A 72,089-nucleotide genomic window follows, 5' to 3' on the forward strand; every position below is an offset into this window, starting at 1 on the left:
TCCAGAATTGTGAGAAGCCATATTGACCAAGATTGAAGACTATTTTTTGTTCTTTCTGTATTCTGTTTGTAATAATTCTTTGAAACAAAAACAAAGCGAGAAAATCCAGCTAGAAACTGGTGACTACTTTCTTGGGTGAGAGTGCTCAACAAGAAAGAGTTGTACTTTGATTCTGTGATAGGTTGCTGAGTATCTACAAGGATCAGAGGGTGATCAATAGGAAAGAGATCATTAAGATAGATAGGTTTCGGGGAGGAAACTGGACAATCTGTAATTGATTCTTTCTATTGGAGAAGAAAATCTGAAATCCGTTTGGATTTGCAGGACTGGATGTAGGTTGTCAAGTGGACAACTGAACCAGTATAAATCCTTGGTGCAATCTTCTCTAACCCTTATCTCCTTTGATTTACTATCTTGATATATCTGTATATGTGATTAAAATTAGATGCATGTTAAACATATTCTGTAATAAGTAATATTGTTTAATCTGATAATTTGACTTGTATGCATCTTGATTAATCTCAGATCAATCTAATAAAACTTGCTAATCTTGTATGCCACAATTTAATTTCCGCTGTGTGTATGAAATTGATTTAATTTCATAAAGAACTGATACATTCTGATATATTCCGCTTATTACGAGGTCATATATACCAACAACCAATGGTGACAGCGATAAGCCAAGCCAAGAATCTTGACGTACTCGGACTGGAGGCACTGATTGGAACATTACGAGCACATGAAGTGATGCTACAAGAAGACAAACCAATCAAAAAGGCCAAAGCAATAGCTTTGAAAACATCTCAAGAAAGTACACCATGACAAACAGATGAGGACTCAGAAGATATCGAACAAGAAGATGTTGATAAAGAGATAGTTCGTCTTACAAGAAAGATACAAAGAATGTTGATAAGAAGGGATCAAATCAAAAAGGAATTTCCAGATAAAAATGAATTCAAAATTGAAATAGATAAAAGCAAAATCACTTGCTTTGGCTGCAACAAACAAGAACATTACAAAATTGAATGTCCATTAAACAAAAAGGTGTCAAAGAAATTTCCCTTCAAAAAGAAGTCAATGATGGCAACCTGGGATGATTCTGATGAATCAGAAACAGATGAACCTGAAGAAGCAAACTTGTGTTTGACGGAAAACATTGAAGATACAGAGGTAACAAATTTTGAACCATGTCTTGCATGTAAACAAATGGAAACTGAATTTGACAATTTGCTAAATGATTCAAATTTTCTCATTCAAAAGTGTAGTTCTTTTAAAGAAAAATTTCACAAGGAAAAAGAAGAGAAAGAGAAAATTCAGGCTATGAATGATAAACTTAAGGATATCATTCAAAATCTGAAAGAATCTCTACTCAAAAATCTTGAATATGAAAATTCAGAAAGTCAAGATCAATCTTCGTTTCAAACGGAGAACGTTCTTCTCAAGGCTGAAGTTGAAATTCTTAAAAATTATTTAAAAAACATCATTAAAGCTACTGAAACTTTTCAAAGAATCATGGGATCCCAAATAGGAATTTTTGATAAAACTGGTCTTGGTTTTAATCAAACTCAAAAAACAAAAATGTATGAAAACTTCTTTGTTCTAGAAAGAAAGGAAGAAAAATATAAAACCAAATGCTCATATTGTAAGAAACTTGGACATTTGGAATTTGCTTGCTACTTTAAGAAAATAGATGAAAAGATTAAAAGCAAAAAGTTTTTTAAAAGGAAAGATCGTTCTGCAAATAAAACTGAATCAATTTTGAAAAATCTGCAAAACGAAGAACGTTCTTCAGGTTGTTCTCAAAACGAAGAACGTTCTGGAACAAAAGCGGATCATTCTCCAGCAAGTCTGAAAAAAGGAGAACGATATGAAATTTCATCAAAATCAATTTCAAAACCGTTTAAAACTCAGATTTTGAAAACTTCTCCAAGACCAACAACAAAGTGTTCCTATTGTTCCAAGAAAGGCCACTTCGAGTCAACTTGCTATTTTAAAAAGATATCAAGTTTTAAAAAAGCTTCTAAAAGAAGATATACTAACCATCAAGGACCCAAACAAATTTGGGTACCAAAATCATTACTAACTTGTGATGCAGAAACATCATCCAATAATCAAGAAAGAACATTGATACATAGACAAGGCATGCTCAATGCACATGAATGGAAAAGTATGATGCCTCATCTCATTACAAAAATTTGGAGTGTCTACAACCCTTGGAAACATTAACAAATCAAAGGTACATGTATCATCTTATTTCGCTTCCATGTATGCGCTTATTATCATGTTCAAAATTCAAATGTTGTCTCTTGTGAAAGATGACAAAGAGCATAGTGGCATTTTCCTTGTATTATGATTTTTTTTAAAGGGGATATTAGTTGTATAATATTCAGGGGGAGTTTTTAGAAAATGTTATTTTTCTTAAAACTAGAGTCTATTCATTGTTTTCTATCCTTTGTATTCCCCAACCTTTTTGTGTTGACAAAGAAGGGGAATTATTTTAGATGTTATGTTGGTTCAAAAATCTGAAGCATATTATTAGGGGGAGCTTTTAAAGCTCTCTATGATTAAAATTAGAATCAAAATTAAAATCTAAATAAACATGTTTGTCATCATCAAAAAGGGAGAGATTTTTGAGACAAAATCTCAATTTAATGTTTTGATGAAAACAAACAAAAATTTAATTAAGAATTCTAATTGTGATTCTAAGTGTTTTGATATTTAATATGTGTTTTTGAGTATGTTAAAACAAGATAGGTATCAAACATCACAAATCAGATCAAAGAAAGCAGTTCTGGAAGACAAAGATTGATTCTGGAAAACAAAGATTGATCTTAAAGCTATTCAGGAAAATGAAGATTGATCTTGACCTTCTGCTGAGAAACGAAGAACGATCTTCGTTTATGGCATAAACAAGGATACTCAGTTTCCTTATAAAAAGATCAATCTTGGAAACATCATTCATCTTATATTCTCATATAGAATTAGCAAAGGATCAATTTGAGTCACATTTGTTCCAGAATTTGAAGAATCAAAGACATGCTTCAGTAAAGGCATAATACAAGGTCATTCTTCAAATGAGGCAAGTGCAAGTACATAGCTACAAGCTGTAAAGAACACTACTGATTGTACCTTTCTAAACCTGCACACGTGACTGAAAAACATGCACTCAAATCAGACATCTGACACAATCACAAAGTACAAGTTAGTTCATCACAAACAAATTCGAAGATCAATCTTGGTTCTCAAGATCGATCTTGGATGCAGCTGTGATCACTCTTGTGTTTATGACAGACTTTATCCAACAGCTAAATCATTTCTGAAATTGTAAGGTAAACCTGTGAAAAATCTTTTCTAGGTAGAAAGGTAGAAACCGTGTAAAGATCAAGATTGATCCATGAAAACCAAGAACGATCTTGATTTGAACACTTAGTGAAAAATCTCACGGTTGTGAGGACTGGACGTAACTCGGATTGGGTGAACTAGGATATATCCTTGTGTGATCTCTCTATCTCTATCTATCTTATGCTTTACAATCAGATTTCATTTTGATAAAAATTGATTTTTACAGTTTTTGTAACAAACCAAGATTGATCTTCAACAGTACCAATATTGATCTTCAATAGTGCCAAGATCGATCTTCGTTACAACCAAGATCAATCTTGAGTTAAACTTTCAATTTTTAAAACATAAATTCTAAAAAGGGGCAATTATAATTAAAACCCCCTTCCTTATAATTGACATTGCTACTTCAGTTTTTTTTCTTCTTCTTTTTGTGAGAATCATCACCCAAAACATAAAAAGTTGCTATCTTGTTAGCAACCCCAAACTTAGAACTTTATCAAGGCGAAATTTTTTATTTTTATTTTTTTCTACCTAACTCCAAGTAAGGTGATTTCATTAAAGTCAGATATTTGTCTTGTGATGTGGCTAGTAACCGAAATAAAATGACAAGGATCAAATGGGCTAACAAATGATAAAATTTTAATAGGGTAGTTAGAAAGGCTCAAACGACCAAACAAAATTGCCTCAGTGTATACATAAATTACAAATGATGCAAATCATAATTAGTATAAGTTCTGAAGGGGATAACACATATATGGATAATCACACAACAAATAATTAAAGTGTTTAGGCTCAAAGGCTCACAACTAGGATAATAAAAAAGAATGTGAACTATCTAAATGATGTCAAACATGCCACTACAAAATTTATTTAGTTCTTTTTAAATAAAAAAATGACAAGTGAGACTTTGACATTAGTGAAATTTATCGAATTAAGAAACTATATGAACAAATAAATAAAGTTTAAATTTCAAAATCTGAAACAAATAGTTTAAGACTAACTACAAGTTGTAAAAAATTCTTCATCATAGTGCACATTTACACACAATTAAAAAGAAACAAATTCAAAAAATTAATAATAATAAGTTTGCAAAAATAAAAGTTATCTCTACCTATGGGTTTCCTCCCACATAGCACTTCTTTAAAGTCATTAGCTTGACGCCTTAATCATTGTCAAAGTGTATTATATGACAGGAAGAACACATCATCCTTCTTCTTCAATATTTTTGGTAGAAATTCCACGAACTGGAGAAATAAATAATGTTGCTTCCATGTCCTTCTCAATTGGGCATCGATGAAAAATACATAGTATGAATCTCAAACTTCATCAATCTCTTCTTTTTTCTTTTCCTCGTTCGTCTTTTCCTCTTGCTTATATTCTTCTACCACAACAATGAAATCATCTTCAATCTTCAATTTCTCCTCCATCTTCTCAAACTCAACCACTTGCTCAAATAACCTCCCGCATTGACTTTTAAATCTTTCAATTGAAACCATGTTATTCTTCATGAATTCAACCAAAATGCCCGTAATGTGAAGGTCTTTATCATCTGATTCTTTGGATATAATTTTAGGAGGTAAAATTTGTTCCAATTGATCTTTTTAATATAACACTCGTCGTTTTCGGCTTCTTTGACAAAAAAATGTTCATATTTTATTAGTGCGACAAAGTCATCAAAACAAGTCCCATTCCTATGTCCTTTTCCACAAAAATCACACCTCATAAGCCGCATCTGATTGATCTAAGGGTGATGTTTTAAAAATGTATCTTTCAAGATTTGTCCCTCAATCGTGCGACATATACCAGATATAAGACAAGTATCACACTCTTTATATAATTGTAGTAGAATATCATCATTATAATCTTCAATGCTCTACATCGAAAAGTTATCTCAAACAAAGAAGAGACAACCCACTAGCACATGACATTAGCAAACTCAACAAATAAAAATAGAAAATAAAATAAAAACAAATTATTTTTTTTTCCAAACTTAAAAATAAAAGCAAAAATTTTATTGCAGAGCAAAAAATTTCAATTAAATAAATAAATTAAATTCAATAGTGATATGACAATCCCCGATAACTGCGCCAAAAATTTGATAGTGTTTCAACAAGTGTACTGCATCATTGCAAGTAATAATAAAACGGTAATACCGAATGTCGAACACAAGGATTGCGTTTTACTATCGAATTATATTTAATTACTAAAATTGAACAAAAAGTTCTCATATTGATTGAAATAATACTTAAAATGTCAGGGGTGAGTTTCACTCAAATTCAACCTTGGTATCTAATTTGATCTTAGTTACTGAATTCCTTTATTGAATCATTACCGAAATCTCTTTATTATTCTTGCCCTAATGTCTTAGTGACATAACCTTTAATTCCAAAGTAACCCATAATTCCTTTGTGGATTTAAGATTAGAATTAAGTTTTACTGTACAATAATTCTCTTGTTAAACTATTGTCTTTGCAACTAATTTAATTGGTTTAATTACTTGTATATATCCCTATACTACAAATTCATGAATTTATCATCTCAAGCATTCGAAAAGTCCACTTCCATTTCAAAGTACGAATCGTATAACATTTTAATGTTGATCAATCAATAAAAAGCATTAAGCATAGAGATGAGAAAAATAATTTAATAAACTCATTCATATAACTAGAAATCAAATCAGAAAATTAAAAGCTTCATCTTGTTACACTTATCCCTAACAAATAGGGTTAGTTACTCATGATAGAGGTAGAAAAGATATAGATTAGAGAAGAATTACAACAAAGATTCATTAACAATCGTCTTTGAGTTTCTCTGTTAGGGCATAAGTCTCCAAACTTCCCAACAGTGAAAAATATACCTGAAAAGTGAGAAAAACAAGTTTTAATGTGTTATGTTGCGTGTTGCACGATTCAGGCGCGAAATGGCAGGTCTTCAGCGCTAAAATGCACTTCAGGCACGCTTCATGCGCGGAACAACAGAAGCTTCATCGCCTAAATGTGGAAATGCGCCTCGGTCGCGCTTCAAGCGCACAACATCTTTTGTTTGGAGTTTAGTGCATTTGTGCTCCTCTTTTGAGTCCGAATTTGGCTTTGATTTCTTCATGAAAGTTGTAGCTATGGATCTTAATTTTCATTTACACTTTGTTTGACTCCGATTGGACATGTACAACTCCATATATGACTGAAATACTCCACATAAGTCATGTTGGTTTCTTACCAAAATTCAGCAATGCACTAAAACAAAGTAATAACGCAAAACTCTACTTAACCAAAGAAATAACGCAAAACTCTACTTAATCAAAGAAATAAGAACATAAATATTTTATTAAATCAAATAAATATAATTAACAAAATATATCAAATAACTTATTAAATTAACTAATGAATAAAAGATAAATAAGACTAAAAACAATGAAAAATATGCATAGGATGAAGAATCGTCATACATTAAATTAACGAAGCTCATACATTGAATGTGTCTCATACATGCACAAATTATGCATGATCACAAAATCATACTAACCTCGATTCTAATATGACATGTACAAGTATAATGGAAGTTGTGAAAATGAATCTTTCAATCAAAGTGGATCCTTCAAGCGTAATGTATGAGGCACATTTAATGTATGAGCTTCGTTAATTTAAATCATAGTGTGAAATCGTCACTGGGCCAGCTACATCCAACTAGGCGGAAAAAAAATTTCCCTTCACCTGGTCGCACCTAGCCCAACGACTTCATAGTAACTCCCAAAAAGTAGGGCAATCAAATAATATTATTTGAAAGTGGGGTATTTTGGTGTAAAAACAAAAAAAGAGGATATATAAAAAAAATCCCTTTTTTTATTTGACAAAAATGCCACAGTCCGAAAAAAAAAACATAAATGCCATACTTTTTAGCCCTAGTTGCTAATCGCAACTTGGAGATGCGACGATGTGAAGAAAAAAAAAATTATCCCTTAATAGAAAGTCACATCTCGAGAATGCGACCATCTACTGATATACATATATAGCCATTTTATAATTAATTATGTTAATTTTTATTTAATAAATTATAAATAATTAAAATATTTAAAAATTAAAGATATTATTAATAAAATACATTAAAAATCATAATAATTAACGCATTTGTAATTTCTTCAACGTTTTCAAACACACTTTCTCCAACTTTACTAATGAAATTATCTACAAATCACATAGCTGAAATTTGATACATTAACGCATTTGTAAGTATTTTATATGAGTGTCATATATATTGAATATTTTATATTATTGTCATATATATTATTTTCAAATATATTAGTGTAGTATTTTATATATTATTAATTTCAGATACCCTCCAAGGACAAACTGAAATGTCATGGTCATGTCAATAAAAAATCGAACGAAACCATATTAGTGTATTTGCAACAGGGCAAATATGGTGAAGTGATCAAACTTGGAATCTACATAATAAGTGTCGATTTTATTACTGCTATGGTTGAAAGATGGAGACCATAAACTCATACTTTTCATCTCTCAATAGGTGAGTGCACAATAACTTTAGAAGACGTATACTACATTTTGGATTAAATGTTTTCGATTTTCCTTTTAGCGGTTCAAATTTTGTGAATGTTAATGATATCTGTCAAGAATACTTAGGAGTTATCCCACCTGAGGGAGTAACGAGAGATAATTTTATTAAATTAAAATGGCTTAAAGATACTTTTGACGATGTTGGTGAAAACGCACCTGAAGTAGAAAAACAAACATCATGTCGAGCATATATTTTACGTATGATTGGAGGATTGTTGATGCCGTACAAATCCAACAATCGTGTACATTTAAAACATTTTTCACTCTTGGGCGATTTAAATAAAGCATCCCGATATAGTTGGGGTTCGACAATTTTAGCAACGCTCTATAGAGAATTATGTCTTGCTACGAAACCTGACGTAATATCGATGGGAGGATGTGTATTGTTGTTGCAAAACTGAGCATGATATCGTTTGACTTGTGTTGCTCCAAATGCACTCAGTGCATGGATATTTCCACTTGCACAAAGGTAACTATTGCAAATAATTTTTATATATTTTTTTTAAAAAACTTTCCATATTACTAATTTTATTATATTTTTTATTTTTTATATATTCGACAGATTTAATTTCGGTGGTCTAAATTTTAGTAGAGTTTTTTACAATGACATAGAAGGATACCATAATACAATCAATCATATGATGGTTCAGGAAGTAATATATTCATTCACATCTAGTTGCACTTTTTAATTATATTTTTTTATACCTCTTAATATTTACTTTAGCATATTTTTTAACATATCATTTTTGTTGGAGACCGTATCCCAGGTTCCAATACGAGGTATCCGAACAAGAGATGAACACTTGAACTGCATGTACCTATCTAATGTTACCATATCGTCGAAAAACATCATGCAGATAGAGTCACACTTCAGTTCGGCTTCCATCAACAAATTCCGCAACCTCTAGAGGATATGACAATCTACCATGAGGTCGACATGGGACATGGTATTGATGATAATTGGAGTGTCGTTTGGAAAGATGAGATTCAACATTGGAATGAACGTCAGAATTACGTATTGCAAGGTCAATTCGTATAAGGTGTTTTACGCCACAGTAAAGAATATATGAATTAATTCAGACATCACACTAAATTATATATATATATATATATATATATATATATATATGGAAATATACATGCGTGATCCATGTTTGCAACCTTCAACATATCCTGATGTTCACTCAACCCCTCAATCAATCCCACAACAACATACCATGCACCAAACACCTTCTTTATCATCATCACCAACACATCTACATGAATCCGCAGATATACCAACTCAGTACTATGTTCTTTTAGTGCCAACAATGCGAACTCCCGTTAAACCGATAGGGAGCAAATTTTTCTATAATTTGTTTGGTACTCATTGTACAACTTCCGAGTTGACTTATACTGTTTTTGATTTCATGTATAACGTCGAAACTCAAAATTATACAAAAGCAGGTGGTAGTGGTTCTAATCCATAGACAAATTATAACGAGGATTATGATCAAATTGAGGATCAACCACAACAACCTCATGCAGCTGAACAAGGGGCTAGACGAGTTTGACGACCGCGTATATGTGGAACTGGAGGCTATTTAGATGGAAATAATTAATTTAAATTTGATGTATTTTTTTAATTTAATGTATTTTTTCTTTTAATTTAATGTATTTTTATTTTATTTTATTAATATAATTTTCTTTTTATTATTAAAATTTTTATTCTTGTTATTATTATTATTATTAAAATTTATAATATTATTAAAATTATTATTATTTATTAATGTATTTTATTTTATTAATAGTATATTTAATTTTTAAATATTTAATTATTTATAATTTATTAAATAATAATTAACAGAATTATTTATAAAAGAAAAACAACAAAAAAATATAGCAGGGTCGCATAAGAAAAATAATTTTCTATATATTTTTTTTTCTGTGACATTTTGGTCATATAAAAAATCTCTTTTGAGCCCAAAAAAAAAAAAAGGAATTGGGCTTCGAAACGAGAAAATCCATAATATAAATAGTCTCTCCCCATCGCGCTTAAACCTCAATAACAAACCTAACTATGGCCGTCTTCATGTCACTCAGAAGTTTCAGTCCCTAACAAATTCATTTCACTCTTCACTCTTCACTCTCTCACTTCATTCACACCGCCTCCATGGACAAGATCAAAGCTAAATACCAACTTCAAAATGAAGATTATAAACCTTCACCTGTAACCGCTTTAGCCACCAGCGTCGATGGTTCACGCGTCGCTGCATCGCGTGAAGACGGTTCTTTAGAGCTTTGGCTTGTTTCTCCTAATACAGTTAATTGGCACTGTCAATTGGTAAATCATCATTAAACCTAACCAACTCAATTTATATTAATTTAATTTAATTATATTGTACTTATTTAGTTAGTTAATTGATGTAATGAGGTTTTGATTTTTGTAGGTTATCCATGGAGACCCTAATAGGATTGTTTCGTCGCTAATTTGGTGTCCTGGTGGTTTAAAAGGATTTCCTTATGGTCGTTTATTTTCGTCCAATATTGATGGTTCTGTTTCGTTCTGGGATTTCTTTCAATTGAAACAAACGGTATTATTTATTTATTTTGAACTCTTTCTTTTTTGTCTTATGTTATGCAGTTTTATATGGATCATTGAAGCTTTTGAACTAAACTTAATTAGTTTTTATGCACGTAGTATAAGCTATTTCTATAATTTCTCAACAAAAAAGATTGAAAGAAGTACTGTTTTCATAAGCTACCTCTCCTAAACATTCTCACATGTGCATATGTTTTGTTGGATGAGCTCAAGTAATCCAACCCAAACCGGGTCTAAGTGTTTTTAATAGGAATATATAGAATTGGAGGTACTGTTTAAGCTCATTACAATTATGACAGTTGCTAGTTGTTAGTATTATTGTTGGATTTGTTGGGTAGTGATGAATGAGTGAGCGTCTATGCGGTTCCTTATTAGTGTATTATTTATTTATTGTGCTTTTGAAAGACTGTTATGGTATGTTATGAATGAGTGGTGCCTTTTATTTTAGTTTTTTCGTTGGTGTTAAAGTTTTTGTTATTTTCTTTTTTTTAATTTGTCACATTGTTACAGATGGTGCTTGAATCTAGTGGTGCCTCAATCTGGCAAATGGCTGTGGTGCTGCCTAAAAGTGACCATGGCGAAACCAATGGTTATAGAATGGGAAATGGTTATTTGAAGAGATTTCATGGTTCAGATGAACATGAGAACAGTGATAGTGAGGAAGATTCCGATTCACCTGACGTTATAAAGCAATCCAGTTTAGAGGATCCAAGAGTGGCAGTTGGTTTTGACGATGGATGTGTTAGAGTTTATACTATTTCTGATGAAAATGAGTTTATATATAAAAAATCCTTAACCCGGGTTGAAGGTTAGATTTTCTTTGTCTTGGTTTTCTTTCTGTTATGCTTGATTCCCATTCCGAGGATGATTTACTGTGTTGTTTTCAGGACGAGTTTTAAGTGTGACTTGGAGCACGGATGCTAAATTCATATTTTCAGGAAGTAGTGATGGGTATGTATTAATGCCATGATCGGTATAGTCATATAGATCATTGCGTGACTACAATATTGCGTCAAGTTGTATATTTAATTCATAAAAATTAGCATATCTATCAGCAGCATAATTCACTTTTTTATTTATTTAAAAACAACTGATATGACTTAGTTGAATATGTTTTCTTCTCTATCTACCCATATGGCTAATACGGATTAAGAACTATCAGCTGCATAGTTCACTTATATTAGTTAATTGACATATTTCTTCTATGTCTACTCATAGGATAATACGAATCTGGGATGCTAAATCAGGTCTTGAAGTCCATAGGATTACAGCTAATTATGGAGGTGTGGGAAATGGACATAAACTTTGTATATGGTCATTACTGTATTTAAGGTGACTGAAACTGCATCTTTTTGTTTAGCTGTCTTAGATTTGTTCACTTCAGCAATTCATATGTATAATGTATTGCTTTGATTTTAGTTTCGGAGTTCCACTGTCTGTTTGCTACCTGTGTGTTGCTGATTGAGCAGTTATTATTTAGGTCTGGGACACTGGTTAGTGGAGACAGCAGTGGTAGCGTCCAGTTTTGGGATGTCGAAAATGGAACTTCCCTAGCAATTATTACTGGACACAAGGGAGATGTACATGCTCTGGCAGCAGCCCCTAATCACAATATGCTGTTCTCTGCCGGTTCTGATGGAAAGGTATGTAGTTCCATAAGAGATAAATTACTATGAACTGTAGTAATTTAACTTTTTTGTCAATTAATATTGAGTGAACAAACTGTGAATGTTTTTTTGCCAAGTTAATCCGTGTTTAACTTACCTTTCAGGTTCTGATTTTTGTTACCTAGTTTTTTAATTTATTATAGTATGTGTTATACTTTATTATATTATTATTGTATATTGTAATTTGATTTATTTTTATGATATTATTCTTTAAGTTGTGAGTTTATTTATGTTATTCTGAGAGATGATTATTTAGCTTGTGAGGTTCAACAAAACAAAAAACCAAGAGAAAACATATTAAAACACATGGGCCGTATGGCCCAATTACCTGAATTTCAGCTTTCTATGTCCCATCGCTGCCTATTATTCAAAAATGAAAAGTCCTGCACGGATCTGAGAGTGAGACATAACGAAGAAGCAGTGGAGAGAGAGGCAAAGCCGGAGTACTATTGAACTGCCGGAATTGCACAAAGAGCCGCCGGAGACTGCTCAATAGCTTTGGGTACATTTGGCTTTTTGTGAAAGCTTCACCACACCGGCCACCACAGCTGTTATTTTGCTGTGATTTGGCCGTGATGGTGTGAGCTACAGCCGCTACCAGAAACTGCGATGCAACAGCAGATCTTGTAGTGCCTAGTGGCTGCTATGCCACGCTATGGCGCTGGTGCAGCCTCTACCTTTGCTATTAACTACAGAGTTAGATACACTCTCTTCTCTTTGCTTAAAATGTAAATTTGTCTCTATCTTGAACTGATCATGATGGAAGTCTATTGTCTATCTTATCTCACATGTCAAAGTATCACTTTTGTTGGTTTCTGCTTTTTATGCTTTATAGAGTAAAATGCCATTATATGTAATGTGTATGTCAATTTTTTTTTCAATTAAACTGTTTGTTGCCTTTCTTCGGCTCATATTAAAAAGATAAATTATAATGTGTATGACCAAGTGAATTATAATGTTTAACTTTTATATATGAAGGTTCTTCTTTATAAGGAGTCTACGTCAACAATCGAGAAATGGATCTATGTTGATTATAAGAAAGCTCATACACATGATGTCCGAGCCTTGACCGTTGCTGTGCCGATAAGTCAAGAAGGTCTGTTTAAAAGTTCTATCGCATTTTTTTATATATTCTGCGAAAGTTGTATTAGTGACTTTGTGTGCTTGGATGAGCTAGTTTGCAAAATCTGTATGTTCTATGTTTGGGAGAAAATATTTTGGAGTGTATTTTAGAAAAATATGCAAAAGTGTATTTTGGTGCTATTTTCTGAGAATCAGAAGACCTATCTGTTAGTTTAACCATTTGTTCTTTTCGTTGCAGAATAGTCAATTATTTGCTGTAGAACAGCTGCTGATGAATGAGCAGTGTTTTTTATTTGTGATTTTTGTCATCTCTGTTCCTTAGCCATGGTTTTCTCTTTTGCAGATACTTTGCCAGATGAAAGGATAAAAAGAGCACGACATGCAGCAAAGCCAAATGATTTTAGTTATCATAAATGGGCTCATGTGGGGGTTCCCATGCTTATCTCAGCAGGAGATGACACAAAACTCGTTGCATACCCCGCACAACAATTCACCGAGTATGATCCTCATCATATGTGTCCTATTCCTCAGAGAACACCCATTCAAGTAGCACTTAATACTTCCTTCAATCAATTACCAATGCTTTTACTCCAGTCTTCGCATTGGGTAGAAGTCCGTTTGCTACATCTAAAAAATGTTCGCACAACTGGAGGCTATGCAAAGGCTGAAGGTGTTGGCCGAGTCAAGAGTAAGGCATCTCGTAAGATAATTTGTAGCACCCTTGCAAATTCAGGGGCTTTTTTGGCATATTCTGATAATGCAAAGCCTTGTCTTTTTAAATTGGAGAGATCCAAAGCTGGAAAAATGACATTGGGTTTCGAAAAGAGGAAGCTTCCTGAGAGATTACCTTTTGCCCATTCAATGGTTTTTACTTGTGACTCCTCTTGGTTGGTAGTAGCTGGGCATGATAGAAGGATATATGTAAGTTAGCAATATTCTCCATCTCATGATTCATGTAGTAGTTACAATTTTGGTTTATGCATAGTGTGGTTCTTTCGTTACTTCACAAAGCAGTTTTTTGCTTGTTTTCCCTCTAGTTTCTACACTTTTGTTTACGATACTTACTTCTCTCCATATAATTTGCTTAAAATTTGCTCTTTCCTGTTCTGGAACCTGTATTTGAGACTTGATAAATTCTGATTTATACGATTTTTTTGTTTCTCATTATGTCTGATGCTAGAATTTAAGCTTAGCTTAATTCCGAATTGGTTTTATAAAATTGACTTTTAAATTGCTCTTTTGGTGTATTTGCTTGTTTACATACTATGATCTTTGTATTAAGCATCTATTTTGTTTTACTGAATCTTTTTGCTTTTGAATGCCATAGGTTTTGGATGCCAATAGCTCAGAAATAATACACACTTTTACACCCTTTCGTGAACCTCAAGATGATGGATTACCACCAGCCGAACCACCCATCACAAGATTGTTTACAAGTTCTGATAGGCAGTGGTTGGCCGCCGTGAATTGCTTTGGGGATATATATGTATTTAACTTGGAGACACTAAGGTATTGTCTCTAATTTGTTCAGCTTCTTTTTAATTGAGAGACCTATTACTTAAATTACTTTGCATCAGGTAGCTAGAGCATCTATAAGATTATAAAGAATATTGAAAATAAAAAATGTTTGTGAAGGTTAAAAAAAATGTACACAGGACAACCTTTGCTGAGTCGTAGTTTACACTTCACAATATCAATAATATGTTACGGGAGAAAACTGTTCGCTCAGCTGTGTTATTGGAACACAGACACGATATGTATACATTTTTAAAAAAAAAAAAATTTTTTTGTTAATTTTTTTTCTAAGAAAGACTTTTTTTTTTTTAAATCAATAAAAATACTTTTGTAACACTATTCATATTTGTGTCATTAACCACTTTGAATACTTAATTAATCAGTAAAATACATGTTATTAACCATTTTTTAAACATATTTCATTAACCACTAAAATACATGACATTAACCACTTTAGAGTACTCCTTTAACTACTAAATCATAGAACTCTAAAGTGTTTAAGGCCTGTATTTTAGTGGTTAATGAGATATATGTTAAATAAGTGGTTAATGATTTATATTTTCATGGTTAATGAAGTATTCAAAGTGGTTAATAGTATAAACTTGTATAAATGTCTTGATTATGTCTTGACTTTTTTTTAAGAAAATAAGTTTGCTGCATAAATACGGCAGACAGAACATACCGAGTCAATTTTGTGTGTTCTCAAATATCATTTTTCTTCCATGTAACCCCATCTTTATAAAATAAAAATCTTTTTTGTTCTACAGGCAGCACTGGTTCATTTCAAGATTAGACGGTGCCTCTGTTACAGCTGGGGGATTTCCGCCCCAGAACAACAATGTACTGATAGTTACAACTTCCTCGAATCAAGTGTATGCTTTTGACGTAGAGGCCAGGCAACTGGGGGAATGGTCAGTGCGGAACACATTTGTTCTTCCCAGGAGATTTCAGGAGTTTCCTGGTGAAGTCATCGGGCTTTCATTCCCTCCCTCGTCAACTTCATCTTCTGTGATGGTTTATAGCTCCAGGTATATTTTTTAATATAAATTTGACATTTTGCATTATGGAATTGATCCAAACCAAAATGAGAGATGCACATCTCTAACAATTATTTGTTTGCTTTTTGTGGCTGTCCTGCACCATGTTTCCCCAGTTTTGGGGTTGGCTGCTCCATTCTGCTTTCCCCAACTTACAGCATAGATATTTGTATATTGGCTATGCTATCTATCTTTAATTGCTGACTTTTTATTTAGTTTGGGACATAGCCATGTTATCTTTTTAAACATTAGGTGCTTCAATATATGTTATCTTTACAAAAGAGGTATATAGTTTTGTAGTACCTCATTACATAATTTCAAAATTCTCTGTATTCTTATTCCACAATTCAATGACAATTTTACATTGAGTCAATGATAAATTCATGTTTAATTAGGATATCTGTAAACCTTCCTCATCGGAATAGAAACTATAAAAAATGTAAAATTTATTATGTCTATACTTTGCTTCTATTTCTCATCTTTTGAAATTGTTCAATCTTCAGGGCAATGTGCTTGATTGACTTTGGCTTGCCCGTGGAGCAAGATGATGAAATCATACATACTCAAGATTCAATAGTCAAGAATTCACAAAATTTTAACCTTAAGAAAAGGACTAAATTTAGGAAAAATTTTGACGTTTTGCCGTTAGGAAACGATCCTGTGTTATTTTTATCCCACATTTCAAATAATCACTTCTTAATGATAGACAAACCCTGGACGGAAGTGGTCCAAAGCTTAGATGTTGAACCAGTCCACAGACACATATATGGGACATAGACCACTACCAAATAGAATTACTCTCAGCTTCAGGGGATTCATCATAGTGATAAAAGTCCCTTACTGTTGTTACACTTTCTGTCTCTCCATGGCTGGGATTAAGAATCATGTATTGTGTTGTGATAATCAATTTTGTTCTATTAATATTATTAGTTTTACGTTATCTTTTGGTAGTCAGTTATTTTGTTTCTTATCCTGACCCCATTTTCCCGCTTGACACAGTAGATTTTTGTGCTATACTATAATATACTAACATGAACAGTTTGTGCACATTCGTTGTTATTGGTTTATTATTGAATGATGTAGGGTCTTAGCATTTCTATTAAATCTTGTATATACCAGGATATCAAATATCAATCCAAATGAGGGAATAGCCATTTCCGTTAGAGTTAAGAGATGGAGGTAGTAAGAACTATCACATATTGTATGTTTGTGTCATTGAAATAACAGTCAAGTTTGTTGGTAATTATTTAATTTGCTATGCTTCAGAATGAGTTACAAGTTAAAACGTAGTTAATCAATATAATTCCAAAAGAATATTTATATGGTTCAAATTGTCTTTTATGACTAATAATTCGGTTATTAGAAATATAGAATGTTAAATTAAATTAAAAAATATTAATTTTACTGAGAGACAGAAAGTTATGTTTCAATCATTTATTTTCTAAAAAATAACTTCTCATATTTAAAATAACTTTTCCTTCATATATTATACTTGAGAGAAGTTTACAAGCATTTCTTTTCTAAAAAATAACCTATCTAAAATATTGTTTTCTAAAGTTAAAGTTATGTTATATATAATTTCTTATCTCTTCTCATATATTTCTCTCTATTCAATAAATAATTAATGATATTTTAATAAATCAATAATTAATGTTACAATCGAAAAGAAAACTGACGGTTAAATAGGAACAAAGTTTACGTGACAACTAAAAAGAACAAGACGGAGTACAAAAGTTTATTATTTACAAATTCAATTTGTTTGCAACTGAATTTGAATTAAATTTGTGTTTTTAATGGGAAACCTATTTTGATTTAAAAACAAAACAACAGTAAAGCTACAACAGATAAAATAGGAGAACATTTATATTTTATCCACAATAACATAGTAACAGAGGGAAAATTTAAAAACAAAACAACAGTAAAGTTACAACAGATAAAATAGCTTATCTTCAATTTTTGAAAGAAAATAAAAACAAAAAAGATGCAAGGAAAAGAAAATATAAAAACTTCCTTTTGGCATACTTTGAAAATGCACAGCTTCTGTCCTTTGACATCCTCTAGTCTCTCTTTCCACAACAGTATAATAACAGTGACAATTGTTACTTTAAAATCTTTCTTTTTCATCAAGATCACCTAATCAAGACTCAAGAGTTACATAGTTAGCATAAATTTTCCTTGAATATTTTTTATTAAAAACAAAACAAAACAAAATAGAATATGATAGAATATTCAAAACAATGGATCACCTGGTTCCTCTAAAGCTAGCTTTCCAGCAAGAGAGCACTCAAAGAAACTAAAAAGCTTCTAGAATTTAGTCTTTCTCTGCACAAATCAAGCTCATAACAATGAAATGTGCAATGGCTAATGATTAATTAATTGGTACATACTTTCAATGTAAAATAGTTTTTCACAAGCGTTTAATGGTTAATAGTCATTATGCATGAGTAAAACAATTTTACACTAACGTGAATACAAATTAAATACTACAGATTTGTACCTTTATTCTTGTTGCAAATTTAGACTCAGAAAAATTCAATGCACTCTCCACTGCTCCATTTCCTGTGAAACTTTCTTGCTTTTATTCAACAGCAAAATAAACCATTAACAATTTTATTTATGGCTAAAAATAAGAGAATATAGCGATGCAAACAATTTAATTATGTGCTTGTAACATAAACACTTCTTTCGTATAAGGTATAAATTATTTTAATATGAAGAGTTTACGGAAATAAATTGAAAACAATTTACAATGATGTTATAAGCTGTTTTCATGAGCTATCTTGAAGAACTTGTGAAAATAAACTAAATATTTTATAAACATATCATAAGCTGTTTACATAAGTTCTTCTATACAGTTTCATTAGTGTATTTGTTAGTAAATAACATTAACCTTATGACTCTTCTTGGGACAACTGAAAAATGAAGAGCTAGCAGTGTCATCAAGAGGTGAAGGTTGTTGACTTTTTCCATATTCTTTGACCTTTTTCTTCTTCTTCTTGGATTCTTTGATTGTAGAAGAAAGACTAGGACACAAATTCTCACAATAGTATTCATTGTTATCATAATGTGGAGGTCCAGAAGAAGCATCAGAAACCATTGATAAATCTTGTTCAGTCTTCACATCTCTACCATGAAAATAACTCTTAGAAAGAGTTGATTGGTCTAAGTATTTTGTCCAACCAGATTCACTAGCATCACTATATTGTGAGGTAGATATATCCATAAAATCAACCTTGTTTTCTTTCTAGTTTTTAATATGAATGATCAATTGAAATATCATTGAGTGGTATAAGTCTTAGAGATAGTTTATACATATGCCTCTTACCCTTGTGCTTATTATATAGTTTTTTATTAACATAAATGAAAAAAGGAGAATAACAAAAAGAATCATTAAGAAAGAGAGGGAGTGGAATTGCCTTAGAATTCTAAATTAATGTGTCTTTTTGCACTATCTTTTAGCCTTCTTATTTTATCTTTATGTGAATGAATCAATATTGCCAGTTGGCCATTGTGTACAAAGGCTGTTTGTTAGTGAAGAATGCGATAAGGGGAAAAATTATGGAACCATTGCATTACCATGCTATGCTCCTTTCAAAAGATAGTGATGTCCTTTAAGGACAAAATATTAATCTTAATTTTACTAAAGTATGTCTAATTATACTTTAAATGATTACTTTCTATTAATGGAATTCAGTCGTAAGAGTTTCATCATGTAATTTTAATAGATTGAAATAAAATTTCCTTATAAAAAATTGTAAAATAATCGTTAATGTCTCTTTGATTAACGATAATTTAACATAATTTGCAACTTGAATTTACAATGAATGATGTTTGCTACCTCAATCTCCAATGCCTATGCTTATCTATTTCTCATCTCAAACAACTTGTGTCACAATGGCATTGCTAATATATGGTCCCCTTAAGTTTAGATATTAAAGTCAAAAATTGCATATTGCAACTATGGCATACTACACCGACTAGAAATTCAAAGTCATATTCAAACACAAGATTCCCTTGCCTTGTTTACTCTGTATATCAACTTTTTTTCTTTTTCACACACTGCACGACAATAAATCTCAATGCATATCACATTGATTAAAAGGGTAATATAAGGCGTACATGGATGATTGTGAATTCTACATTACATCCATGTTTTTAAGTTACACTTGTGTTATGGAGATTTTTGCAATCATTAGTATTGTGGAAGATCACAGTCAACAGCAGTTGATGTAGTCTAAACCACAATATAATATTTAACAAAATTTGTCTCTCTTATAATTGTGTTGGAGTTACATATTGTCTAGGTTCATGGGTTGTTGGATGTACATATATGTGTATGGACATTTTAGTCATTTGAGTTATCGTTTGAGAGTGAGATAAAAACACATTTAATATAGTATCAAAAATCGATGGTTTGTCAACACTAACTAACTTCCTGTGTTGAAAGTTTCTTGACAATTGTGGTATGTGTGAAAAGAATTTTTAAAATATATTTGGAATTTTCTCGTAGCTATATTAATGTAGCAAAATTAAATAAATTAATGTATTACTTGGTCAAGTAATTGAAATACTTGAGTTTAATGCTTCTGTTAGCCATCAAACCAATGTATCTCTTAAGTTACCATTGTTACAAATCTTTTCAAGAGTTGCTTTGTTTTACCAATTGGTATGAGTTTCTCTATAAATAGAAACACTTTAGAGACATAAATGAGGATACAAATTTATGTTTATATGAATCAAATTTCTGTCAAAAATATTTCTGAGTCATTTCTTCTTTTTTCTAGCGTTCGAGAGTAAATGAATGAACTTTATTATGTAAAATATCATTGATTGATAGACTTGATGGAGATTCGTCGGTTAAACCGTTTACATATGATATACATAGATTGGTGGAGGAGAATCGAACATAAAGCCTAGTATGATATACACATTTTGGAATTTATTTGTTTAACCTTCATTATCATTAGTTTTATCTTCTTCTTGTTTAAAATTTGCAGCATACCCCCAACAAAAGATTCAATAGTATTACAACGTGTTCGATTTATGTTGAATACCAACATTAATGTAAGTGTATATGGATAAAAAAAAATTTATTGCGTTGATCCTCTAGAGTTTGAACACCCTCATGACTCAAGAGTGGTATGAGAGTTGGGTTAAGGATGACACTGTAGATTGAACCAAAGACTCACACTATGCATGAGTGGTAAGTGTTGAAGTTGTGTTAGACTCTCAAATTGTCAAGGTTCTCATCGGACTATTTTATGTATATATGTGGTTGTGCATCCTCATCCTTTGAGCTAATTTTTAAGAGTGTGATCAAGTCTATATAGCATCATATCTTGTGATATTGTTCACTTTGTATCTTGTATAAGTCATCACCGCCTTTTAACTAAGAGAAAATTTCAATAACTTATATAAGACTCAAATTAGATAATACCTCAAAAATATGATCGAACAAACTAGATAGGTTCAACAATAGCTAAAAAAACCATTGCCACATTGTGATTATTATTTTTTTTATATTATCTTTCAGTGATTATTATATATGCCACTTCCAAAATATTATTATAATTTGTATTGAAAATAGTGAAAACTCACTAATAGTTAAGATAATTAGTTTGGTAAAATAACTTATCTCTTTTTTCTAATTATTGTATTTTTTAATAGCGGAGTGTTAGCTACACACTCTTTAACACGCACTTTACAACACATTCTATTTGATTGGTTAAAATTTATATTGATCCCACCAGAACATGTGCGTCTCCATATAGGACCATAAAGATGTAGTTGAACTGGGCCAAAAAATTATGGCGCAAAAAAGAAATTTTAAAATTCATTATTTTTTATATGAAGTCAAACATTGAATCTACAAAACAGTCTTTTAAAATTCATTATTAAATAATTGACTCACTTAATAGAAGATTCAAGGAATATAAAACATATGAAGATAATTTTTTATTTTTTATCAAAGATTTATGTCATTTTCTATTAAAATTTGAAATTATGTTGCAAATTTCTTTAAATTTATTTGAAGCATGATCATTCTTATGATCTTGATAGTGAAATTCTATTTTAACAATTGAATCAATATCAAGTTTTATGATATTGAATTCTCTTGAAATAATTTTTTGTTTTTCTATATATTTTTATCGTTGCATCTGATGGGTAAGTTAATTTGCCTATCTTCAATCTTATTCATCCATAATTTTTTATTTTACATCAATGGCTCACAAGTTCACTAGTTTTATGATGGACACATTTATTATTAGTTCATGTTAAAACTCACCTCGAGTTGTTACTTCTCTTTAACCAAGTTTTAAGCCATTTATATTTTTCTTCTTTTGGTCTGAATTGCCAATTTCTCTTTTTGCTTAAACCTTATATTGTCTAGTTTTTTTATTTATTAACTTATTATCATCAATCTTGTCGATTGGTAGAGATTTTTGTTAATAGGTCTTGAATTCGTTGGTTCTTGGGGTCATTTTCTTGGCTCTTCTTCAAATATTGGAACCAAAGAATAAAAATTTACTAAATTTATTTCCTCTACTTTTCCTTAATCTTCTCCTACACAAAATGAAAGCTCTTCTTGATTATAAAAAAAAGAGAATAGAAAAAACGAATTAGAGAAGTAAAAAAAGACAGAAAACTAAAACTCTGGTTTATTCTTTTTCTTGCTTGGTTGCATGTATTATTGCTACTTGGTAACTAAACGATTAAGACCCTTATAAGTCTTGTTTTAGTATTTTAATTAAAGGTTAATAATTTTGTAATCCCTATATAATTTTACAGTATTGTTTTTAGTTTTGTAAAAAAAAATCTTCAACTTTATTCTCTAAATTTTTTTCAATTTTATTTTCAATCTCTACTTTTAAGTTTACTCGTATTTATCGTTCAAATTATTGAATGATTTTTGAATGTATGTTTCGAATATTAGAATAGTTTCTCTTACAAAAATATAATTTTTTTGAAATTAAAGATAAATTAAATATAAATTTTTAAGTATTAAAAATTTATATTTAATTAATTATTTATTAAAAAATTAAATTTTTGTAAGAAACATGCTTATAGTTTCTTAAATATGATTTTAAAAATACACTTGAATTGAATTAAAAGCAGGATAAAAAATCAAAATGAAAAATATTTTTTGGGATTAGAGTTATAGAATTTTTTTATAAACTAAAATTTTATAGAAACTAAAAATTTATTTAACTCTTTAATTAAAGAAAATTATTATAATAAAATATGAATTTAATTGTCATATAATTATAATAAAATTTATACGGCCAACACATCACAATAATCATTTATAAATATTATTTTATAACCATTATTATAAAAATTAAATAAATTTTGTTATTTAAACATTGTGATTGAATACCATTATAAATATTTTTTACATAAACATTGTATATGAATTAAATATTAAAATATATTCATGAAGTATAAAAGAAAATATAGTTGAAACATTAATATGTAATTAAAAATGTCCCTAGTTACACATTTAATTCAAATATATCAATTTTTTAATTCCTATTTTTATTTATATTTCTTTAGAAATAAGCTTGCATTAATTACTATTAAAAGTTCTTATTGAAAAAGAATCTCTAACCAGACTCCTAGCTCTTCCAAAACCTTTGAAATACCCATTCATCCTAATGATTCACCTAATCTTCCATTCAAATTGGAAGAAAGGTTGATAAAAAAAAAGTGGAGGAAGAAACAAGAGAAAAGAAACAAATGGTTTCTATTTAAATGGCCTTGAAATGACATTAATAACGATTTAACAACATTAGTTCTTCCTTAATAACAAGACACAATAACATCAATTGATCTATCATTTGTGCAACCTTCTTACATATTATCATATCACATGATTACATTAATTTCAGTAAAACTAAATAATAATTGAAAAATTAACAAGAACACAACTAAGTATCCATTTCCCCAACATTGCTATCCTTCCTTACCCAAATCATCTTACCCTTATTAGAGCTTTCTTTCTCCTTCAAATCCCCATGCCCATGAGCATGACCATGACCATGACCATTACTCCTCTGAGATTGGAGAAAACCGTAGTTCGTTTTTCTGAATTTCCAGTTCTGTTTTTCATTCCCAGAGTTCACAGATAAAACCCTAATTTTTCCCTCAACTTCATCCACTGTTTTCGAATTCGCGTTTTTCATTGTCGTTTTCTCAGCAATTTCATTCCCCTTTGCAACAATACCTTCTCTCTCATCAACGTTAGGTTTTCCCTTCCCTTTCCATGTCCTTCTATAGTTGTTGTTATTCTTCTTCTCCGTCTTCGATTCGTCCATTTTACCGTCTAGATCGACGTTTCCGTCGCCGATTCCATCTCCGTTTTCCGATTCACGCCGCTCTACCTCGATTTCACGGCGTTGATTAGACCTAGAAACGGTTATTACATTCTTCGGAACCACAACCGCCACGCGTCGCTCTTGTTGCCGTTGATCATCTTCGATTTTTTCTTGTTGTTGTTGATTGATTTTGTTTTGTTGTTGTTGGAGCCAACGCTCTTGAAGTTGAGCGAGAGTGACATAGTTTGAAGGAAGAGAAGAATGAATATTCTTCTTCTTCTCCTGCTGGTGTTGTTGTTGTGGTTCCTCCATTAAAGAACTGAGTTTTTCTTCTTCTTCTTCTTCAAGTTTTTTTTCTTTTTCAGTTTCCTTTATTTTCCACTCTTTTTTTGGTATCCAATCTTTCACTTTCTTAGTTTTGTCGTTTCTCATTTTTTTGGTTATTGGATTTGGAACAGTGAAAAGGGGAAAAGGCTTGTGCAATATTGGACTGTGACTGTGATAACCACTCTCTAAAGTCCAAATCACGGGGGAAAACAAATTGCTTTGGTTAATATTTATAATTTGAGGATTTTTTTTTATTCCTTTAAAATATTGATTAGTATTTAATATTTCTTCACCTAGAAAAAGAAAGTATTGGTTAATATTTTATATATTCACATAATAATATTTATTTTAAAATTATTGTAAGGAAATATAAAATGGAACATGTAGTTACAACTCGATAATATTTAAGACAACTTCAAGGAAGAAAAATAATATATTGATACTATCAATATTTTAACTAATAATTGAGTTGGTTTCTCATTAATTTATCCACGTCAGCATCCATTAAATGTTTATTAAATTAATAAAACTGATATATTTGTTTATTTATTTTAGTTTCCAACAGTTACATAAATTATTTTTATAATTAAAAATTATTACAGATTAAAAGAGATTTAAAGTGAAACTTAAATTTTTTGACAACATTAAATATATAATTTATACACACTGAATTATTAAAGTTGTGTCATTCAACTATTGATCAACTAATTTAATAGTACTAAAATACATCAATTTGCAAATATACCATAGAAGTCTTTGATATTTAATAGTATAAATTTTTTGACTTGATATGAGTATTAATTGGTCGTTGAAACATTGTTTAACCATTTTTGTATTTTTATTTCAATATTGATAAGTTGATACTTATAATTAAGAATTTCTTAAAGTTATTTGAAAATAATTTTTATTTTTGATTTTTTAACAAATATCTTAAGTTCACTTGTTAGCTAAACCTTTTTATATATTTATTTTGAAACTATTACTAGAAATAATAAATGGTACACGCTGTTTGTGAGTTAAGATGAGTGTGATCGATTACATTAATATTTTTATTGGCAATTCAATTTACTTTTGAGTATTTTGACTACTCATAAATTGATTTATAAAATTTATACAATATTGTTATGTCAATTCAATGTACTTTTGTGTATTTTGACTATCCATTGATTGATTTATGAAATTCATGCAATATTGTTATCGTTAATTCAATAATTTTTTTTGTATTTTGACCGTCTGTTGATTTATTTTTGAAATTCATGTAATATTATTATTGTCAATTCAGTTCACTTTGTGTATTTTGATTGTCTGTTAATTGATTCTTAAAATTTATGCAATATTGTTATTGTCAAATTTAATTCACTTATGTGTATTTTGAATTTTCGTTGATTGATTCATGAAACTCATGCAATATTATTATGGTTAATTGAGTCCACTTTTATATATTTTATATATTTTGACGACACATTAATTGATTCATGAAATTCATACAAGTCTTTGTTTTAAATTTTTAGTAATTGACATTGTAAGTTTCATATTAATGTCCAATGATAATTCACTCTTTCATCACATCAACTTTTCGTAAATAAAATAATATATTTAAATATATAATTGGTCTATGTAATTATGTGTTTTTTACTTTAATTTTTATAAATTTGTTTGTTCGATTTTAATCCTTGTAATTTTTTTTGTCATTAATCATTTATTTTAGTCTCTGGAATATTAGTTTTTATTGAAATGAGTCTATACAACATATATAATATTTTATTTGAGTCTCTTAATTATTAGAAATATATGGAATTGCATGGATAAAATTCAATAAAAATCAATTTTGCAAGGATTAAAATAAAAATTTAATGACAAAAAATAAAACAAAAATATTTGCATAAATTAGAGACTAAAAAATAGGTATTTGCAGAAATTAATTATATTTTTAAATCAAAACAATATAATCAAATAAAAAGTAAAAAACTCTAAAATGCTTATATTTTAACATAATAATATTTATTTTAAAATTGTTGTAAAGAAAATATTAAATGGAACAAACACTTTCAACTCATATCATAATATTTATTTTAAGACAACTTCAATGAAGAAAAAAAAGTATATCAATATTATCAAAGTTTTAATCAATAATTGAGTTAATTTCTCATTACGTCAACACTCATATATTGTATATTAAAAGTTGACTAAATCAAAAGTGTTGGTATATTTGTCTAGTGATTTTAGTTTCCAATAATTATATAAATTATTGCTATAATTAAAATTTTTAATTAAAAATTATAATAAATCAAAAGATATTCAAAGTGTAAAACTTAAAATTTTTGGTGGTGTTAAACTTATAATCTAATCACATTGATTTATCAAAATTATGTCATTCAATTATTGATCAATTAATCTAATAGTACTAAAACTTATCAATTTGTAAATATACAAGTCCCAAATATTTAATTGTACACACACTTTCTAACATGATATCATTAGTGATTGGTCTTTCAAATATTGTTTAACCATTTTTGTATTTCCTCTTTAACATTGTTAAGTTGATATTTATAATTAAATTTTTTTTAAAGTTATTTGAAAATAACTTATATTTTTTATTTCTTAACAAATCTCCTGAATTCACTTGTTATCGAATTTTTTTAAATATTTTTTGAAATTATTACTAAGAACAATAAATGGTACACGCCGTACTAAGAACAATAAATGGTACACGCCGTTTGTGACGTAAGTGGGATCAGTTACAATAATATTGTTATTGGCAATTTTAATTCAATGTTGTGTTTTTTGATTGTTCGTTGATTAATTCATGAAATTCCTGCAATTATATTATTGTCAATTCAGTTCACTTTTGTGTATTTTAACCGTCCATAGATTGATTTGTGAAATTCATGCAATATTGTTATATCAATTGAATACACTTTTATGTATTTTGACTATATATTGATTGATTTGTGAAATTCATGCAATATTGTTATTGTCAATTCAATTCACTTTTATGTATTTTGATTACCCATTAATTGATTCATGAAATTCATGCAGGTCTTTGTTTTATATTTTTAATAATTTACATTGTCAATGTCATATTAATGTCTAATGAAAATTCACTCTTTCATCACATCAAATTTTTATATATAAAATAATGGATTTAAATATATGATTGATCCATGTAATTATGCGTTTTTTTATTTTAATCATTTTAAATTTGTTTGTTTAATTTTGATCCTTGCAAATATTTTTGTTTTTGTGTTTTGTCATTATTTTTTGTTTTATTATATGCAAAATTGATTTTTAATTAAATGAATCCCCAAAATATATACTCCCTCCTTCTCTAAATTTTGATTCTTTTACACTTGGACACACATATTAAGAAATAATAAATTTAGATTGATTTAGTCTTTTTCATCCTTCATTTATTAAGTAAACAAAATTCATTTAATGTATATTTTTGAGATGTTAAGGGTATAAAAAGAAAAACATCATTAATTACATCTTGATTTTCTAAAAAAATCAAAGTTGTAAGACAAAAATAAAATGCTGAAAGATCAAAGATCGAGGACGGAAGCAGACCAAAGATCGAGAACGAAAGCAGTAAAACATTTAAATTTAGTCTCTCAATTATTAGACACATAAGAAATTGTATGAATCAATTTTAATAAAAATCAATTTTACAATGACAAATAAAAGAACAATGACCAAAAATAAAACAAAAACATTTACAAAAATACAAATTCAACTAAAAAAAACTTACTAAGACTAAAAAAATACGTATCTACATGAACCAATTATATATTTAAACTAGAATAATATAATCAAATAAAAAGTAAAAAACACTAAAATGCTTATTATAGCTATGTAATCGATTATTTATGTATAATTCAATGAAAAACTATTGTAACTGCATATTAAAAGTTGTCCAAATAAATCAAAGAGTACAAGATAAACCAAAACTATGATGCTTATACCTATGTCATCATAGTTTTGTTAAAAGTTCTACGCAGAAATAAACATCATAGAGTAGAAGACTCTAGCATGCTGGCTTAGAACTCCCAACTAAGAAAATACTGTAGAAACTTATTAAATGATGCAAATCTTTTTATATCTTCAAATTTTAACAATTATAGTATCAACTTTGTTACATTTTACTTGAATAGAAAGCACAGCATTAAGTACATACATTAACAAACATAAAAATGATAATTCCATTTCAACAATTATATGAACAAAATATCTCATCTAGATTGTTTGATATCCCTTTCCAAAGAACCAGAATTACGTCCACCATTGAAATTCAAATCATTAGTAGAAGCAAAAGCCTTCCCAACCAAACCTTGCAATCTTTGAGAACTAGGATACACTTTCCTCTGCAACAATCCTGAATAACACTCCAAAAACTCTGCATAAATTGGCACTACAAGTTTCACTGTTGCATCTCTCATTTGTTCCCTCAAATCAACATCAGTTATACTATAAAAACTCCTATGCCTCTCACAAATCTCACTCAAACACTTCAAAAATGTATCAATTTTTTCACTCACAAGCCTTCCAATGCTTTTTTCTCTCCCTTGTTTTTGTTCCATTAATTCTTCATCAATATCTAAAATCTTAACCAAAACTAACCAAGCTTGCTTCTGGTACAAGTAAGCTGATTCTTCTGCCACTGCCTTGTAATTTTCTTTCATATATTTCTCACCTAACAAATCACAAAGTTCTGTGTTCTTGGTTCTCATATATATATACCAATAAGTATTCATCATGAACACATGCACCAAAATCTTGTCTTTACAACTCAAACGTTTTGAATCTATGTTTCTTTGAAGAGCCTCCATTACATTACAAATGGCAAGCTTCAATAAATCTTCGTCTGTCTCGAGTTTTGATGATAACAAAAACTCATTTTTCCATTTTTGTTCTGTTCTAAGAACATTAGCCATTGTTGTTCTGTAATTCACTGTTGAAAGATACTTAAGATAGTTTACAGCATATCTTACAATTTTTGGAACAGAACCATTTTGTAAAGGTTGAAGAAGACCATCAACATTTCCTTCTATTTGCAACCCAAATTCCCAAAAAACTTTACTCGATGCATCAACGATAAGCTTCTCGAGCTCGCGAAACCGCCTGCATATATCCTCTCCTGATTCACCTTCAAAGATTTCAAGTACATGGGGTTTGAGTTTCTCCAATGATTCAAACATGTCTAATAGTTTGAACAATTTTTGAGGCTCTTTGTTGCTTCTAGCTACTCCTTCTCCGAATCGAAAAAACACAGCCATGATCTTGTCTGATATTTTTACAAAGCATTCTGGATAGATTAATCCGTCTATGATTTCACCTAGAACACTTTCGCTGAGATTCTTTTCTGATAAAAGAACTTTCTTTGTTGCAACTTCAAAGTGTTGGGTCCAAAGGGTTATTGCTGTTTCTAAATTTTCCCATTCCATTTCATCTATTCCTTCTGGTGTGTATGTTCTTAAGTAGTCAGGGCTTAACTTCATCAATGCTTTTGCAGCCCTTTTGTATCTTACCTGTTAAATTATCATTACAAAGTTAATGTTTAGTGTAAATAAATCATTGATACATGTAACATTTACATTTAAGGCAAGTTCTACAGTTTACTGCAGACTAATACTTAAAAATCATTTGAAAATCGATTCTAAAAGTAGGAGTCTGTAGCCATCTTTGTTGTAGCGTCTGACATAGTGATTTGTTTGATGTCAATTTGATAAAAATAAGGGAAAACAAATATAAATATCTCAATACTCAACTTGTATTTGTTTTCTCTTATTTTTGTTTAACTGATATCAATGAAGTCATCGTCATAATCCTCCTAAGGACGGATAATACATTGAACATCTACTTTTGGATTATGTAGATTGAAACTATGCAAGGTATAATATAAACTACCTATATGAGTTACTTTCAACATAAAATAAGCTTCTTCTAAATTGCTAATCCAAAGAGAAATCAAAAAATATAGTTAACATGATTATAGATGAACACAAGGATATTACCTTAACATAGATATCAATGCATATATCTAAGCAGTCATTAGCAGCAAGAGTGTTTGAAATTCTTCTGAGCACTTCAATTTCCAACTCAGATCCCAATTCAAGGCTAACATTGAAATGTTCATCAGAATCATTACCAACATTTTGCATATGTGACATATCACCTAACTTCCTATGCTTCAATTTAAGCAAAAGAGCCTCAAACTCATCCTGCATATGAAGCAAAGCTTGATCCAACAACCCTTCAAATCTCATTTCATCAACCTCAGTTTCATAAAGTGCTTTTAAAGTTATAAGTGCTTCTCTTAACCTTTGTGTTCTGTATGAATCAGCTGCTTTTGTTCTGCTTATAAACTCAACCACTTCTTGAAGCCTCATAATCACTGGCTCAACAACTTCACATATTGAATTAATAGCTTCATTCAACTGATCAACACAATCCATGTAATCTAGAAGCTTTTGTAGCCTCTTTTGATGAGTCTTTTCCAATGATAGTTTTGAAGAGAGGTTAAGGAGATTGTTCTGAAGAGACTCAGTGAGTTTGAATGTTTCAAGAAGTGCAAGAGCAGGGGATATTGCTCTGTTGATTCTTGTGTCAAGTGCTTTTCTTGACATGGATAAGGATTGTAAAGGGTTGATTTTTCTTGATGATGTTGTTATTGATCCTTGTAAAAGATCAAACCTTGTTTCCATTGTTTCTATGTTTTGTTCCATTTCTTTTGATGCTTCAAGTAGAGATTCTAAATCAGAATATGCTGACTCAAGTTTCATAATTGTTGCATTTTCAACATCATTGGTTTGAGGAACCATTACTAATGCCATATAATTCTTTTTTTAGCATGTTATGGTTAAAGTTTAGATATATATTTATATAGAGATGAGAAATCAAATTATACCAAATAGTATTATACTAGTGTTACACCGCTCAATATTATTTTATTCGATTATACTGTATTCTTCTTATAAATAAATTTGACCGTTAGATTAAAATATTATATTGTATTCTTTTTATAAATAAATTTTAATATAAATAAATTAAAAAATTATTTAATACATTATTGAAGTACATTAAAATTAATACCGTAATAAAAATATTTAATACGTTAATATAATTTTTTTAAATACTTAAATAATATATCAAATTATTTTAAATTTATATAAAAATTTGTATAAAAATTTATAAAATATATATCCAGTAAAATGTTATGGAAATGGAATATTGTGTTTATGTGTGTGAGAGAGAAAAAGACATAGCTCGATATGAACAAGGATACAAATGGCATGAATTTGTGGGAAAAAAACAAAACGACAACTGTTGAAGCTTAGAATTTCCAAAGCCGGTGTCCTTATTCATCATTGGTACACACGATGATTAATATAATCATTTTTATCATAGTATATATTATTATCAATTTATAAGTGATAGTGATGGCCGAAATGAATTCTAATGATAGTGTTATCTTTACTTTGTCTCATTTTTTGGTTTATTTTCTGTCCATACTTTCTACTATCTATGTTATCTAAAAAATATTCATTTGAAAAACTATGTATTGTTGTTTACGAGACTAATTTTATAAGGTAACTTGTAACTCCACATTAATTTTGTAAGATGAAAAATGAGGAAGTGAAGAAGAAATAAAATGTGCAACATAATTTTGGTTGTTTATTGATGCTATGCGAAACAAACATGCGATTTGTCCAATAAATTATTTGGCTTCTAATTGGTGTGTGATTATCTCAAATCATTCTTGGAGGCTTTGTTTAATTGTAACTTTGGTTTAATTTTTGTGTGTGTGTGTGTGTAAAATACTGTATACGAAGTTGGTAATTTTTTGTGTTTTGTAGTATTTTGTATTTTAGTTGGCCTAACTCCTATTGGAGTGTGTTTAGATGAAATAATTGAAAATTTTAGAAAAATTAGAATTTTAATCAACTCTATTATTGTAGTAAAAATGTTATTTATTCTTAAATTTTGTTGGGCTAGTTTTATAAAATTTTAAAAAGTTGAGGAATCAATTTCAAAAGCATTAATATTTATATAGAGCAATTTGTAAAATTTTAAGGACTAATTTGTGATTCAAATTGTATCCAGTAATGAAGAAATTTTAAATTCTTTATTTTTAAGTGTATTTTAAATTTTCTAGATCTAGTTTGTGAGTTGTGACGGGTCAGTTTTATGAAATTATTATTGATAAATATCATAGTTAAATAAACATTTAATGTTAAAATTTTAAAATTATCAAAATTTGATTATCAAGCATTTTTCAAATTTTATATATATTATGCATTATAAAATACGTCGACTTAGTATTTTACAGAAGAAATATATTACAGTAATATTAAATTAAATTAGAGGAAAAAACTTCTTAAATTGTAGAAGATAAAAGATGAAATTATCATAGCTGATCTGATAAAAGATATACAAATATAAATTTTAAGATTATAAAGATAAAAAGATAAATTAAAAACCCAAAAAGCAAATACCTCACATGTAAAACTACAATAATCTGAATGTTTGTCATGTAGATCAATTATGAGAAAGAAAACATACTCAACTAATGTGATCGAATAAGGGAGAACATGCAAGAACGGACAATCAATCAACTAAATAATTAAATTGTAACAATCCTTGGAAATAAGGATTAACAATAAATAATATGAATTTAAATTCAAGTAACCACACAAAACTATCCATTGAGAAGATTTTGAGTGCATGAGGTTTTAACTTGCAAAAGTTGAATTTATTCAACACTTGCTGAAAATATGATATAAATTTATAACAAATTTTAGAAAATCATAGATGCCTTATATAATAGTTTGTTTATTGAACCGTCTATTGTGAAAATTGGAACGCTCTTAAAATTGATTTAGTCATTCCATCACTTTCTTTGATGAAACCCAAATACATTTTTAGAGCTAAATATCTCATTGTTTCTTTGTGTGCAGAGGCATATTTTAGGTATTAGTAGCTCTCAAAAAATGTGAAATTTTTTGCCTTTAGTTTTTCATAGCACGAAGAGTTTCTAAAGCGTCTCCTATTAAATATGAATTCATGGTTGAACTATGATACTAAAGAAACAAACGAATATAATTAGATAGGTGTAAAAGCATACTTTGGAAAAAGATAAGTTATGAGTAATAGCAACAAAAGAAGAAAAATAAGTCATGCTATTGGATAACTATACATTGAATAACACATTATATAAATGTAATGGATGATGACATTATGAATGCAATGGACGGTGATATTATGATTGTCGCAACCATTGAGTTTCTCAATACAATGTAACTGTCGAACACATATACCACTGAAATTACTTGGACTGTTTTAATTAAAATTGTGTTAATGACAAGATAGTAGGATAATATGTTATTAGCAAGACATAGTGGGATAATTATTGTAATAAATGCTTAGGTGCACATAGGAGTTTTGGCAGGATATATAATAAGACAAGATGCTTCGTAAAAATTCCTTTATTTTGAAAATTTTCTTAAAAAATATTCAAACAATCGAATTTACAATAATAAAAATTTGAATTCCCTCGAAAAAAAAAATATTACCTCATTAAAAATCTTCATCCAAAGTGTGTTTGAGCTGAGAAATTGAAAATTCTAAGTAATTAAAATTCTAAGCAATTTAAATGCATTTCTTTTGTTTATAAATTTTGTTGTTTAGATAAAAGAATTGTTCATTTAAAATTGATTCATGTTTATAAATTACAGAAGTTTTGGGGTGAAAATGAAAATAATATATTTGGACCAAAAATGAATTCTTGAAAACTTTGAAGAACTATTTGAAAATTTATATGAATGGGCCTAATTTGCAAATTTTTGATAAATTATAGAGAGTAATATGTAAATTTTGAAATATATAGTGTCAAAATTATAAATTTGAAAAAATAGTGACTATTTTATATTTTATGAATCATATATTATAAATTAAAGAATTTTTTTGAAATTCTTAACTTTTAAGTGTGGTATTTAAAACTCTGTAACTTTGAAGAAATATCTCAAAAATCACTTCATTTCATTTAAAAAATCTATTATCAAAACAAGATCATTTACATCGAAGAATTTAAATATCCTTAAAAATTTATATTCCCTATTTTTTTTTTTCATCTAAACATGTTCTTAGATTTTAGTTTGTAAAGGTGTGAAGAGATTAGGTCAAACTAAATTTTACAAGACATTTGTAATTAGTTCATCGTAAATTAATATTTAAAAATAATTAAATAATTTAACAACAATCAACAATGCTCTTCATAAATAAATAATAGTTAATAAATATTTTTGTCTTTATAAATAAAATAGTGTTATGATTGATGAAAATTCAATATAAAATATATACTTATTTTTTTTAAGAGCAATGATATTTGAACACAATATTAAACACAAATACTTGTGACCCCCACACAATCTCTCTCTTCATTAAATTTCTCCCCTTTTTTTACTTTCCCTTTTTTGTCTCTCTTTTTTCTGTTTTTTTTATCTTCCTCTACAAAAATAAACGCATTCATCTTCCATTTTTTCATAACTCCTCATTTTCCCTTTTATTTACTGATTTTAATCAAATTTTTTATGAAATAACTTAAGCAACTTGATCTTCTCACTTGCAAGGTAACTTAGTACATTGTTTTGCTTATATATGAATTTTTATTTTTTTGGATTCATACACGTTTTCTGAGTTCATACCTGGTTTTTATGCTTCTGGTTAATAATATAAACATTATTGGTTAGTGAAGTACAATAGGCGGTTAATGACTTAGTTTTGTCTAAAAATTAGGGTTGTGAACTATTAATCAATCATGTTAATTATTTTTGTCTAAATATTAAGTTTCACCACTTCTAATCAATTATGTTAATCAAATTTGAATTGTTAAGTTTCATATAATGTGATTAGTAGTGTTTTAATTCTGTGTCTTTCTGATTTTTTGTTTCTGGTTAATAGTGTAAATATTATTGGTTAGTGAAGTACAATAGGTGGTTAATGATCAGATTGAATTATTTTTTGTAGTTTTTGTGTGACATTTGCACTATCAATTGAAACTTCATGGATTGTGGTACTATTGAAGATGAAGGTATCGGAGTTGACGTTTGTACTATCAATTGTACTATCAATTGAAACTTCATGGTTAATGTTGTGAATAACTTGATTAATGAATTCGAACTGAAAACTTGATATTCTAATCAAACAATATATAAACCTCGTTAATGACTTAAAACAATATGGTTAATTCCTTGCACAACTTGGTTAATGGATTTAAACAGAATGGTATACAAAATATAAATCTGGTTAATGGCTTAACGAAATATGGTTAATGTTGTTAACAACTTGGTTAATAAATTCGAACTGAAAACTTAAGCATTTTAAACAAATAAAATTTGAATCTGGTTAATGACTTAAAACAATATGGTTAATTTCTTGCGCAACTTGGTTAATAGATTTGAGAAATATGGTTAATGTTGTGAACAACTAGGTTAATGAATTTGAATTGAAAACCTGACATTCTAATCAAGCAAGATATAAATTTCGTTAATGACTTAAAACAATATGGTTAATTCCTTGCACAACTTGATTAATGAATTTGAACAGAAAGTTCATAAAAGCAGAAAGAAAGAAACTCAAAATTTCATACATTTTTGTTCATACATATTTGTTCATAAAAGAAATAAAGTTCATTCATATGTTCATAAAAGCATAAAGGAAAAATACAAGCAAAAATATAGTTCAAACGCCACTAACTACATCGCTATAGAGAACCTCCCACAAACTCAAAATATGCCCATAACACACTTATTTTTTCTTCTTCTTCTTTTCATCCAGATTCACAAACGGATTTTGATTGACTACACTTTTAACTCGCTTCCTTGGTTTATCTTTCATTCTCGTAATTATGTTTAACATTGCTTTTGCTGAACTGTTCATGTTAGGCTCACATGCGACTTCATCCCCAACATTCTCAAAAGGGGTACTAATTCCCACCTCACTTGTTGACAAATAGTATGTTATTAACAAGTCTAATTGCATATCATAAATATTTGATTGTCAAAAATATACTTGAATATCAAGTCAACATTTATATTAACATTCTGTTTGATTAGGGTACAAAGTGCAATAACTTTTTGACATTGCACATCAGAGACTTTCAACAATTATTATAGGAGCAACAACTTGTATGCTTATTTCCATATTTGTTTGTCCTATTTGGGCAGGTCAAGAACTTCATAATTTGGTTGCTTCCAACATTTAAAAACTAGCAAATTACCTTGAAGGTATAATAATAATAATAATAATAATAATAATAATAATAATAATAATAATAATAATAATAATAATAATAATAATAATAATAATAATAATAATAATATATTTGAAACGAAGATGGCAAAAATAGAAGCGAAGAAGCTAAAAATCAAAAATCCTAAATGAAGAAGCAAAAGTAGAAATCCTAAATCAATAACTAAAAATAGAAACGAAGAAGCCAAAAATAGAAACCCTAAAAATAAAAAATCCTAAACGAAGAAGCAAAAATAGAAACCCTAAATCAATAACTAAAAACCGTAATGATATAGAGAAGTAAACTTACAATGAAAATATCCAACAAGCGACAGCGAGCGAACGAACGGATGCAGTGAGCCAACGAACGGCAGAAATCGGACGCAACCTCTCGCGAGCAACAACGAGAAAGATAGAGAAACGAAGAGAAGAAGATGAAGAAACTTTCAGACTTTCGATGGAGAAGAAGATGAAATACGGAGAGAGAAAATGGAAAAGAGAGAAAGAGTTTATTAAGAATAGAAAGAAAATTATTAAAATAACTAAAATATTACTTAAGTATGTATACGTCCTTAAATATGTATATGTATACAGTGTAAGTATTTGTATTTATGTTTAAAATTATATTTAAATAACATTTCTCTTTTTTTAATTGAACCAATGTCATTTAACTCATAGTTTAATCATAAAGATAAAAATACTGATTTTTATTTATAAAAACAACGTCTGAATGATTAAAATTTAAAACATTTTAAATATTTTGTTTACTCAACATGGTGGTCTATAATAAACCGAATATGTCCTTTGTTGATGATCATGTCATCATGATAGGAGTCATAATAAGGCTTATTTTAACTTCTGCTCCTTGGTCATATGTGGAAGCTTATTTAGAATGTGTTGCTCTCATTAAATGAATAAATATTTTTGAAATAGAAAACTATATTACTGTCTCGCTCGCCCTTTGGCATGAAAACGTGACACATGCCATCCTTTTCCCCAAACTGCGTCCACATCTCATTTTACTTTCCAACCTTTTCATTACATCCTAACTACTATAACTAATTTCAAGACAACTTCAAATGTTTTTAGGGACAATATTAATGTCTAATTTTTATATTTTAATCTCCCGAATACTGCAATATAAACACTATGAGAGGATATAAAATTAGTTTTGTTCTTGGAGTCGAAGAATATAAAATGAATCCAATGGAAAGTGAAGTTTGGGTATTGTTACTAACCAAAATGGATCGCAAATAGATAGTAGAATGTGCAAATAGCCAAATCTAATTGGTTTCAGTATAATTCTATAATTCAAGACTATGCTCATGCTCTACCAAAAGTGTGGCTTTTATTTTATTATGTTTGGGTGTATTTTAAAATTTTTAAGCAATGAAATAAAAAAACATTGGTCACGCAAAAAAAAAAATACTACGACATATTCTTAAAAAAAAAATGTGTCGGTAAAATAAAAAAATTATCAAAAAATTTATTTTATTAAAACTAAAACTAAAATAACGTGATCCATCCCAATGATGTGTAACTTAAATAATACGCAACCCAATGTAACTCAAATAATACACACACGTGATCAATTCCAGCTAATTCAAATAATACAATTATCCAATTGTAAGATAAAATTGCCTTTTTTATAAAGAGTCTTTATAGGACCTTATTTTATATCCTTCTTAAAGTTCTTTATAAGAACTTATTTCATCCAATGATTGATTTTCTTAAAAAAAAAACTTTGACTAATTAGATTTAATAGTATTCCCTACCAATAACTTATTTTCCATCCACAAGACCACGAGAAAAATAAAATACCTTGATTTAAGTGCTAATTAGGTAACTATACTGATTCTACAGTAATTAAACAGCTTGTTTCATACACATATTTTGAAGCACAAGGTCTTGTACACATCATAGTAAAAAAAAAAGAAACTTAATTAAAAAAAAAAAAAAGACACTTTACTTAATCCCCTAATACTATCTATATTAGTATATACACTTATAGTATCTCTATAGCTAAGAAAGAAGAAATTAAAAATGACTGATACTATAGAGTACTGAGAAGTATATGCACATTTGAATTCTGATCAAGCATTACAACTGGATTCAGAAGCTTCCCTGCAATTACGAGTATGAAACCTCCATGTAAAAACATAGTCTCTAGATTGATCACAACACAACTTCACAACATCACAAAAAGCATTCACACACATTTTCTTCTTCTCTTCATGATTTTCCCATTCAATCTTCACCCAACAAGAAAACCCATTTGAACAAATTGGTATATTCAAACTATCACAAAGATGTAGAGTTACCTCACCACTAATCCTCTTGCATTGAACTTTTCCATCATTACCATTACTAATCATTGATCCAAGCCAAGAACATTCTGGTTGACCCACCATTTCTTTGTAAGCTGAATTTGCCATTCTGATTCTGTTGTTTGAATCTGATATAACAGCTGGTAGAATTTCTGATTCAACTTCTTGTTCTAATTCCTCTGGTTTTTTTGGTGTTTTTTTCACAGCAGATGGTAAAGTTGAATCTTGATTGATGCAACCAACACTTATGCATGAACCAATTGGACGAATTGGTTGAGGTGCTATCACATTTGTAACATTGTTGTTGTTGTTGTTGTTACAAGCTGGTTTTTGTAGTTGTTGTAAAAGGTCTCTTTCTTGAGGAATTTCAATTGAAGTGTTGTTCAAATCTATGATCTCAAAAGGGTTGTTGTTGTTGGTAATTATGTCAAATTTGGATACATTATGTTGTGATGGTGAACATGGAAGAAGAGGGAGTGTTACCAAATTAGTAGAATTTGATTTTTCAAAATTGCAATTAAGGACCCCAATTCGATGATTTGGAAGAGGGAGTTGAGGAAGTGAAGGAGGAGGAGCAAAACCTTGTAAAGAAAGGTTTTTTGAGGATGATGTTACATGCAAAGGTTGATGAGAAAAAGCTAAGACATGTGTTTTTGGTCTTTTGAGTGAAGAGGGTAATGATAAAGGTGCTCTACCTCTTTTTCTTGTTCTTGTTGGTCTTGCTTGTAATTGTGGCCAAAGGTTTCTAAGATAAGGAGATTGTTTGATTTTTTGGGAGAGAGAGTTTGAAGATGAATTTGAAGGTTCAGTGATTGAAGAAGTTTCTGGCTTTGGTGCTATTGGTCTATACCTAGACATAATTTCAGCTGTTTTAGCTGGATTGGGGTAAGGATTTAAGGTTTTGATCATGTTGGTGGTAAGAACCTTAATTGAAACGAAGTTGTGTTTGTTGTTGGGATAATAATAATATGAAGTGAGGAAGGTAGTATATAGTATATAGTATATAAGAAAGAGGGAAGATTGAATAAATGAAAGGAGAAAGAGTAATGAAAAGTGACGAATGAGAAGAAGGCAACATGAAGGGAGAAAGAAGGGGAAAGGGACACTTGGAATTGTACGGTGGGTACGTGTTGGTTAGACTAATGAGAGATGACATTTTGGGATTGGCCATTAATAGTGGGTCCATGCATGCTTACACATACTCATCTTATTGGATAACAACCATACCATACTTGTACAATCCCAATTTTAATTAACTAATTAATTGTCATTTATTAACTAAACACTAAAATGAAGAGTGTAAGGGAACATACAATAAAGTGATAGGTTATGAGCACCGATAGAGTGAAGAGGTGATAAAGAGAGAGCCAATGAGAGGAAAAGAGAGCGTGTGATGAATTGATAACGCGTGTGGTGTAAGTTGGCATGCATGAAAACACCTATGACCATTGGAATAGAGTTGTCTTGTTTCATATTCTTCATCAATGAAACAGTCGGTTACATTTGTTTCATTTCCACATGTCGCATCCATTACATGCAATGCAATCAATTCATTGGATACTCGCTATTCGCCGCCAACTCATCTCTCTTACACTTACGCCACCAATCAATGCTTCATCACTACCACTACTACTCACTACCTACGTTTTCTTTTTTTTAATAAACCAAACATACATACAAAACCATCACTATACTCACTACCTAGGGGAGCTTTTTATTTTTATTTTTTAATATAAAAATTATCAATATACTCTTTTTCAAAATTATATATTAATTTTTTTATTTAATTAAATTCGTTATTTCAAAACACGACTTCCTTAAAAAAAATTCGAGTTTGCAATGGCGACTTCCTTAAATATTTGTTTTCTTAAAATATTTTTTTTTAAATCGCCTTTTAAAATGACGACTTTTCAAAGATACATAGAAGTCATCTTTTGGAATGGTTGAAGTAACAATGTCGATTTACAAGGAAATGAGGGTTTTAATTGTAAATGTTTCTATTTAAAAATTCCTGAAAGAACTTAAGGATTTAACTTAAGAATGATCTTGATTAAAAAAACAGACAACGTTCTTTTTTATTAGAAAACGAAGAACATTATTGATTAGCTTAAAATTAGAAATTCAGTTTATGTTTTCATTTAAATGATTAATCAGACTTAATAAATAAGGAGATAAGAGAAAAAATATCACAAACATATATGTATTTCGGTTCACCCAACTTTGGCTACGTCCAGTCCTCACAACTGTGAGATTTTCCACTAAGTGTTCAAAACAAAGAACCTTTTTTGTTTTACGACACCTAGCTCAGATCAACATTGATCTGTTACAAACTTAATTTATTTCCACTTAGAAAGAGATTTAATTAGGCAACCTATCAACCTTGATAGGATTTCTTACAATATACTCAAACTATACTAAACTCTTATAGTTTGAGTTTTACAATAATAATGAGATTTTTTGATAGAATCTAAGATGTCTCAACTCTTGTTTTAAATTCGATTCTTTACAAAGAATTCAGTACAATAATAACAGAGTATTGAGATATAATCAAAACTGATTCTTTCTTGAGAAAGGAGAATTTCAAGTATGTGAATGTGATTGATTTCATGAGACTTGTTAGCACTTGAACTTCGGCAATTTCCCTGAGCATTGGCTTCCTTTTATAGGCGTTTTAGAGTAATTAATAATGGTCAAAAGAGTTGTTGGTAGTGCTCTGTCAGTTTTGACCAAAACCAATATATATGAATAAAAATATTCAACCTTTTGAAAACTTTTGAACTCTGTTGACTAGGTTGATTTCTTTGTTATTGATCAGATTTCTCTTGTGCTTAATGATCCTTTATACTTCAGATATATTTTGTTTTGATCGGGAGTTTTGATTCTGTCAAAACAGCTTGGAGAATGATGATGAATTTCTGCATAATTTAATGAAAATTATAGAGATTGATAATCAATCTGGAGTTCTAGTCTTTGAACTTTCTAGAGATTGATGATCAATTTGGAGGTTCAATCTTGATCATCCTGGATGTCTTCTTGATTAATCTGGATGTCTTGTATAATTCAAGATCGTTTAACTCTCTTGACAGTCAAGTTGGAGAAGATTCATACTTGTTTGAACTTGCTTGATTCATGACATTTTCTCTTTGTGATTCGAATGGTTTCTTTGATTAGAATGGATGTTATTTGTTCCTTGTCAAATACTGATAATATAAGTGTAAAATCCAGAGACATAATCTTCTTTGAACTTGTGGAGATTGATTTATCTTGGGATTGTGATGATCAGTCTTGATCTTGGAGAACATTATCCGTTTTCACAAATTTTGTCCAGAATGTTATTCTTTCTTATCTGTTCAGTTTTTATCTGATTTCTTTGTTTTGCTTGAATTCTATCTTTGAATTAATTCACTCAAAATCACAAATTAAATTAACATAACATTTAGAATCATAATTAACATTCTTAATTAATCTTTGTTTATTTTCATCAAAACTTAATTTGAGAGTTTGTTGTAACAATGACGACTTTCTAAAGCACATCGAAAAAAAAACAAAAATCTTTAACGAAGTCGCTATTGCAAACTCAAGTTTCTTTAAGGAAGTCGCCTTTGCAAATGGCGACCTCTAACTAAGTCAATAAAAAGGACATTTTAGTATATAATTTAAAATAAAAATATATATATATATATATATATATTTAAATAGAGTTATTAAAATAAAAAATCCCCTAAGGACGTCTAAAAAATATACTTAATTCATCTCATAGTAAATAATTTATTTTAAAAAAAAATATCTTAAAACATACAACGTTTTTAATTTATGAGTTAATATTAATTATTTTTTCTTTTAATTAATTTAATATTTTTTATTTTAAATTAATGATTATAGTAAATATATCGATGATATTTTTAACAAAAAGTATTATTTTATGTTTTTTTATTTATACACTATGTTAATTTATGTGAAATTGTCGATTGAATTATTCATTGTAAGACAGTGGGAATAATGAGTACCTAGTGGCAGCAAATAAGATTGATGGATTTGGATTCTTATGTGTTTAAATAAAATATGAGAGGTTTCTGTTCATCATTTCACTATTAAAGTTTATTGAGATTTATAACTTAAAGAAAATATGTGAAATATAATATATTTTAATGATAAGATAATTTTAATTTTATATAATAATAAGTGTTCAAATTAAAGGATAATCTATTCGGACTATTTAAAAATAATTTGAAATTTGACTGAAAGATAAATAAAATTTAATAAAAAATATTACTCTAGTCAAAATTTTGTGTACATATTAATTAAATAACATATATGTGTTTTATATAATTAAATATATATATAATGAGTTGAGATAGGAGGGAAGGATAATGGCCTATTCTTGTCACCCTTTCGATCTGTTCTTGAATACGATCCTCTTATGTTTGATTTAAGTATGGGATTATTTAAATTTTGTATCGATTAAATAAAAAAAACAAGTAAGATTGATTCAATAAAATACATTTTTTAATTATAAATTATAAACAAAAATAATAATATAAAAATTGATATTAACATAAAAACATGTTTCAAAATAGGTTGTGGGCAAAAAATTTGGAGCTAATATCCCCGACTTAGATAAAGATGAATAAAATCTTTTTTCGAAAGGCAAAAGATGAATCCAATCTTATTTCAATCAAAATATTGAGAAAAAAATACATTTAAATTTAATTTTATGTTAAATCTTTTTCATCTCCTCTCTCCTCTGTCATACTTTCTAATTATTACTTTACTGTATAAATCACATACATGAAAGATGTATGTCATTGATCAATTCGTTACGAGACTGTTTTTCAATAATCAAGTATTTCAAACCCAAATTTGTGGAGAAAAATATCCTTTAAATAAAAATGTGAAAAAAATTGTGATGCACTTACACGAGTAAAAAAAAAAATACACATTATAATTTATTATATAAATTACATCGGACAAATAATTGACATTCATCAGATGATATTTTATAAATCAATTAATTCAAATGATTTTTTCCAATTTTTTAATAGTGTATTTTTTGAATATCATTTACAAGACAAAAAATTATGATACATACATTATAACTTGTTATATAAATTATATACACGAGACAAATAATTGTCATTAATAAACTAATTAAAATATAATTGTTTACGAACTAATTAGTTTAAATTGAACTTTTTAATTTTTTTTTCATGTGTCTTTTAAAAATCTTCATGATAAAAATATGAAAAATTATAATACACTTACCCATAACATAAAATTAAAATACACAAATTATAATTTTATTATATAAATATCATGGGACAAATTTTGTATACTAATCAATTATTAAAATTTGATTTTTTATGAATCAATTTGTTCAAACATAAATTGTATTTTATTAGTTATTTCTCTTGTTTTGTTAATTGTCTAGACAAATGGTAGCTCGTAATAAATATTTTGATTTTTAATTCGATTGAGTACAAATAAAAAGATGCAAACAAAAGATTACATCAATGTTGCTTAAAAGTAAGATTATATTACGTAAGTCAAACACCATAGTTATGGTCTTAATGCCAATATGTTGATCTAAGTTTTGGTGGAATTAGACATCTAAGAAATGAAATTTCATTGATGTTTGAGAAGGGAGCTACTTAATAGTACGTTCTTGAGTAATGTTATTGGGACACAAAATGAGACATAAATATAATATTGTATATTGAAATATATTGGATGTAATTCTTATATTTTCTTTATACGATATTGTATGTGAGTTTCATTTTGTATTTCAATAAAATTACTTTTATTGGATTAAGATAAATTTATATCTAAGGTATATCCTACTCTTAAGAGTAGTTTTATCTATCTTTTTGTTTTTTGTTTTTCTCTATTTATATGTGTGTTTTATTTTATATTAAATTTTATATTTCAATAACATTACTTTTATTGAGTTAAGATAGATTTACATCTAGAATACATCCTACTCTTTAAAATAGTTTAACCTATCTTTGTTTTTTCTCCTGTATTTAATTTATGTTTTTTATGTGCATAAAAAAAATACACAATTAAAGAAAAATGTATATGCAATACTTAATCATTTTATTAATAAAATCATTTTGCTTCTTTTTGATGGAAAAGTCATTTTGTTTTTTTTTAAATCATTTTGCTTTTACAACAAAAAAACACACTTAATATTATAATATGACTCTGTATGTTTTACACATTTAATTTGTACTTAGAACGATCTACTACCTCCTTATCTAAGAACTCAACGACTAAAACACAAAAATTAAAAAAAGTTATTTTTTATATTAATTTTTTTTAATAACTATATTATCTTTTCAAAATTATTCTTCAATCATTAAATGGGAGAAAAATGATTGATAACCTAATTATCTTCATTTAAATAAATATTTTTTAAAAAAATTAATTAATATATTTTATAATTTTATAGAAAAAGACAATATAATTTTACGTCTTATATATTGAAATATAGAACATAAAAATAAAAGAGTATACGAGATCCATAAAAATATGTAAAGGTAAAAGAAAGAGAATAAAAATATTATTATATATCTGAAAATTGGAAATCAATAATAAGCAATGAGTTGATATAAAAATATATCATAATGATAATATAAATGTAAAAGAATTAATAAACTCTTGCAAATATAAAATTCATTAGTAATTAATATTATGTTATGTAATTAATATTTTTCTCTTTCACCGTGGTTTTATATATGATGTTTTCACCCTCAACGATAAATATTTATTATAATAAATTATTGCAAAGATAAAAGTTAAAGCTTTAAATTAACAATAAATACAATTTTATAGGATGAAAAAAAAATGTTGACGCATTATTATTACTCCAAAGGCAATATATATGGGATTCTTCAGCCCACCCCCACACACATCCCCCAAACAACTATTTTAACCCCTGACACTTCTTTTGTTATGTTAAACTTCCACATGTCTAAATACTCAGCTTAGCCATCACATTAACTATTAAGGGTCTGTTTGTTAAATATTGAAATTAACTTAAATATTAAATGTTGGTATCTTGACCTCGAAATAAAGAAAATATATCAGTTTTCGTTACCAAATTAATCTGTATCAAGCGCACAGCGGAAATTAAATTTTGAGGCATGCAACGTTAGCAATATAGAAAATTAAAGAGAGAGAGTTAGAGAAGAAGACACAGAGATTTATCCTGGTTCGGTTGTTCCACAACAACCTACGTCCAGTCCTGAAAATCCAATCGGATTTCAGATTTTCTTCTCCTTCAATAGAAAGAATCAATTACAAAGATTTTCCAGTTTCCTCCCTGAAACCTATCAATCTCTAATTATATCTTTCCTATTGAATACCCTCTGATCCTTGAAGACACTCAGCAGCCTATCACAGAATCAAAGTGCGACTCTTTCTTGTTGAATCCTCTCAACCAAGAAAGTAGCCACCAGTTTCGAGCTGGCTTTTCTTGCGTTCTATTTCGTTCAAAGTTTGATTACAGAAAGAATAAAGATTGTAAAACAAAAGGGTCTTCAATCTTTATGAATGTTGCTCTTCACAAATCTGGATCTTCATGGATTGTTCTTGAGCACATTATCATTTCTCTTAGATTGTCAACAAACTGTATTGAGATCTGTAATCACAATTATGAAGTTGTTAGTTTGTTGTTATGAACAGCTAAGAGCGTTGTGAGAAATTATGAAAGTTATGAAATGTTATGTAAAAGTTCTGAGAATAAAGATTGAAAGACATCTTATATAGTTTCTGAAAAACCAACTACGAAATCGATTTCCCAATCGATTTTGTAAAGTTATAAAATGAGCTAAATCGATTTGCCAATCGATTATCGCGATCTTGGTTTTCTTTAATCTTGAAACTATACAAGCTAATCGATTTACCAATCGATTCTTTAAAACAACACTTTTCAGCAGAACATGTCCAGACCTGTATAAATCGATTGCCTAATCGATTTCTGGGAAACTGTTTTAATAAAACTATTTTCAATCGATTACTCAATCGATTTGCCAAACTTCAGAGTTCACTGTGTTTTCAACAAGTTTATTTCAATCGATTTGCCAATCGATTGTTTTCAAAACAGTGGCTCAGGTTTTTGATGTCAATCGATTTGTCAATCGATGTGATTCAAAATAGTGATTCAGTTTTAATATCAATCGATTTGCCAATCGATTGTTTTCAAAACAGTGGCTCAGCTATTTGATATCAATCGACTTGTCAATCGCTTTGGTGTCATGTTCCTGAAAAGTTTTTACCTGGTGTTTAGTTCAATCGATTTGCCAATCGATTGCAACCAAACTTTATCAAAATTAAAGTGTTAACAATAGATTGTCCAATCGATTGTATTTGTCACAGGTGAGGTTATTTTTCAAATGATACTTTGTCAATCGATTTGCCAATCGATTCCCTCAGCACTGGAGTGCCACTGTGACTCATTCAATCGATTTACCAATCGATGTGTTACCATCAGGTTTGATTTGTGAAATGTTCAATCGATTTACCAATCGATTTTCTCCAAATCAGAGGCTACTGACTTGTGCATTTTTCATTTTTAATTGATCTAATCGATTGCCTAATCGATTGCACATTCACAAACACTTAAGATTTCCTTACACCCTTGTTATGAAATCGATTTCCCAATCGATTTACATATTCAGAATTCAACTTTTGTTGATTTCTTGTGTTCCAAGCTATTTGATCCAAGTGTGTAGGATTGAATTGGTGTTCCTGAAATTTTGCTCAATTGAAATATTAGATTTATCATATTAAGTATGAATATTGTTGAATTGTGAATTATGTCAAAATTAGGAATCAAAGGATCAAAATCCAACAATCTCCCCCTTTTTGGCATAATTGACAATTCATACAATTGTAACTTGAGCATATCAAACCATTTCAAAATCATACCAAAGAAACCAATTCATAGCATTAAATATGTACCAATACAGATCATCAGAGCATGTGTCAAAATGTATCAAATCAGCATTACATTATTAAGTATCAGAGCAAAAACAAACAACATCAGATGCTCCCCCTTAATAATGCAACAACAAGCATATTATCAAGTTATCAAGTTATAATTTTTCTCCCCCTTTGTCAATTAAGGCAAAAAGGCAGAAAACAATTCCTCCCCCTATGTTAAAGAACATAAGCATAGGAAATGAAATCATATAACTTGTATATCAGATCAGAACAAAACAAATATGCAACAGATGTAGTATGGCAGTATTTATATGATAACAATTAATACATTTGCTCATACATATATATTAATAAAACATAAAACAGCAAAAAAACAGCACGACAACCAAAAATAAGACAACACAAATAAGAAACTTGACCATCTAATCTCCTAAAGTGGGCTGGTTCTCACTATCATCTAGGGGAGAGGTAGAGACCGCTGTATTATCCTCAGCTGGTGTCTCCTCACCGTGAGTCGCAGACCGATCTAGAGGATCTGGCTGTGGTTCCTCAGTTGCTTGTCGACCAATATGCGCTATGTCTTCAAAAGATAGCTTGAGGCCTAGATGCGCTTGAATTGCAGCAACATCCTGAACAACTGATTTCAGGGATGTTTGGATAGATGTCAAGGTAGCTTCCATCCTTGCATTTGACTCTAATATTTTGGCGTTGTGTTCCATTTGAGCTGCCATAAATTCCATCAGCTTTGAAACAAATGCAGGAGCCTCAGCTGCTGATTCAGATGCTTGTGGAGGAGTTGGTTCAACATTTGGCATTGGTCTAATCCAAACATTATCTACTTTCTTCAGTTTCATCTGATTCACAATCGCTTCGCCGAAGATAAGTGTAGTCTTTGCAGATTCTTCATTCAACAACGATACCTTGAAGTGCTTGAGAACCTTTGTAACCAACTGCGGATAAGGCAACATGATCTTACTGTGTGAAGCTTCTAACATGTGCCTTAGCACAATCCATGTCCAACTCATCTTAAGTTCCTTGGACAATCCCCATAATAATATAATATCAAGCTTCTGAACAACAGCATGATTTCCTGATCGAGGTACAAGCATTCTTGTTAATGTATACATGAGCATGCGTTGCTGTACCTTCATCTGACCAATTGGCAAAGAGATGGTTTCCACAAAACCATCAACCATGATGTCTTTCACTGCAGTGTGCCTGTCCAGCGATGCTTCCCAACCTTCGTCGGCTGCATCCGCATCAGAACTGCCGTCTATTGATTGTCCATGAAATGGCAATCCTGTCAACTCAGCAAAGTCTTCAAAAGACATTGATAATTTTTTACCTTTAACCTGAGTTTTGAACCCGTCATCAGTGAGCTTGAAATTTGCATAAAATTCCCGTATCAATTTCGGATAGCTGTCCAAAGTAGATGAAAGAAAACCTTCAAGACCATGAAATCTCAGATGATTCTGGAATGTGAAGCCTTCTGTATCAAAGAAACCAAAGTCTAGGGTTCTGCCTTCATGAATTTTCCGTTTAAGAAACTCTGCTGGAATGATAACTTCCACATCCTTCTCTTTAGGTGCTGGAGTTTTCTTAACTAGGGGTGAAGTAACCGGTTTCTTTTTCTTCTGAGCAATTTCTTTCATAGCATCAGCCAACAACTTCTCACTTGGTGGTTCCTTCCTTTTCTTGATCTTTTCTGGAATAGGAGCAGGAGCCTTGCCCTTGTCCTTTGCAAGAATTTTGTGTGTAGGAATCGGAATTCTTTTAGACACAGTAGGTGGCGGTGAGGGAGTTTCACTGGTTGAAGATGATGAAGGTGAAGGAGTATGGGCTTGTGTTTGTTTCACGCGGGCCATGGTTGCAAATAGAGGAGATGAGTGAAGATAGAGTTCAGATATAGTTGCAGATATCAGTTGCAGAGACAGAGGAAGAAGATGAAGCAGAGAAAGAAAATATAAATCTGGGTTGAAACAGTGAAGAAATCGATTTAGACCTGTTCGTTTTTATACTTTTACCTTTATCAATCGATTGCCCAATCGATTTGCTTACCGTTACACCGAATCCTTAATCGATTGTGTAATTATGATGTCCAACGGCTAGTAAAAAAGTACGCAACGGTCATTTTCCTAATCGATTCCCAAATCGATTTGCCGTGTTACTTAATCGATGTCCAAATCGATTGTCCCAAAAGTCAAATACTGAACACTTAATCAATCGATTTCCAAATCGATGCTCGGGATTGTTACAAAATATTTTCCACAAAATCTGAAGTCTGGGCTAACCAAATCGATTCCCAAATCGATTCTTTAAACAAACAAAGAGCAAACTCGAAATCGATTACTCAATCGATTTAATCCCAAACAAAACTTCTGATTAACTGCCATTGACTCTTTTTCTCTGTCATCAACACAACTATGTTGACCAATCTTTCTTCATTTAATCTTCATTTAATGTTAAAGACAAGATTCTCATACTTGTCTCATTTCACGTGTCTTGAGCATCCACTTTCAAATATCAATCTTGCTTGGTGGATGTCAAGTACACCTGCAAAAACATAATTAATTTTTGGATCTAGGTACCCAATTCAGATTGGGTCCTGGGGGGTCAGTCTTAAACACAGATTCTTTTGCTATCCAAACTTGCTTCCATCCTTGATTGGCTAATTTTTTAAATTTGCAATTAGACACAAAATGTCCCTTTCTACAACAGAAATGACATTTGCCATCAAAGGATGAATATTTGTTTGGTTTAGTAAAGGTGTCATACATACTCTTAGCAATAGAAGATTTTTGACCATGTTTGACATTTCTGGTTTGCATATAACCAATACCAGATCTGTTTTTATTTTTTCTTTTGACATGCATATTTGGTGTATATCCTAAACCAGATTTTTCATAAACATGTCTTTGATTGCTAAGCATGACATTCAGCTTATCTTTACTATTTGCAAAATTTAATAAATCAGATTTTAATGATGCAATAGTATCTTCAAGTTCAATGCACTTTGCAGATTTTTCTTGTGAATCCTTTTTCAGTTGTTCACATAAATTTTCAATTTCTTTGTGTTCAACATTCATTTGTTCAAGCATTTTCTTTGTGCTTAACAACTGTTTTATGGAGTTCACATAATCATCATGCAATTCATTGAAAGCTTCTTGAAGCTCATCATATGTTGGATTAAATTGCGAACTAACCTCACTGTCAGATTCTGAATTAGTGTGAGCCATGAGACATAAATTCACTTTTTCTTCATCCGAAGAGGCAGAGGACTCATCGTTATCGTTGTCACTCCATGCAATATATGCTCTTTTGGCTTTGTGAGCTCTATTCTTGTTCTTCAGTTTGTAGCATTCCGACTTTGTGTGACCAATCTTACCACATTCGTAGCATGTAACTGTCTTGATGTCACTAGTCTTAGAGCTGGATGGTTTTCTGAATTTGTTATCTTTCTTCTTCAGAAACTTCTTAAATTTCTTGACAAGTGATTCGATTTCAGTCTCTTCTTTTTCACTGCTGGATCCATCTGAGTAGCTATCGGATTCAGGTTTAGATTGCTTGGTTTGTACTTTCAAGCATAATCCTTTCTTTTTCCTGCTTTCCATTTCGGATTCATCCAGTCGTTGTAATTCCATTTCATGTTCCCTCAATTTACCAAATAATGTTGCTGTCGTTATCTTTGCTAGATCCTTAGACTCAGCTATTGCGGTAATTTTGGGCTGCCATTCTCTGGTTAAACATCTCATGATCTTTCCAATCTGCTGTTCATTATCCACATCTTTTCCTAGTGCATGCAGGTTGTTGACTATGTGTGTGAATCTGGTTTGCAAATCGCTGATTGACTCTTCTTTCTTCATGCTAAATAATTCATATTCGTGCATGAGCGTATTCACACGAGCTCTCTTAACATCAGTAGTACCTTCGTGAGTTTCTTGGAGGATGTCCCACATCTCTTTTGCTGACTTGCAATTGGACACTCTAAAGAACTCTTCTGCACATAGGGCGGACGTGATGATGTTCTTAGCCTTCGCATTGAAACCAACCTTCTTCTTGTCATCATCTGACCAGTCGGCTCTAGGCTTGATAATCATTGAGTTGTCAGTTCCTGCAATCTTGGGAATGTACGGACCGTTTTCAACAGCATCAAGGATATCTATGCCACTTGCTTCCAGAAATATGAGCATTCTTTGCTTCCAGTACATGTAGGCTGTACCGTTGAAAGCTGGTGGTCGAGCTAACGAAGCGCCTTCTCCCAGAACGTCAGTTGAGGCCATCTTCTTATAAGTTTTACCTCTCAAGAAGTTGGCTCTGATACCAATTGTTGGTATCAGTGACCTCGCAATAAAGAAAATATATCAGTTTTCGTTACCAAATTAATCAGTATCAAGCGCACAGCGGAAATTAAATTTTGAGGCATGCAAAGTTAGCAATATAGAAAATTAAAGAGAGAGAGTTAGAGAAGAAGACACAGAGATTTATCCTGGTTCGGTTGTTCCACAACAACCTACGTCCAGTCCTGAAAATCCAATCGGATTTCAGATTTTCTTCTCCTTCAATAGAAAGAATCAATTACAAAGATTTTCCAGTTTCCTCCCTGAAACCTATCAATCTCTAATTATATCTTTCCTATTGAATACCCTCTGATCCTTGAAGACACTCAGCAGCCTATCACAGAATCAAAGTGCGACTCTTTCTTGTTGAATCCTCTCAACCAAGAAAGTAGCCACCAGTTTCGAGCTGGCTTTTCTTGCGTTCTATTTCGTTCAAAGTTTTATTACAGAAAGAATAAAGATTGTAAAACAAAAGGGTCTTCAATCTTTATGAATGTTGCTCTTCACAAATCTGGATATTCATGGATTGTTCTTGAGCACATTATCATTTCTCTTAGATTGTCAACAAACTGTATTGAGATCTGTAATCACAATTATGAAGTTGTTAGTTTGTTGCCATGAACCGTTTTTGAGAGCATAAGAGAAATTATGAAAGTTATGAAAAAGTTATGTAAAAGTTCTTAGAAGTTATGAGAATAAAGATTGAAAGACATCTTATATAGTTTCTGAAAAACCAACTACGAAATCGATTTCCCAATCGATTTTGTAAAGTTATAAAATGAGCTAAATCGATTTGCCAATCGATTATCGCGATCTTGGTTTTCTTTAATCTTGAAACTATACAAGCTAATCGATTTACCAATCGATTCTTTAAAACAACACTTTTCATCAGAACATGTCCAGACCTGTATAAATCGATTGCCTAATCGATTTCTGGGAAACTGTTTTAATAAAACTATTTTCAATCGATTACTCAATCGATTTGCCAAACTTCTGAGTTCACTGTGTTTTCAACAAGTTTATTTCAATCGATTTGCCAATCGATTGTTTTCAAAACAGTGGCTCAGGTTTTTGATGTCAATCGATTTGTCAATCGATGTGATTCAAAAAATAGTGACTCAGTTTTAATATCAATCGATTTGCCAATCGATTGGTTTCAAAACAGAGACTCAGCTATTTGACATCAATCGACTTGTCAATCGATTTGGTGGCATGTTCCTGAAAAGTTTTTACCTGGTGTTTAGTTCAATCGATTGCCCAATCGATTGCAACCAAACTTAATCAAAATTGAAAGTGTTAACAATTGATTGTCCAATCGATTGTATTTGTCACAGGTGAGGTCATTTTTCAAATGATATTTTATCAATCGATTTGCCAATCGATTCCCTCAGCACTGGAGTGCCACTGTGACTCATTCAATCGATTTACCAATCGATGTGTTACCATCAGGTTTGATTTGTGAAATGTTCAATCGATTTGCCAATCGATTTGCTCCAAATCAGAGGCTACTGACTTGTGCATTTTTCATTTTTAATTGATCTAATCGATTGCCTAATCGATTGCATTTCACAAACACTTAAGATTTCCTTACACCCTTGTTATGAAATCGATTTCCCAATCGATTTACATATTCAGAATTCAACTTTTGTTGATTTCTTGTGTTCCAAGCTATTTGTTCCAAGTGTGTAGGATTTGATTATGGTTCCTGAAATCTTGCTCAATTCAAACATTAGATTTATCATGCATTGTAAGAACATTGTTGAATTATTAATTATGTCAAAATTAGGAATCAAAGGATCAAAATCCAACATTAAACTCGTTTTAGATAGATAAAAAATTTATTGTGACATTCAATAAATTAAATATTTATTGTCAGAGATTTTAATATAATAAATATTATATATTTTTTTTAAAACAATATTATCAAAAATAGTTTTTATGAAAAATTATTCAAAATTATTTTTTATTGAAAGCATTTTTTGAAATTTTAACATCCGAAGAAAGTTGTAGTAAAGAGTAAATATTTTACATGATTTTTGAAGTTTTTTAAAAAAAAATATATATTCAAAAACATTATTACCAAAAAGATAAAATGTTTGGCTATATTATATATTTTTTACATGTTTGTCTTCAAACAAATATTTGATACATGAATTTTATTTTATTTTATTAAGTAATGATATTCCATTTTGGTCTCCCTTAAATTAAATTGTTGGCTTTTTTCTAACTGAAACATGATAAAATATCAAACTAAATAAAGATATGATATAAACAATATTAATAATTATCGTATCACGTTGTAACATATGGTACGTATATAATTGTTAAAACAAAATCTCAATTTAATGTTTTGATGATAATTAAATAAAAGGTTAATTAAAGACTTTTAATTATGATTCTAAATGTTTTGGTATTTAACATGTATATTTGAGTGTGTTAAAACAAGATAGGTATCAAGCATTACAAAACAAATCTCATTAAAATTAAGAAATCAAGAGTAGTAAAACGAAGATCGATCTTGACATAGTTCTGGAAAACGAAGAACGATTTTCGTTTTTGTCAAAAACAAGAATAATCAGTTTCTTTGTTAGAGATTGGATCTTGAAAGTTTTATTCATCTCATATTTTCATCAAGAATAAGCAAGGATAAATCTAAGTCATAATTATTCCAGAATTCGAAGGATCAAAGATATGCTTCATAAAAAGTATAAAACAAGATCATTATTCAAGTGAGGCAATTACAAGTACAAAGTTGCAAGCTGTAAAGTACACTGTTGATTGTACTTTCAATCTAGACCTGCACATGTGACTGAAAAGCAAGCAATCATCTCAGACAACTGACACAATCACAAGTACAAATCAGTTCATCTCCAACAAAATTCGAAGAACGATCTTGGATGTCAAGAACGTTCCTGGATTTAGCATAATCACTCTTGCTTTATGACTGGCTTTATCCAACCACTCCTTCATGACAGCTGACCCTATTTCAAGGGATATATGAGCTGTCCTAAAGCTCTATTGAAGCTTATAAATACAGCTTAAAGATAAAGAACAAGACACAACTCAAAGTGCCATAAAAAACATCAATCATTCAATCATACTCAAGTATCTCGAAATCAGACTTCAACTTGTTGTTTTAATCTTTGTGTTGTGTTAGAATTAGTACCAACTGAGTTCTATTTATAGAATCTACATCTCAAACAAGAGTTGAGTAAATACCAAAATTCTAAACATTCTCAAAATCACCACTTTTTAACTCAATGTTATTTTGTTAACATAAACTTGAGTAGTTTGTAAAAATCCTTTCATGTTTTGAAAGTTAGCTCGCAAAATCCTTTCTGAAATAGTGTAAGGTAAAACTAAGGAAATCATTTCTAGGTAGAAGGGTAGAAACTGTCTAAAGATCAAGATTGATTTGTGAAAAATAATATGACAACCAAGAACAATCTTGCCTTTGAGCACATAGTGGAAAATCTCACATTTGTGAGGACTAGACGTAACTCGTGTTTGGGTGAACCAGGATATATGCATGTGTAATATCTCTATCTCTATTTCTATTTATTTTGTGCTTGACAATCAGATTTTATATTGATAAAATTGATATTGCTGGTTTTTTACTAAACAAGATCAATCTTGAGTTAAATTTTTCAATTTTAAACAAGAATTTTAAAAAATGGGCAACTATAATTCAAACCCCTCTTCCTTATAATTGATATTGTTACTTCAATAATAACAATAACAAATAGAATAAACTTATTTTTATCTTATTTTTGTTTGATACATACCTCATAATATATATATATATATATATATATATATATTATTTTAATGATAAAAAATTTCTTGGGAAATAATTGTTTTTGTATATACTTTTTCAAATTAACTTATAATTTTGAAAAATCCATTGGCAAAACTATATATACAATTCCAATTCTTAACACAATTACACGAGCAACTAAATAATTCCAGTATCCTTACAATAATAAAGATATAATATAGTATATTATATGTAAATAACAAAACTAAGGTTTGTATGAAAATTATATTCAAATTTGTTAAAACATTTAAATTCATACTCACACTCTTATAATTTTTAATAATATGTGATTTTTAAATATTACATTTTCAATATATTTTTAATTCTTTAGGTTATATAAAATGATAAAATTACCTTTTGATAAGTCATACATATTTTTTTAAATTAATTGTTAATATCTTTATATATTTTTTAATTTGATAGCAAATTATATTTTTTTAGTTTTTTGAATTTTTATTTTTATATTTTAATATTTGAATTTTATTTTAAAAAAGTAAATAAATAAATACCCATTATATCATTTTATTTTCTAATTCAACTTGTATTTATGATACATATTTAAACTAAAAAGATCATAAAGTTCCTGATCAATTTATGATTTCTTGTTGGCCAATTAAATACTAGATTAAGCCATATATAATAAGGGTTCACTTATTGTGTGTGAAATAATAAAAACATGATAAAATATAAAATATAATAAATATATGATAAGATAGTGATCAGATAAACATTACCATATTTTTGTGTTTAATATGCACGTGATAATAAACAATATAATATTATTTTATTACGTCATGTACTTAGTACACACTTCATTATAACATAATATAAAATCATATTTAAATGACAATTACTAGGGTGGAACAATTACATACTACTTTTTTGAAATTAACTAACAATACTTCAAAAAATTCTAAATTAATATGTATTAATACAAAAAAATAAATAATAAAATAATTTTATATTTAAAAAATCCATTATATCTACTAAATAAACAATTTTTGATTTTTCTAAAAATCACGAGTAACCAAATAATTTTATTTTATTTGTAAATAAGCAAAATAAAGATATAATGTATATTATATATAAATAAAAAAATTACCATTATAAAAAAATTACATTTATTTTTAAAATTTCAATTAATACCCATATAGCTTTTAAACTTTGGATACTTATAAAAGTAACCTTTTTCATCAAACCATACATATTTTTTAAAATTAATCATAATATTTTTTTTAAAATTTAATATTAAATTATATTTCATTATGATTTTAATTTTATATATTTGATATATTTTATTTGGGTAAACAAGTAATTTACCATTCTTATCATATCACGTTGTTTTCTAACCCAACTCATAATCGAAATAAAAATTATAACTAAAAAGACAAAATATGATAGTGTTCAGCAATAACTTATAATATCTTTGCAATTCAGTAAATAGTGAACTCAAGACAATATATTTTGTCAATTATCATGTCCATCAAATGTGCTTTAAGGATACATTTGATAAATATATTATATGATGTAAAACAAAATAATAATAAGATAAGATACTGACATAATAAACATTATTATATTATGTGCGTTGATGCACATTAAATATTATTTTATTAAGTTATGTATTTGAAACACATTTTATCGTGATATGATATAATATATTATTATATTTAAATAACAAAACTATTGTTGTGAATTTAAGTAAAAAACTACCATTGTAAAATAATTATAAATTATTTTTTTCAAATAAACTTATACACTACTTTTAAAAACTATAAGCGAACAAAAAAATACTAAAAAAATTAAATAAATATTAAATGAATTTTATATTTTTTTTGAAATTTATTGACACTGCTAAATAAATAATTTAACATTTTTTTTAAAAATAAAATGAATAACTAAATAATTCTATTTAAAATTGTTGGATAAGCTCAATTAAGATATAATATTTATTTTAAAAAATTAAATTAATATTCCAAATTTTATAATTTTAAATAATAATTTATTCGATTATATAAAATGATAAAACTACTCTTGTCATAAATCATACATATTGTTTAAAATTAATTACTAATATTTTAATTTTAAATTTAATATCAAATTCAATTTTTTGTTTGTTTAAATTTATATTTTATTAGATTCTAATTTTATATATTTTAAATTATATTTTATAAAAATAATTAAATAAATAAATATTTTTATATTTCATTATTTTCTAACTCATATTATATCCAAATATTAAATATAACTATAAAAATTGAAAAAGATTAAATTTAAAAATATTTTATTATATGTAGATTCATCAAATACCATATTATTACATTAAACGCTAAATTTAAACAATATACAAAAATATATATACTATCATGGCTACTTCTATCGTAACTCTCTTATCTTTGCCACCTAAGCATCACTCTTGCCCATTTCAATTGACCTAATGATTTTTGAATGATTACGAATAAAAACAATTTTTATTTCAATTTATACATAAACTTTCTTAATGAAATTTCTTGGTGACCAGTAAAGTTATATTAAAAGTACACATAAATTATATTAAATAATAAGCATGCCATTTATTAAATAATTATTGGTAAATATAAAAAAGATTGTATTTAATTCATATCTACTTATAATTTTAATATTTTGACCCCATTAATCAATTACAATAATTAAAGTTTTAAAACGTTTTGACTTTGACCGTATTTATCTTAAAAGTATGAAAGAAAATATGTAGTTAGTTAGCATTGCAAAAGTTTCACTTTGAGTGGGTACTAAAGTTAATCTTTAAAATTATTTTTAACAAGTTTAGAAAAATAGAAAAAATTGAAGATACATTGTTACTATAAAATATTTTTATACTGATATGACAATCTTATATTTTGCCAAATCTTTAATATTTTGAAATTTATTGAAATGGAAAATCATGATTTTTTATTGGATAATAATAAAAAACATTCATATAAGCTAAGAGTTTTTTAAAATTCTTTAAGTAAGAGGCCATGTTCGCATCTTTGAATCAAATGAAACGAATCCACTTTCCCCAATGGGACTTACTACTATCCGTCGTTTACACAAATGAATAAGAAAAATTTACATTGTACTTCCATTTTAAGACTTATATCTCCATAATTTTATAAAAATATAAAAAATATTTATGATTTTTTTATAATTATATTATTAAATTTAAAGTCATTTTATTTTACCATTTTATCATTTTCGGAGTCGATAAAAAAGATTTTTAATAGGTAAAAAAATTTCGATAACTTTTGGAAAACTATTTAGAAGAATTCCGATACACAAAGTATTTTCGGAAAACTTTTTACAAATTTTCCGCTACATAACGATTTTTTTGGAAAATTTTAAAAATATTTCCGGTACAAAATAGAAAAATGTGTATTATTGAAAAACTTTATTCAACTTTTTCGGTACATAAGGTGTTTTCGAAAAACTTCATAGTCAAATTTTTTGGTTCACACCATTTTTTTTATTTTTATTTTTTGAATTTTATTGATTTTTAAAATGTTAATAGATATGGATAAATCGCTACTATTATTGGATAAAACATGCGCCGATACTACAAATATTTTTTACATAGATCATATATGAATAATTATAATTAATATTCATATTGTAAAAATATATATTATTTTGATTACTTATAATTTATTTTATATTTTATTTCTGTTATTTGATACAAGGGACGCTATTGTGAATTTGGCTAAATAAATCAGTATAAAAAATAAAGTTACTATTATATCAGAAAATTAGATATATAGACATGAGAAAAATGAGGGAGAAATAAATTAATATTAGGTTGTGACAAATGAGGAAAAGACAAGTGTGTTGAAATTTTAACTTGAATTTCAACAAAAAAGTGTGATTGTCCTTTCAAACTTAGATCAAAACCATTAAAAGATGGTTCATGATGGACAATTAAAGTAATTTGTGGAGTTTTACAACCATGAATTACGTGATACTTTAGAGGGACATGCATTTGTTGGACTCTTAGATGAAGAAGAAAAAAACACGTTCATGACTTAACAAAATATAATGTTGCACCGAGACACATATTACTCTCATTGCAAGACCGAGATAAGAACAATGTTACGAAGATCTCACAAATATATAAACAGATGAGTATGATTTGATTGCACGTGAGAGGTAATAGAACAGAGATGCAACATTTTTTCAAGTTAATTGAAGATACAAAATATGTGTGTTGGAGTAGAAAGCGTGAAGACTCAAATGTTATGAGAGATATTTTTTGGGCGCATCCAGATTCAGTGAAGTTGTTGAAGTTATTTCCGATTATGTTGATTATGGATGGTACCTACAAAACCAATAAATATATAAAGACATTACTTGAATATGGAAAAGTACCATCCAAATCGTATTTTGCATCAACTAATGTATGACTTTTATCTGCAAAAATAGTGTTAAGACAAACTCTCAATTTATGTTTTGATGAAAATAAACAAAAGTTAATTAAGAACATTAATTATGATTCTAAATATTGTGTTAATTTAACCGGTGTTTTTGTGTAGATTAATTCAAAGATAGGAATCAAGCAAAACAAAGAAATCAGATACAAATTGAATAGATAAAGAAAGGAGAACATTCTAGACAAAATATGTGAAAACAAAAATGTTCTCTAGGATCAAGATTAATCATCACAACCTTAAGATCAATCAATCTTCATTAGTTCAAAGAAGATGCTGCCTGTAAAATTCATGCTAATGTTATCAGTACTTAACAAGGATCAAGTAGGATCCATTCTAATCAAAGAAAGCATTCAAATCACAAAAAGAAAAGATCATGAATCAAGCAAGTTAAAACAAGATTGAACATTCTCCAGCTTAACTGTCAAGAAAGTTAGTCAATCTTGAATTGTACAAAACATCCAGATTAATCAGGAAGTCATCTAGAATAATCAAGACCGAAGCTCTAGATTGATCACTAATCTTCAGAAAGTTCAAAGACTGAAACTCCATATTAATTATCAATCTCCAGAATTCTGTTGAAGTTCATCATCATTCTCCAAGCTATTTTGGCAAAATCAAATCTTCAGATTGAAGGAATATCATCAACAAATATATCTGAGGTATAAAGGATCATTAAACACAAAAGAAATATGATCAAGAACGAAGAAAAATGCTCAGTCAAACAGATTTCATAAAGTGTTCAAATGCTGGAATATCTTTATTCATATTGGTTTTGGTCAAAACTAACAGAGCACTACTAATAACTCTTTTGACCATTATTAATTGCTCTAAAACACCTATAAAAGAAAGGCCAATGCCCAAGGAGACTGTAGAAGTTCAAGTGCTAACAGGCCTCATAAAATCATTCACATCCACGTACTTGAAATTCTCACTTTCTTAATAAAGATTTAGTTTTGATTATATTTCATATTCTGTTATTATTGTACTGAATTCTTTGTAAAAAATCAAATCTCAAACAAGAGTTGAGACATCTCATATTCTATCAAAACAATCTCATCATTATTGTAAAACTCAAATCATAAGAGTTTAGTATAGTTTGAGTATATTGTAAGAAATCCTATCAAGGTTGATAGTGAGGTGATTAAATATCTTTCTGGGTGAAAAGAAATTGAGTTTGTAACAGATCAAGGTTGATCTGAACTAGGTGCTGTAAAACTAAGATGGCTATTTGTTTTGAATAGTTGTGGAAAATCTCACAGTTGTGAGGACTGGACGTAGCCCAAGTTAGGTGAACTAGGATACATCATTGTGTGGTATTCTTTCTCTTATCTCCTTATTTATTAAGTTTGATTAATTATTTGAGTTAAGAACATAAACTGAATTTCTGATTTTAAGCTAACCAAGAACATTATCCGTTTTCTGGTAAAAACCAGTAATGTTCTCTATTTTCTGTTTTCTTAACCAAGATCATTCTTGAGTTAAATCCTTAAGTTTTTCAAGAATTTTTAAATAGGAACATTTACAATTCAAACCTCCTCTCCTTGTAAATCGACATTGCTATTTTAAATAGTACTCCCTACTAGAATCAGCAAATACGCTCGAGCAACACAATCAAATGGTTGGACTGCACATTGCCTTCTAAATACATATTTCAGCCAGTCTAGTATGTAGTGTGCACCCCTGTTTTTTTTTTCCTCCCATATATCTCATCAAGAGGCACCCCTAATAAAGCAATGACAAGATTACATGTCATCACTCTATCTAGGTCAGCTGGTGGAGTGTAGAACTCACCCCTAATAGGAACACCTAAAAAATTGGCATCATCGTCCAAAGTAATAATCATTTTACCAAATGGCATGTAAAATGACGAAGTCTCTAGATACCATTTTCCCACAAAAGCATAAATCAAGCAGTCGTCAATCCGTTTCAAACTCCCCAATTGTAGTGGTCCTAACATAGATAAATTCATCCACGTCTCTATACTTCACGCGAGAACGGATGGAGTAAATTGTTGCAATTTTTTTTCCATGAGCAACAATTTTTAGCATTGGCCACTCCTGCATATAATATTAAAATGCACCATAAATATAGAACATAAATAATGATTGACTTAAATATTTTTAATGTACCATAAATAATAATTAGTTTTAATATTTTTAATGCACGTTAAATAATAATTATTTTTAATATTTTTAATACATCATAAATAATAATTAATTTTAATATTTTTAATACACCATAAATAATAATTTATTTAACTTACTTGACCAAGCCATAGTCTCGCAGACATGTCGAGTAAGGATCGACAGATCATACGGCCTCGGGATATCATGCTCCTGTACAAGTACTTCCTCACGCTCCTCGTGTATAGGTACCTCCTCATGCTCCTCATATATCGCCTGTACCTCCTCATGTACCGTCTGATTCTCCTCAGGGATAGATATGTCAACTCCTTCAAGTCATCATCTTCCATAACAAATCGTCACCTTCTACGTGTGATGTTGTTAGACGAACCCTTTCGAGAACAACATGCACAGACGATAAAGATTCAAAGTTTCTTCCTACAACTTCGTCGTCTCTATCTCTAACCTTACCACTGAAAAAAAGAAATTAAAATTGAATTAAATAAATACTAATATATATATAAGGGTATTTTGGTGTTTTCCTTTAAATTTAGGGAGTATATGGACAAAGGACGGGAGATTGGGTAAAATTTTCAATGAATAATTGTTGACAAAAAGCAAATCAAACGAAGAAAGTTACGAAACGCAAGCATGTTCCTAGGAACGACACGCGTTTTACGATCACTGACTGGTTTCGAGAACACAACACAACAGTGAAATTAAGGTTGTGAAAGAATAACAGAATCATTCCATAGCATCGAAGAATCTTCCAATCCAAAAACACACCCAACTCAACTCTATTTATCATAATAACTTTTCTATCTTTCAATTCAATAATAATGGCGAAGAATCTTAACCAATCAGATTTCACACACAACAGCGAACAAGCTTCTTCTTGTTCATTTTCATTCAGCGATTTTCCCGAAGATGTTCAACTTTGCATCCTCTCATTCCTGGGCCCCACAGAGATAGCTACGTTCGCCTGCACCTCAATGCAATTCGCTTCACTCTGTTCCAACGATGCTAAACTATGGTTCACCCTTTGCGATCGAAGATGGGGTTCCAAAACCCTAATTCCCAAATGGGGCAAAGGTAAAATTCCTTATAGACTTCTCTACAACACTCTCCATGAATGGGATAATCTCATTGGTTTCTGGCGTAGAAGCGGTCCAGGTAGTGCTGCGATTTCGTCTCCTTCGTTGGTTTTCTTCGAATGGGGTTCGTCTTTCATTACTGGTTATAGGGTTTCGCCTTGTGAATTGCAATCTGAATTTTGTGATTACCGTGTTACAAAGGTGCCTTTTTTAAAGATGGGTATTTCTGAAGATGGACAAATTTTGAATCTTTTGGATCCTGACGGTAGAGCTGATTTGAATTTTGATTTTGATGGTGGTAAGGAATTGATTAATGTGAATGTTAGTTTTATGGGGAAAACTCATTTTGTTGTGGAGGAGAATTTGTTTGGGAGAAGCTCTAGTTCTGTGAGTTATAGTGGTGAGGATTGTGGTTTTGGTGGAGAGGATGTGGTTGTGGCTGGGGTTGGGAGTGGATCTCCGCCGGATCGGTTGATGTTGGAAATTTATCAGCATTTGGCCAACAAGGTTAGTCCTGGAAGCGACAGATCAAGGAGGCAGAGAAGGAAGGAGAAGGAAAGAATGGCTAGGAGGAAATGGGAGCCTGAGCATTTTGTCAAGATTGTTAATTGCTCGCCATCCCCTTCGCGGCCTTTGCAAGGCTTGTGGAAGGTATTTCTTAAATGTTCCTTGTTGTTATTATGTATGCTCACTCAATTAAGTTTTGAGTGTTGATAATATTAATAGCATAGTAACTTTTTGCTTTGGTATCTATCATTTAATGATTGATATTTGATATCATTACCTGGTTACTTTGCTATTGTACTTTGTTGTTTGAGTCATAATAATCAAACTGCAAAATGTTATTAAAAGAAAAGGAAACGAGCCAAGGAATCATGATAATTGATTTCAATTTCTGTGGCCTCTTATTTAGATAATGTATTATTGGGGTTTGTGATGATGCACACCTTAAATTGAAGTCATGTTTATATAGATCAGCAACAATATGTCCCCACACCCCAGCAGTTGCATTTTGAGTGAACTATTGGTATACTGCGAGTTTGTATATTTATTTTTAATCTTGATGATTTTGAAGATATAGCGGAGCTATGGCTCATTGAAATTGTCAATGGTGCAGGGAATTTGTGCAGACATGAGTTTAGCATTTTACCTTGTGGCTTATGATGACATTGGGGGCATTGCGTGCCGACGCCTTGGGGATCCTCCTGAACGCTTTTCTACTTACGCGCCGGTTTTCTGGACGTCCAATGCTACATTTCTGGAATCCCCCTTTTCTCTAGAGGAAGCATCTTTGTATGACAGTCGCATTCATCTTCAACCGGTTCAACCACACAATGAAAATCATGAGCAGTTCCCTATGTCAGATGTTGAAGGGGCAAATCACATTCAGCAGTTCCATTTGTCAGACAATGAAATGGTAAATCGAATTCTTCACATTAACTCAAGTTATGATTTAGTTATTCCGGACCTTGCTGGAACAATAAATCCAAGGAAGGCAGAGGGACGAATTTGGCAGTACCAGGATGGTACTTTTGGATTTGGATTCCTTCGGGACAACTTCGTCATAGACATGAAAAATATTGTCCGTGATGGTTGTATCATAGATGCAGTAAACCTTTCTGCTGATTAATATATTTCTTCATTTTATTGTTCATAGATTAATTGTGTTGCTGGATGTCACCTATTGTGGCATATTGTATTTTTAGCTGTGAAATTGTAACAATTTCTTTCTTCTTTTAACTGTGTTAGACAGTTAGTTTCAAGCAATCTGTATTTCGTTGCAAGAACATGTAAATTGTCTTAACTATGAGTCACCTTTTATCTGTGACTTCCTTTCATTCATCATATTTTAAGTAAGCAAAATAATGGCAAGGAACATCTTTTGATTCCATTCTCTTACATTTAAAGTATTGTAATGTTTATGTTCCAAGCATAGCCCCGTGAAGTTATAAAAGTCCTTTGTTGGCTTAGGTAATTCACTTTTGTAATTGCTTAAAGGATCGATGTAATAACCAACATTTGATTGAAAATAGTAGAGAAAAAACTGATGTTTTTAAATAAAAGTATTCGTATCATTCAACAGGAGGTTGGCAGCATAATCTGTGAGATTAACAATGAAACTTACAGATACATCAGTCTCCAAGCGTTTATCATCCCAACATCTAAATGGTTCTCATTGCTTGAGTTGTGACATGAATAATTTTGAATGAGGGACGACAAAAAGTTTGGCTCACTCTTACTTTTTTTGCAATACACATTTAGTTGACACAAACCAATTCTATAGAGAAGGATATTGAAAATAAGGGTAAAAGCAATGGGATTGAAAGATGATGATCCTAGAGTTCAAGGTTTACAATGAGGTGATTGTTTGGTTTTTGCTATCAAGAGATAGTTTATGGATATGATTTGTGATAAAAAATGTTGGATATTGAAAGAAATAACGTATATGAAAACTAAAGTTTTTTTTAGCTTTTTACAATAACAGAATTTACTGATGTTTTCATATTGAGATTGACAAAATCACGTTGAACCATTGTGATTTTGTAAAAGCTACACACAATAGTTTATTAGGATTTTGTCAATCTCACCGCACTTTTCAACATGTTTACCTACAATTAGAAGTTGCTTTGTTTATATAGCTAAAAGTAATTGATGAAAACTAGAAAGTGTAGTCCAAAAGATGTATCAGACTCCAATAAAACCATGTAACAAACTCCATAAAGCAGGTTGGAGTTACATTTAGTTTCATTTTAATCAAATTGAAACACAGAAGACAAAACAAACAACTAATAAGTTGAGCAATTATGTCTCATAGATCCACACACTTGCAAACAAATATTGAATACCATATATGGCAAAAGCATGAAAGATAACAGAAACGTGTAGTTCACAAATATGAAACTTGCAAATCGAAAAATTTCTGAGACTTAAGACTCTTTTTCATCATGTTTAAGCCACAACTTCTTCTCCGCTGATTTTCCCATGCATTGCATTTTTCTCATGGTCACCTTCTAGTTGGCTTAAATTTCCCTTTTCCTTAATCAGTTGGATATGGTGGTGTTTGCAGTAGAGTTTTCCCTCATGTGCTATGTAATTAGAAGGACTAATAACACACCCTCCATGGCAGCATTTGAAACAACTCTTATGGTATGGAGTTCCATTCACAGTAACCTATATAAATGCAAAATATTGATTCCATTAGTAGAACAACAAGTTTTGTACTCAGCATCAAGGTTTAGATTAAATAAGAATGACGAATTATGTGCCAATAAGCCTATGTTTGGTTCTACATTTGTACCTCTCAAAATCACTTTTGGCTTCTAGCTTTAGAATTGATTCTTGTCCTAAAATCAATTATACCTAAGAAGTTGATGCATCTGATATTAATTTAAAACCAGATATATCAACTTCAGTTAATTTCATTACAGGGGGAGTCATGCTTTTAGCTTTCAATTTTATGGACATATACATACACAAAAAAGTAATTATGATCAAAACCATCCAAATATAAATGGATAAAATTACTTTTTTGTGAATATATTTAAACATAAATTATTTTACGTTCAACTCAATTTCAATCAAAATAAATTTTATAAAATCAATTCAGGAAAAATTAACTTTTGTAACCGCAAATCCAAAGTGTATTATAGTTGTTTTGTATAATAACCTTCTCTGTTGGATAAACTGTTTTCTGACAACCAGAACATTTGTCCCTAGTTCCACCAAACATACTTGAAGCTTTAACTGCTGCAGGTTTCTGATTAAAACAGCTCAAAAGTCATATGAATGATGAAAAACTGAATTTATTCATATTGTGCATTGCAAGCAAGCACCCAGATTTAGAATTCATCAATTACCTCATTATCATTATTTCTTTCTGGTTTGGCAATTTTTGGTGTCCCTAGTCAAGCAAAAGAAAGGACATTTGAGAAACTTACTATTGAAATTTCAATACTTACAAAAAAAAAGTACATTTGACTGATTCTTTGTTTACCTTCAAAGCTTTTTTCAAGGCTTCCAGTTCTTTTAAACAGTTGGTCAAAATGTGGCTTGCAATAAAGAACTCCCTCAAAAGAGTTGTAGTTGCTTAGCTGCATATATATATATACATTAATCTATCAGCAAATTTCTCTTATGAAAATTATAGCAATGAAGTAAAGTACCTTAATAAGCCAAAATATGAAAAAGGGTCATTAACTATGAAGCACATATACAGATACAAATATCAGACATGACACTGAAAAAATTAAAAGCGATTGAATGCAAGACATGTGTTGGTGTGGACACCGACACAAGTCGGACACCAGACACACCTTCGATCTGAAGTGTAACATATTTGAGGAAATTGTAAAAATGATGAAACTTATCATTCTGATTTTAGCAAATTTAATCAGATCCAATGCAAGAAGCCTAAACAAGACTATATGATAAAAAATAATTGTAAGAGAAGTTATGAGAAAGAGACATAGACCTTGAGGGTTCCTTTGCAATGGTGGCATCTGAAACAAGCTTTGTGGAACACTCTATTATCAGCAGTTAGCTTATCAACAAGATAAACTGTTTTGTTACAAGCCATACATTTCTGAGTTGTTCCTGCAAATGCCATTCTTCTCAGAGGACAAAATGATTATGAAGAGGAGAGAAGGAAAAAAGTGAAGGAGAAATTTGGCCTAAAGAAAATTGTGGACACTAAAGTGAAGTTTCTAACAATTATATTGTCACCGTGACAATCATTTTGATCAAATGTTATGCACCTAACTACACTTTTCTCTTTCACACTTTTTTATTTATCTTTTGCCCCTCTTCTAAACTAAGGAAAAGATAATACTATTCTCTCTATTTTAAAATAAGTGTCACTTTATTATAGAAAAATATTTTAAAATAAATATTGTTTTGCATTTTCAAAGTAATATCAGTTTTTTTTACTTAATTCTACTCATAAATTGATATTGTCTACATGATTTTCAAGTCATTATATACCACTGTATATTTACGATGATAGTTCATAATTAATAGCCAATAAAATTAATTTTAGAAACTTGTAACATTCTTTCATTTATTAAATTTGTGTGAGAAAAAATATGAGACGACGCTTACTCTTTTAGTCTCTTGTTATAAATATTATTTTAAAAAATTGTCTCTAAATGTAAATTCTATTTCAAATTATTAGATGCATTTAATATTATTTTTTTCTAAACATACATTTTTCTTAATTTAAATAGAAAATGCAAAATGTATTTATTTAAAAAGACAAAGAGAGTAATCAACAAACAAATATGTCCACAACGAAGTTCTAAATTAATATCTAAATTGAGACAAATTCTATAGTGGATCACATTAATAAGTGATCTACCATGAACGAATGACTAGAAATCTTTTGAAAATTTAATAACATTTCTTAGAAATATTTCTTAGAAATATAAGTTAATGTACTTCTTTGTCTTTTATGACTGAAACGGCGACATGATGATTGATGTTAGTTTGACGAGTTGAGTTTTAATAATCTTCCATTATTTTTATTAAATTAATATCGATCAAGTCATTGTCTCTACTATAAAGATTTAAAAAATTATTAATTTATACTTTCAATAACTATCATTTATTATTAAAATTTCAAATAACTTTTAAATACTATTTTATGGTAAAAAATAGTCCACTCTAGAATCCGCTATAAATTGATTACTAAAAATTTAACATAGATCTATGAGATGTTTGAGAATCATGGTGGTTAATTGCATTCTTGATTGGATATTTTGGTTTTTAATAAATTATAAATGCATTAGAAAGCCACTTTGTAATTGTGGGGTCTTATGGCTTCAAAATCACAACTGCCAGCATCTTATTATTCAACATCCAGCTGGCTAGCTTTCATTCTCGGATCTCACTTTTGAAACATAACATATTCATTTCTTGAATTACAAGGATGAATTATGAAGTTGTCATGCATGTCACTGGCAGACCAAACTAAACATCTTTCTTCTAAACTTAACAAACAACCTTTTGGTCTAATTGTATAGGCATCTAGATAGATAGATCTTCAAACGTTGTAATCTTTTTATGTTATTCATATTATATCTAGTGCAATTATGGATCCATGTATGTATGTTGGTGCGATCTCTTTAATATATGGATATTATTAATCATTTTTATAAAACATGTACAACCAATGAATGAATATCTTTTTGTTAGTAAAAAAAATTAAACATGTGCAACCTTGCAACCGATGATGAACATTAATTCTCATTAACTATCAACATTTCTATTTTTTTAATCTATTTTCACCAAATAGGAAAGTTGGATAGTTAATATAATAAAGAAAAAGTGTTACAATTAATGTTACCATTTACTACTTAGGACCCATTTACTTTATAAAAATATTTTTTATTAATCTAAAAGTTGTGTTATTTTTATATTTATTAATAAGGAGATAAGAGATATTTAAAATAAAAAATTGTTTAGACACATATATATTTTTTACTTATATTTTATTACAAATAGAGTAATTATAATTTTTTAAATCTAAATTATTTACTATCATTGCACTATATTTTAGTCGTTGAAATGAAAATGGAACAATTTAATTTATTTTGATTTCATCCAACAAGTGAGATCTATGACCAACGAAACTCATCATTGCTATTTTGCCTAGCTCAACCATCTCATATCATTATGAAGACAGCTTTGTATTAATCTATTATTACTGCTATCCCATTAAAATAACTTATAATATATTTCTTTATTTTTTAAACTTATTTATATATAAAAAAATAAAATAAAAAGAACTTATAATATGTAGCTATGCCTAATGTTTGGCTTAACAAATTGTATCAGTTGCATCAGGTATATATATTAGACGTATATAACTAAGTAAAAAGCAGGGCATTTGGTCTAGTGGTATGATTCTCGCTTTGGGTGCGAGAGGTCCCGAGTTCGATTCTCGGAATGCCCCAATTGTTTTTAATTCCTTTTTGAAAATATGATTTTAGAAGAAAATGAACATCCTATTGTGAATACTCTGTTGTACTTTCTTCATTCTCTATAAAAGTTGCTTTCACGTTGAGTTAGTGTGATGTGGCATTTCAATCTTTATTTTTTTTTGACAGAATTTCAAATCATTTTTAAACTTTTGTATTAGCTGGTGACTCCGATTGCAGATATAATAATAGTTATTAATTATATTTGTAAAACAGTGTGGGTTTCATGGCATTTTTTGTTTTGTAATTTGATTCATAGCATTATAATTGAGAAACCAAACAATACATAAATTCGAAAAAAATAGCATATGTGTTTTCTTGAGACAAATTAAACAACAAAGTAAATTTGAAAACTATTTTTGCTTCCAAACCCAAACATCCTTTGCACCTTTACATAAAGAGAAATGAAGAAAGTTTCTGACCATGTCATTCATTTTTTTTAATTACCCTTTTAGTCTTTTTATTTTTATTTATTTGCAAAATTAGTTTTTTATTTTAAAATTTAAAAATTTAAATCATTTTTTTGAATTTTTTTAACTAAATAATAATGCTATAGCATATTTTAAACAATACGAAATATTTTAACCAATGTAACATTAATAGAGGGAGGAGCTGTCGTTTTTGTTTCATTTGTTAGCGATGGAAATGTGTTTTAAGGAACACAACTGTAGGGTGAATAAGGAGATAAAAGTGTGTAAATAATAAAGAATAAGATTAATTAGAACAATTGTAGTGGAAGGTGGAAGATGAGATGGAGTTAGAGATGATTCAGGTAGGAATAGATCAGGTCATACTATAATTTGAAAGGTTTGGGTCTAACCTACAATTAACTTTTTAGGCCTAAGACTTACTGATGTGGACCAACTCTACATGAAGGCTAATGAACTTCAAGAACTAGGAGCGGAAGGACCATTGACTAGAGGGAATGCTAGGAAGCTAAAAGAACAATTAGAGAAACAAGTTGTTAATTTCCTTAGTCTCAAGACCTATGAAAAGATTGATCCATATTATATTAATCTTTTGGTCATAGAAATATCTTAAGACTTAATTTTAATTTTGGGATGTAATAATCATACCTTATAATTAGAAGTTATGTTGACTTGTGTGTGTGCCTAAATGTTTGGTAGCTTAGACACAATGTCATTAGTTGATTGTAGTCTAGGTACCATGTTATTTTGTGTTAGGCTATATATGCATTTTTATTGTAACACATAAGGACATTTTTATTAAAAGAAATAAGAAAACACTTAGTGTGAGATTAGAGAAATGCTCTCTAGGGTTCTACTTTGAACCAACTTTGGATCTTATC

General features: G+C 29.4%; 6 protein-coding genes and 1 non-coding gene across 7 annotated transcripts; 3 read left to right on the forward strand and 4 right to left on the reverse strand.

Moving 5' to 3' along the window:
* Window positions 1-9,952: 9,952 nt before the first annotated feature.
* Window positions 9,953-16,736, forward strand: LOC101510380 (WD repeat-containing protein PCN). The gene is made up of 11 exons (XM_004498930.3): window positions 9,953-10,236; window positions 10,343-10,486; window positions 11,005-11,302; window positions 11,382-11,445; window positions 11,713-11,826; window positions 11,975-12,137; window positions 13,140-13,257; window positions 13,588-14,165; window positions 14,572-14,753; window positions 15,527-15,787; window positions 16,300-16,736. Exons 1-11 carry the CDS (start codon window positions 10,066-10,068, stop codon window positions 16,571-16,573), a joined length of 2,367 nt encoding a protein of 788 aa, XP_004498987.1. The 5' UTR covers window positions 9,953-10,065; the 3' UTR covers window positions 16,574-16,736.
* An 896-nt stretch (window positions 16,737-17,632) lies between these two features.
* Window positions 17,633-19,127, reverse strand: LOC101495234 (protein SOB FIVE-LIKE 5-like). Its single transcript, XM_004498970.3, has 4 exons — window positions 18,687-19,127; window positions 18,294-18,371; window positions 18,043-18,118; window positions 17,633-17,929 (listed from the first exon to the last, which is right to left on the reverse strand). The coding sequence occupies exons 1-3, from the start codon at window positions 19,017-19,019 to the stop codon at window positions 18,101-18,103; spliced, it is 429 nt and encodes a 142-aa protein (XP_004499027.1). The 5' UTR covers window positions 19,020-19,127; the 3' UTR covers window positions 17,633-17,929; window positions 18,043-18,100.
* Window positions 19,128-28,619: 9,492 nt separating this feature from the next.
* On the reverse strand, window positions 28,620-31,297 carry LOC101510705 (exocyst complex component EXO70I). The gene is made up of 2 exons (XM_004498931.4): window positions 30,450-31,297; window positions 28,620-29,963 (listed from the first exon to the last, which is right to left on the reverse strand). Exons 1-2 carry the CDS (start codon window positions 31,266-31,268, stop codon window positions 28,668-28,670), a joined length of 2,115 nt encoding a protein of 704 aa, XP_004498988.1. The 5' UTR covers window positions 31,269-31,297; the 3' UTR covers window positions 28,620-28,667.
* Window positions 31,298-38,554: 7,257 nt separating this feature from the next.
* On the reverse strand, window positions 38,555-40,133 carry LOC101511029 (uncharacterized). The gene has a single exon (XM_004498932.4). The coding sequence runs from the start codon at window positions 39,957-39,959 to the stop codon at window positions 38,817-38,819; it is 1,143 nt and encodes a 380-aa protein (XP_004498989.1). The 5' UTR covers window positions 39,960-40,133; the 3' UTR covers window positions 38,555-38,816.
* A 23,247-nt stretch (window positions 40,134-63,380) lies between these two features.
* Window positions 63,381-65,697, forward strand: LOC101511334 (F-box protein At3g12350). Its single transcript, XM_004498933.4, has 2 exons — window positions 63,381-64,457; window positions 64,924-65,697. The coding sequence occupies exons 1-2, from the start codon at window positions 63,552-63,554 to the stop codon at window positions 65,434-65,436; spliced, it is 1,419 nt and encodes a 472-aa protein (XP_004498990.1). The 5' UTR covers window positions 63,381-63,551; the 3' UTR covers window positions 65,437-65,697.
* Window positions 65,698-66,512: 815 nt separating this feature from the next.
* LOC101511662 (LIM domain-containing protein WLIM1-like) lies at window positions 66,513-68,534 on the reverse strand. The gene is made up of 5 exons (XM_004498934.4): window positions 68,278-68,534; window positions 67,801-67,897; window positions 67,664-67,707; window positions 67,474-67,563; window positions 66,513-66,977 (listed from the first exon to the last, which is right to left on the reverse strand). The coding sequence occupies exons 1-5, from the start codon at window positions 68,410-68,412 to the stop codon at window positions 66,756-66,758; spliced, it is 588 nt and encodes a 195-aa protein (XP_004498991.1). The 5' UTR covers window positions 68,413-68,534; the 3' UTR covers window positions 66,513-66,755.
* A 2,149-nt stretch (window positions 68,535-70,683) lies between these two features.
* Window positions 70,684-70,755, forward strand: TRNAP-UGG (transfer RNA proline (anticodon UGG)). Its single transcript has one exon. It is a non-coding gene; the product is annotated as a tRNA-Pro (tRNA).
* The last annotated feature ends 1,334 nt before the right edge of the window (window positions 70,756-72,089 follow it).

The sequence above is a fragment of the Cicer arietinum genome, chromosome 4 (assembly GCF_000331145.2).
Source record: "Cicer arietinum cultivar CDC Frontier isolate Library 1 chromosome 4, Cicar.CDCFrontier_v2.0, whole genome shotgun sequence".
Lineage (NCBI taxonomy): Eukaryota > Viridiplantae > Streptophyta > Magnoliopsida > Fabales > Fabaceae > Cicer > Cicer arietinum.

Bases quoted from the DNA above. Each gene is read 5' to 3' on its own strand.
- LOC101510380 (XM_004498930.3), top strand. From the start codon at position 10,066: ATGGACAAGATCAAAGCTAAATACCAACTTCAAAATGAAGATTATAAA. The intron at 12,138-13,139 runs GTATGTAGTTCC...TTATATATGAAG, and splicing joins CTGCCGGTTCTGATGGAAAG to GTTCTTCTTTATAAGGAGTC. The intron at 14,754-15,526 runs GTATTGTCTCTA...TTTGTTCTACAG, and splicing joins TTTAACTTGGAGACACTAAG to GCAGCACTGGTTCATTTCAA.
- LOC101511029 (XM_004498932.4), bottom strand. From the start codon at position 39,959: ATGATCAAAACCTTAAATCCTTACCCCAATCCAGCTAAAACAGCTGAA.
- LOC101510705 (XM_004498931.4), bottom strand. From the start codon at position 31,268: ATGGCATTAGTAATGGTTCCTCAAACCAATGATGTTGAAAATGCAACA. The intron at 29,964-30,449 runs GTAATATCCTTG...ATAATTTAACAG, and splicing joins GCATTGATATCTATGTTAAG to GTAAGATACAAAAGGGCTGC.
- LOC101495234 (XM_004498970.3), bottom strand. From the start codon at position 19,019: ATGGATATATCTACCTCACAATATAGTGATGCTAGTGAATCTGGTTGG. The intron at 18,372-18,686 runs GTTAATGTTATT...GTTGAATAAAAG, and splicing joins GTCCCAAGAAGAGTCATAAG to CAAGAAAGTTTCACAGGAAA.
- LOC101511334 (XM_004498933.4), top strand. From the start codon at position 63,552: ATGGCGAAGAATCTTAACCAATCAGATTTCACACACAACAGCGAACAA. The intron at 64,458-64,923 runs GTATTTCTTAAA...TCAATGGTGCAG, and splicing joins CTTTGCAAGGCTTGTGGAAG to GGAATTTGTGCAGACATGAG.
- LOC101511662 (XM_004498934.4), bottom strand. From the start codon at position 68,412: ATGGCATTTGCAGGAACAACTCAGAAATGTATGGCTTGTAACAAAACA. The intron at 67,564-67,663 runs GTAATTGATGAA...TGTTTTAATCAG, and splicing joins AAAGAAATAATGATAATGAG to AAACCTGCAGCAGTTAAAGC. The intron at 66,978-67,473 runs GTTATTATACAA...GCATTTATATAG, and splicing joins CAGTTTATCCAACAGAGAAG to GTTACTGTGAATGGAACTCC.